Source organism: Corvus hawaiiensis, chromosome 4 (assembly GCF_020740725.1).
Source record: "Corvus hawaiiensis isolate bCorHaw1 chromosome 4, bCorHaw1.pri.cur, whole genome shotgun sequence".
Classification (NCBI taxonomy): Eukaryota; Metazoa; Chordata; class Aves; order Passeriformes; family Corvidae; genus Corvus; species Corvus hawaiiensis.
This window is the reverse complement of record NC_063216.1, coordinates 2,355,632-2,423,890: the sequence shown is the minus strand read 5'-3', so window position 1 is coordinate 2,423,890 and position 68,259 is coordinate 2,355,632. Positions and strand designations below refer to the sequence as shown.

At 46.0% G+C, this 68,259-nt stretch overlaps 6 protein-coding genes and 1 long non-coding RNA gene across 9 annotated transcripts in view; 4 read left to right on the top strand and 3 right to left on the bottom strand.

Moving 5' to 3' along the window:
• The window catches only part of BPGM (bisphosphoglycerate mutase), a 15,460-nt gene extending 14,418 nt beyond the window's left edge, over positions 1–1,042 (bottom strand). Inside the window, 1 exon segment of the mRNA XM_048301763.1 lies at positions 958–1,042. The gene's annotated coding sequence lies outside the window, so the exon portion shown is untranslated.
• Positions 1,043–11,357: 10,315 nt separating this feature from the next.
• On the top strand, positions 11,358–18,241 carry LOC125324497 (aldo-keto reductase family 1 member B7-like). The gene is made up of 10 exons (XM_048300430.1): positions 11,358–11,528; positions 11,878–12,045; positions 13,041–13,157; positions 14,411–14,488; positions 15,146–15,268; positions 15,730–15,836; positions 15,999–16,080; positions 16,558–16,641; positions 17,088–17,170; positions 17,624–18,241. Exons 1-10 carry the CDS (start codon positions 11,463–11,465, stop codon positions 17,664–17,666), a joined length of 951 nt encoding a protein of 316 aa, XP_048156387.1. The 5' UTR covers positions 11,358–11,462; the 3' UTR covers positions 17,667–18,241.
• A 3,103-nt stretch (positions 18,242–21,344) lies between these two features.
• Positions 21,345–26,715, top strand: LOC125324495 (aldo-keto reductase family 1 member B1-like). The gene is made up of 10 exons (XM_048300428.1): positions 21,345–21,430; positions 21,515–21,682; positions 22,015–22,131; positions 23,398–23,475; positions 23,709–23,831; positions 24,326–24,426; positions 24,588–24,669; positions 25,160–25,243; positions 25,666–25,748; positions 26,459–26,715. The coding sequence occupies exons 1-10, from the start codon at positions 21,356–21,358 to the stop codon at positions 26,499–26,501; spliced, it is 954 nt and encodes a 317-aa protein (XP_048156385.1). The 5' UTR covers positions 21,345–21,355; the 3' UTR covers positions 26,502–26,715.
• Positions 26,716–30,166: 3,451 nt separating this feature from the next.
• LOC125324498 (aldo-keto reductase family 1 member B10-like) lies at positions 30,167–38,556 on the top strand. Of its 2 annotated transcripts, XM_048300432.1 has the most exons (10): positions 30,167–30,358; positions 31,602–31,769; positions 32,108–32,224; positions 33,495–33,572; positions 34,140–34,262; positions 35,387–35,493; positions 35,617–35,698; positions 36,172–36,255; positions 36,984–37,066; positions 37,347–38,556. In XM_048300432.1, the coding sequence occupies exons 1-10, from the start codon at positions 30,293–30,295 to the stop codon at positions 37,387–37,389; spliced, it is 951 nt and encodes a 316-aa protein (XP_048156389.1). In that variant the 5' UTR covers positions 30,167–30,292; the 3' UTR covers positions 37,390–38,556. The 2 variants fall into 2 exon arrangements, with proteins under 2 accessions (XP_048156389.1, XP_048156388.1); XM_048300431.1 differs by lacking the exons at positions 30,167–30,358; positions 31,602–31,769; positions 32,108–32,224 and adding an exon at positions 32,631–32,718.
• Positions 38,557–39,771: 1,215 nt separating this feature from the next.
• LOC125324499 lies at positions 39,772–42,492 on the bottom strand. Its single transcript, XR_007203006.1, has 3 exons — positions 41,675–42,492; positions 40,869–41,118; positions 39,772–39,934 (listed from the first exon to the last, which is right to left on the bottom strand). It is a non-coding gene; the product is annotated as an uncharacterized LOC125324499 (long non-coding RNA).
• Positions 42,493–42,614: 122 nt separating this feature from the next.
• On the top strand, positions 42,615–52,147 carry LOC125324496 (aldo-keto reductase family 1 member B1-like). Its single transcript, XM_048300429.1, has 10 exons — positions 42,615–42,745; positions 43,003–43,170; positions 43,700–43,816; positions 45,133–45,210; positions 45,579–45,701; positions 48,887–48,993; positions 49,144–49,225; positions 49,751–49,834; positions 50,663–50,745; positions 51,486–52,147. Exons 1-10 carry the CDS (start codon positions 42,680–42,682, stop codon positions 51,526–51,528), a joined length of 951 nt encoding a protein of 316 aa, XP_048156386.1. The 5' UTR covers positions 42,615–42,679; the 3' UTR covers positions 51,529–52,147.
• A 6,333-nt stretch (positions 52,148–58,480) lies between these two features.
• Positions 58,481–67,040, bottom strand: LOC125324494 (aldo-keto reductase family 1 member B1-like). Of its 2 annotated transcripts, XM_048300426.1 has the most exons (12): positions 66,942–67,040; positions 66,795–66,843; positions 65,766–65,819; positions 64,579–64,746; positions 63,794–63,910; positions 63,081–63,158; positions 61,670–61,792; positions 61,333–61,439; positions 60,455–60,536; positions 59,898–59,981; positions 59,402–59,484; positions 58,481–58,616 (listed from the first exon to the last, which is right to left on the bottom strand). In XM_048300426.1, the coding sequence occupies exons 1-12, from the start codon at positions 67,025–67,027 to the stop codon at positions 58,577–58,579; spliced, it is 1,071 nt and encodes a 356-aa protein (XP_048156383.1). In that variant the 5' UTR covers positions 67,028–67,040; the 3' UTR covers positions 58,481–58,576. The 2 variants fall into 2 exon arrangements, with proteins under 2 accessions (XP_048156383.1, XP_048156384.1); XM_048300427.1 differs by lacking the exons at positions 65,766–65,819; positions 66,795–66,843.
• Between the last annotated feature and the right edge of the window lie 1,219 nt (positions 67,041–68,259).

The window sequence follows — 68,259 nt, the reverse complement described above, 5'->3', positions numbered from 1 at the left end:
AAGCTGTTCAAGAAATAGAGCACATACCCCTCGTATAGACTGGGAAAGCTACCAAATGCCTTCTCCCAAAAAAAGATGCCAACGCACAGCTCCTGCATTTCCAACAAGGGAAAGTTTCACGTCTCCCACATGCCCCGGGATATCATTTGCACCCTAAGATTTGTTTAGGCTGCAATTACCATAACTCTAGTGTGCAAAAATCTACCAAAAGCTCTGGGACACCGTGGAGGATATGGACGGCAGACTTGGACCCAGCACAGAGGCACTGGAACAGGTTGTCCAGAGAAGGTGAAGATGCCCCATCGCTAGAGGTGCTCAAGGCCAGGCTGGTTGGAGCCCTGAGCAACGTGGTCTAGTGGCAGGTGTCGCTGCCCATGGCAGGGGGGTTGGAGCTAGACAGCCTTTAAGGTCCCTTCCAACCCAAACCATTCTGCGGTTCACTCTGTGAGAGAGCAGAAACCCAGAGCCCCAGCACTGGAGAGCAGCACACGGTGCTCAGAATAACATCTTACACCGGCAGAGTTCTCGGCCAAGCACAATTTTAAGGTCTAATACCAGAGGCGGTCACTTCCAAGGCTCCTGCTCCAGCCGGGACAAGCTCCCCTGCTCATCCCTTTTATAAGGCGTCCCTGTGCCGAGCACCTGCGTGTCCCAGCCCTCCCCGAGCACGGAGGCTCGGCCAGAAGTAGGACACCACCTCCCGGACACGCGCAAACACCCGCGGCTGCCGGCGACTCGCACACAAACACGAACAGAGCCCCGGGCACGCAAACGTGTGCGGAGCCTCGCAGCCACGGCCCCCTCGGGAAGCCGCCGCTTGCCAGGGGGACAACACCGCCATCCCTCCCCGGAGCGCCGGAACAGCCCCGCCGGGAGAGCCCCCCCGAGCCCAGGGCCGCTCCACCCCGTCCCCCACGGCCGCTACCCGCGCCCCGACCCGGAGCTCCGGGGAATTACCGGGCTAAAGCCGCGCCGCCTCACGGGGAGCGCCGCAGCCGCCGCCGGGCCGGGCGAGGGGCGGACCGCGCGTCTTATTGCGGCCGCGGCGCCTCCGCGCCCCCGAGAGGGGCGCACCCTGATTGGCCGGCCGGGCCGATGGGCAGCGGCCTCGGCCAATGAGCGCGGGGCGGGGCGGTGACGCGGTGTCCCCGAGCGCGCGGGGCCCGCGCCAAGCCCGGCACCGCCGGCGCTGCCGTGCCCGCGCGGGGCTCGGGGATGCTGCGGCCATCCCGCCCCTCCTCCCGGGAATCCCGGCCTCCCGGCCGCCCGGAGAGGGCCGATTGGCCGCCAGGGATCGCAGCAGAGATGCCGGCTCCCCCCCCCCCGCGGGTCTGGGCACGCAGGCGGCGCTTTGTGAAACGGGGAAACGGGGTCGCGCAGATGCACGCAGAACACGACCGGAGGCATCCAGACCTCTGGCTGCTCCCGAAACCACCCTCGGACCGCCTAACTCAGATGGGCTCCGCTCCTCCCGAGCCGCGGCTGCCCTGGGCCTCAGCCCGGCTCCCGGGCACCTCCTGCTCCTTCCCACTGCCCTGGCGGGCACTGCGGCAGCGGAGGGAGGGAGGGATGGCCCGTCCGGCGCGTCAGGGAAGAGGCGAAGGAAGGCGCTGGGCTGCCCGCAGCCCCTGGATCCTGCCCGCTCCCCTGGCCAGCCTACACCGTCCCAAGGAAAGAGCCGTGGGCTGCCGACCAACACGCCCTCGCTCGCTCCCAGGCATTGAGGAGACCGGGCACAGTCAGACGGGGACTCTTCTCAGGCAGGGCTCACTTTTTCTTCCCGCTTTAGGACCTTGTGGTTGTGGTGAAAAGCAAGGGTCCAAAATCTCATTACTCATAATGAAATCAGCAGCCAAAAAAATAAATAAAAGTGAGTCTTCCTAAGGATCATGCAGCTAGGTCATTTCCATAGGCTGTAATCCCAATCTGAAGTAATTAAAAACAAAAACAAGTGGGTGGAGCAGCTCTGGCTTGAAACAAGAGGGAAGTGGTGTGGGAAGATGGTGTCCTTTAGTGCTTCTATTGCCATAGGTCTGATTTTATTTTTAAAAAGAAGCAGAGCATGTCTTTCATACCCCATCAGAGCCGCATTTTCTTCTCTAAATGCTTACCCTTGAACAGCCACAAGATAAATCTTAAAGGGCCACAAACTGGATGTACACAAAATGTGCTCTATCATCCTCCCTACAGGGGATAGAGGTGATCTTCCCTCTTTAATAAGTTAAAAAGATAGTGCATGAAAATAAAAAATGGGGGATTCAGATTCTGATAGGAAAAAGTGGCATGAGTAAATTTAAGAAAATTTGGGACAGAAGTATTAAAATGATGTCTCTTAATATGCTGTGAGGAGAAATGGTGCCTAATTTTACATTTATAGGGATTAGATCCTAAAATGTCAGTGGGAAAGAAGGATGAGCCAGATGAAATACTGCTTTGCTAGGCTCACAGTGTAGTAAAAGTGGTCAAGGCTGCTGGTGAGTAGCATCCTGCACCTCTTTGGTGGTTACTGCACTGACTTTGTTCCTCATTTATTTGGGAAGCTCTAGAAAGCATTCTGCATCTCAGGGAGAATACTTTCAATGCCTTTCCTGATAGAGCTATCCCTGACCTCATCACAGAATGGCAATAAAATCTGCTGCTTCTGCACAATATTTCTACTGGATGTGCATTGTACTTAACAGTTACACATAAAATCCTTTTCACCTCATCCACCAACTTTAATATTAACAACTACCTTTCATTTCTGTCAACTTTGTCTAAGCCAGAACTCGCACTATAAACCCAGTCCAGCCTATGGAATCAAAGCAATACTCAAGTTCACTGTGTAGAAGAGTCTGATTTGCCACACATCAGCTCGAACTGGTGAAGAGAATTGCTCCCACATCCCCCTGCATGACCACACATGTGCAGTCACCCTGCCTTCAGGCAAAGTGGTCGGTTGACTTTGTAAGGAAAAGAAGCAAAGATCCTAGAGACAGAAGGAAAAATACCTGTTGTTGAATATCAGCACTACGTGTATTGGCTGTATGTCAATCATTAAGAATACAATTAACAGAAAGAAACATTCTATGCCAATATGCAGTCGTAACTATAAGTGAGTAGACAGTAACCCATGCCACAATTCAGGACCTCTATGGCCATTAAATACAGATTTTTGTCTCCTTTAGTCTTTAAGCAAGAGCACTTCATCAGCATGGCAAAAACAGCCTGATGACTTTGATTCACATTTCAAACTATCCAAGGACAGAGAGTCAAAGCCATGTCCCTGTGCGTGACTTCTTGCAGACAGCTACACTCACTTGGCAGCTATTATCTCTCAGACCAGCTGGGTTGTGTTTTTCAGGGTCTCTGCTCTGGAGCCCTTCCAGGCTGTTGCATTCAGCTGGAATGTTTGTGGCAGAATTAGTCCAGGAAACTCCTTTCCTCAACACATAAACTTCCGCCGGGGCACCAGTGCAACTGCACCACACCAAATAAAGGCCTGGAGCTGAGCAAGGCAGAAACAGAAGAAAACAGAACTAGAAAGAAGAAAGGCTGATTAATGATTGATTAAAACTGTGGTAAACAGAAGTGTTCTTCACTGGTTATGCCCTTGGTACTCTTTCATAGAATAGTTACTTTGTTCAAAGCCAGATCCAGTGGTTGCCACAGAGCATTGCAGACATGCTTATTCCAATTTCCAGAAAACCCTAAGCTCTTTGTTTAGAACTATTCGATACGTGATCTGTCTTCATTAAAAATTTCATTTTCAAAATAAAAATCTGTAATCAAGTCCTTGCACTCTGAAACCCTCTCTTTAAAACTTCTCCTGTGTGTTTTCCTACTGCATGAATTTATGTCTCCTTTTCTAGACTCTCCCTACTCCTTTCCAGCCCATTCTCTCTGCCACCCAGATGTGTGCCCAGGGAATCTTCCCTCACCTTTTTCTCCGATGCAGGCCCATTGAGGCCATTTTCAACACCTGACATTTTTTCCCCCTACAGAAGACCTAGATGCTATTTTTTGTCTGTCTGCTATCCATGCTATTGTCTCTCATTCCTCTGCAACTATTCTGATGGCCCGTTTTCACCCACGGAAAAATTTGTATGGAGAAAGCTCTGAGAGTACAACACACTACGCAGAGAAAAACATCCTTACTGCCTCCTGAGGATTCAGAACTACAACATAATAAAATGACTCTGGCTAAATCCATCTCTTCATACGGCTCTACACACCAGACCTCGGTCTGTTAACACAAGGAAAATGAACCCTTTTCCCTCAGAGCAGAGCTCAGGGTGCAGGAACAGGCAAGGACGTGCCAGGCTTCCTTCTCTCTGCTGGAGCCACTCACCACGTCTGGCAGTACCCACACACGTGGCTCTCAGCATTTCCTTGGCTCGAGCACGCCTGTGCGTGGGTAATTTTTCGTCGCACACCTACCCCTATTTGTCAACATATCACACCACCACATCTTAAACCAAGCCTGTTATTACCTAAAACTTGGGGGTGCACCTGACAGAGCAGCAAGGCACACCCTGCACACCAAGTAGTCACCCAATTACAATTTCAGCTCCTTAGCAAAGGCCCTTTGTCACCTTTTGTTTTACTAGTTTAGGCACTGTTTGACACCTGCTTAATACAATGCTGCTTTCATTAACACAGTGGGGCTTTCATCCTGTTTGGCTATGGAGGCAATATGCAACTTCAGTACCTCAGTAGATTCTCTTTATATCAAAACCAGAAGTGTAAGTCCATGTGAAGAGAAAATAAAGTACTCTATCTTTTTTTTCTTCTCTCTCTCTCTAACGGCATTGCTTGGAGGGAAAATCTGTTAAAAAAAAAAAAAAAAAAAAGAGTGTGTAAGCACTAAAACTAACCCTGCACTTGTCACCAGAATCAGAGCTTTAGTCTTCAAGTAAGTGCAGAAGTTTTTCTGAATCATTAATACCAAATAAATGACCGAGAAAGAGGAAGAAAATACATAAAAGCCTTCATGATATGCAAAACAGATGGAGGGAAGCTGCTTTGTGAGGCACAGTATTCTAAACCTGAAGTGGGAACTGAACTTTTTATGCAATCCCAGTGGCGAGGTACTGGTAATGTTATTCTGAAGTCAAAAAGGTGACTTCTGTCTGTTCTTCTGAAATATTAATTAAATAAAAATATTTTATTTCTGCATATCCCAAGCTGACAACATACACATGGGAAAAAAGCTTATATTCTCTATGCCCTTAAAACCATTACATTGTCATCTTCAAATAAACACCTCACCACAGCAGGTGCCTAGAAGATACAAACAAGTGTGTGGAACACAATGTTCTGAAGAAATCCTCACGGATACAGTTCTAGTCCTCAAAAATACTTCTAAAAAAAGTTTTATGAGGTGTCAGTGGCTGGGAAAACAAAATCCTTTCTCACAATCAAAAGTTTTCCCATTTCTAGAGCCAGAGACAGAACTTGAAGTTTTACAAGGTTCACTTTTAAATGTTGTGGGTTTGGAGGGGTTTACATTTCAGGTTTTGGTTTGGAGCATTTAACTGTTCTTGAGTCCCAATATTGTACAAATTAACTTATTGTAGCAATATCAACAGCAAAGAAAATCCCGTGATGAATCTGCCTTTTTCCCCCCCATGATAAACAAAGTGCTCTAGACACCAGACGTCAGTAAGGAACTGTCTGGGAAGAGATAATTCAAAAGGGCTTTGAAAAAAAGAAAGCAGCAGGGTGGTGTCTAGTCACGATAAGTTATTTGAAAACAGACTGGATAGTGCTGATACTAGAGCATGATGACAGCACACAACAATCTGGGCAAATACAGCCAAAAGGGTAAAATGGGAACTTCACTGTCATTGCAGAGAATGGTGAGTACAACAAACACGCACCACACATACTCAAGTTCGTGTGTATTGATGTCTTGCTATGAAAAATTAATGGTTCACCTCAAAAAAAAAAGCTGCTCTGAAGTCTTTTACTTCCACATTACAAGGAACCCCTGGGTTAGCTAAGACCTTGTTGATGTGTGTGTGCAGAGCTATCTCTGTCTGTATTTATGATGTTTGTTTTCTCACCAACACTCTACAAATCACAAAGACCCTTTTCTGGTGCCTCTTATGTTTCTGTCCATGGTATGTGGCTCTCTTGCATCACACCAGTTTACAAAACAAGACTGTCTGAGGTTTAGTTTGGTTTTGAATGGAGCACAAAAATGAGTTTCCTATATAAAAAGTCTGTCCTATGTGTCATGATTAGATAATATCAAGAGAAGGACTGAGTCACACTGTTCTTCTACTTTACTGTAACTTCTCAGAATTCAGTGGGGCTGCTCTGACCTTAAAAAGCAACAAAATCAGGCCTCTCTTTTACAGGATTATTTCCCAGGGAACTTTAGGAGTTAGGACGCTAAATAAATAGCTGTGTATCACAAGTTAATTCATGCTTCCTCTCCCTCCACCCTGCCTCATTTCTTTAACAAAAAAGGAGCATGAGTGGAAAGACAGACAGGACTAATAAATCATGCATGATGGGGAGTCAGAATATCCAACTTCCCAGAGTTTTTCAATCTGAATTTTCATCTGTTTTACTTACAGGGAAAACCATTCACTTAATAATTTTGTGCCTGACTTCCACTCTTTTTTGATTCAGAATTAGTCTATTCCTCTATTTTGTCATCAGATCTAGCTATCCACAGAAGGGCCTGGAAAAAATAGTTTGCCTGTGATTCAGAATCTCCTTTTTATCTTACAAAGAAAGAGACTTTTCTGCTTCCCAGAGACACAAGGCACTATCCAGCATTCAACATTTTGGATAGGTCAAGTACTTGTTCAAACATTCAGTATTGCTGTCCTTACCCTTCTCTGTACAAGTCTGCATCTGCAATGTATCAAACAAGGAACTGGGCCAAGATCAATGCAATGGATGTGGGAGGAAAAAAATGGGCAGTATGGTCCTGCCCTTCTTAAGAAGGCATTTGCAGTAGATATATCTGGCAACAAACTACCTGTCTTCTTTTGGGGGAAGGGTATAACGTCTCTAGAAAGACACCACAAAATGAGGCCCATGCTATTGGACCAAGGCCTCTTGCCCTTCAAAAGATACAGAAACTTCAGAGATGAAGAAGCCACTTTATCTGCTCTTATGGCTGCATGTAGTTTGGGGGGGGGGGGGGGCAGCTGGGAGCACAAACCAATTTTCCTGGCTTCTGCAGCAACCCACACGTGGCCACCATCTCTTCCCAGCCCCTGGGGCTCCACACGTGTTCTGGTTGCAGGACCAGCAGAGTCCCCAGACAAGACAATTGCTGGAAGCCTCATGCTAGAACAATGTGCAGCTCATGGCCTCCTCCCTGCCCGCCCTGAATTCCTTCTGGAAATGACAGATGCTGAGAGTGCGGACGCCCATCTGACCAACCCTAGAGCAGACCTGGAGCACGCAGCGCAATAACTGCACAGCCATGGATTAGTGAAGGACAATGAGCCGAACTTCTGTGGGAATCACTGGACCTTCCACGTCCCCACTAAACGTTCGGATAGCCCACGGGTCCTGCCATGTGACGGGAGAAACACCACATGAGGTTCTGCTCTCGTATTTACAAAACCTGAGCAACTCAGTCAGCTAAAACCATCTGGCTCCCCTGTTGTGTACGAGTTCAGGTTATAAAGCAATTTCTATTCAGCTCTAACTGTACAGATTCCACAGTGGTATTTTTCATGTTGTTCCTAATCAAGATGAACTCGTTGGTTTTACTGTGTGCTTCGTTTTGTTTTGTTTTTCAAACATGAGGAAAATATTTCCAACACTTGTCAAAATTTTTGTGTTTTTTAAAAAGGAAAACATATCTCTCCCTCCACTCTTAGGACATTCAAAGCATCCCTTTCCTTGTCAAAACTAGACATAGCTTACTGCTGAAACTTGAAAGGAAGCATAAAAATATTTTTCCATGAGAACAAGAGTCTCCACTTGGCAAGAAAAATAGTCAACTGTTCTCTAAAGCGATGGGCTTTGGAAAACCTACAGTCTGCACATACAAGAAAGGAAAATCCCATTCCTGTGATAACCATGCCTACCAACAGAACTGGACAAGAATGCAGATCTGGGATGGGTGAATTTTCCATTTATAGATGAGATGGGGTTGGATGCTGGCCATGGTGTTCTTCCTACTTAATTGAAGTTGCCTATCCCCTCATTACAAAGCCCATTCTCCCACAGAAACAACTGAGAAGGTTTGGTCTTTGTTGATGCTTTGGTACCTGCTCTTTTTACAGGGCTTGACCTAGGGAAAGTCAAGCAAAGTATTTGCCAGTCCCACATTAATCCACCTTTCCAGTCTGTGATCAGAAGGTTTCTTTTTACAAGTTAAAGAAAAGACACAAAAGACATGTTTCTGCTTCCACAGCAACCAGTCCTGGCCTGTGCAAGGAAGTTGCAGTTTAATTAAACCAGTTCAAAAACTGATGCTGTTAAATTAATGTGAAGTCTGTGGGAGGATGGATGTTATTTTGCTGGAGTGCTTTCTACTGTTTTAACTGAAGTGGTAAGGAAGGGATTTAAGCTAAATCAATACACAACATACTTCAACTGATATGTGTCCAAAAAAGGCATTTGCATCAACATAATGAAACAGTGCAAGATTTTCACGTAGACAAGACTCAGAAGAAAATGTAACTATATTATTCTTTGGGAATATTGTGAACATGCCTTGTTTTGCCCTTGTCTGCTGTCAACACCTCCTCCACTGCCTCCAGGGGTCTGCTCCCCACTGCCTGACAGTTTTATTAACTATCTCTTCCTGTCCTGTTTACCCTCAGGTACCCACTTGCTGGCAAGTTACACTTCTCTTTATCACCAAACCACCACCCCATTCGATGTAGTTCTCAAAAACTGGAGCTTCCTGCAGTTCTGCTAAGTTAAAAGGTTCCTCTTCAGGGTAGTTTCAACCTGAGGTTCCCCAGATTTTCCCCTTTCCTCTATTTGTTACAGTAATAGTTACTGCAGCTTCAGAACACAATTGGCTGAGTTTTTCTCAGAACTCAAAATATATTGTTTCAGGCTTCTTGTGTGCCCAGTGCTGTGGAAGCGTCAGACTGTGACTACTCCTTCTGGGAAGCCCATCTTGCTCCAGAGGGTGACACAGGTGAGTGAGCAAAAGGCCATTTTTAAAAAGGCCATTTTTAGCAGCTACTTTCTCAGCTTGGCACGATATCTCAGCACCTCTTGAGCTCACTGGTTTACTCTACAGCGTGGGGAACGTGCTTGGGAAAAAGGAAAAGGTCAATCCTTACTCTTCTTACTGTTCTTGGTTCGTCCCCCAGAGGCCAGCACGGCCAGGCCAACACTGGGATGCAAATCCTGAGGAATTTTCTCTCCCGGCTTTGCCCGAGCCACCACCACTGCTGCACTGTGGGCTGCAGGGGGAACCGAGGGGATCTCTGGGGATGAGGCGCTGGAAAACAGTGCCAAAATCACAACATCCAGCCATTCCAAGGACACCAGGGCCAACATACAGAATAGGTTAGACAGAGTTTGGTACCACAGTGCCTGAACAAAGAGCTGGCACTGTTGGCAGACTTTTTTAACAAGTGGCTCGTTTCCATGCTATTGAATCGATGGCAAACTTCCCAACAGGAGCAGCCTCTGGCCACAAATGTGTAGTTAACAACCCAGTCTGTAGAGCACACGCTGCTTCCTACCAGCTGCACATGGCCCACAGTCCCCACTGATGGCTGCAGTCAGAAACAAGCTGGAGGTGCTGAGCACATGAGAGTGCTCCCAGTCATAGTAAATCCAACCACACAAAAATTTTAGATAGTCTTTCTGTTTCTCCTCGGACATAACTGTTGAAAGTAAGTGCTCCGTTAACAGGAGGGAGAAAACAGACTTGATTTACACACCTCCCCATGCATAATAATGCTTAAAAGTGCAAGTTTTGGAGTATTTTTGAGACACAGTGGTGAGTTGAAGCAGGAGACTGTCTCATACATTTCAGTGCAAAAGACAGCAGGGAAAAGGAAATTCTTTTTGTGTCTTTAATTTAAGGATCAGACAATTCAGAAAATTGGTATGTTAGTGATAACGGACTAATTTCCTCTTTAAACCCAGGTTTGTATCTTTTGAGTCCCTACCAGAAAATTTTCAAGTCTATTTATTTATTGCAAATGTAAGCCACCTTTTTTTTTTTTCTTCTTATCCTGTTTTAGGAAAAGAGGCAGAGGAAGAGAGATTTCCAACTTCTCATTATTACAAAATCTAAGGGAACAAATATGCAATTCAATCTGCTGAGTTAAGACTGAAGAAATGCAAAAGCCACACACAAGTTTAACTCTGCCCCCGTGTGTGCAAACATGATAACACATCCATCCACCTGGATCCTGCGGTGGTTTTGTGCTGAAGGTTGTGTCCGTTTCTGGCAGTAATTATATACGGCATCCACGATGACCATGAAGCTACAGGACGCCTTTTCTCTTCTATGCTCACGTGTCTCCGCATTACGAAACTCCTTTAGGAATGCACTGGCTGCTAAAAAACTAGCCATAGAGATATGCCTGCTACCCATAATAGTAAAGCAAAAAGTGAAGAAATGGGGAAAAAAAATAAAAGGCAGCACTCGAATTTTACTGGAGGGATGATCCTGTTAAGACGAGGAAAAACCAGGGACTTAATTTTATTTCTCACGTTTGGCACGCATGGCCTGTGTGAACTTCCCTGTTCTACACTGTGCCTCACCTTCCAGCCTGAGAAGAGGATACCAACATCTTTAGGGGGGCAGGGAAAGGAACTCCTTCTTCCTCTGCAAACTCACACTGAGGTTTCTCCAGCTGGCTCACTTCATCAGCACACAATGTGACAAGGCTCCATCAAGGGGAGACACACGCTGCTCCAGCCAAGGGCTCAGCCCACGATCACACACCCAGCAGCAAAGGAGCAGCTCTGGGAGCTGGGAGCAAGGGGCCTCTCGATCATGTCCTACCCTGGGACTTGTTTATTGACACTTTTTGGGACACCGCTGGACTTTACCAGTGACAATCCTGGGCCAAAGTGCCCCTGAATGAAACCTTCTCTCTCAAGAAATCTATGGGGGGAACTGCAACAGGGTGTCAGAACACCTCGGCACGGGGCATAAGAGAGACAGACACATGGACAATCCCTGGGACACAGACAGGAGCTGATCTCTGCAGAAACACCAGCCAGACTGGGACACACCTGCCCTCAACCCTTATCTTTTGATAAGGGAAAGGTCCGAAGGGCGTACCACTGCCACATCCCAAGTAATCACGTCCTCGATTTTTAATTGATTTCGGCTTTCACATTAACCTTTGCGAGCTGTGTGTACAGAGAAAAAGCCACAGCCCTGTTTGCCGGATATGGGAGGACCCAGAGCACCAGGGACGCCCCAGCATCCACCCCAGCCCTGGCCAGTGACCAGGCACTGTTAAACCCAGCAGGCAAGAGGCAGCTGCGGGGAGGCAGCGCAGAGGGAGTGCAGGACCATGGCAACCTATGTGCAGCTGAACACCACTGCCAAGATGCCCCTCGTGGGGCTGGGCACCTGGAAGGTAAGAGCTTCAGAGAAAAGCACCTGTACTGCAGAGCTCCCAGGCACAAAACTTCACTGCCCCTGGTCCAGCTCTGGGGAGCTGTCCTGCTGCCTGGGGCTCCGCTCTGCCTGGCTGAGTGTGAGTGGAGCTACAGATAAGTGGCTGGAGGTTGATTTCCAGCCTTGGAGTCCACATTTATCACTGCAAGAAATAGTGTTCTTGGAAAAGAAAAAACTCCCACCAGCCTGGACTGGGGGGGGGGGCGGATTGCTTTCACTAACATGGCTTCCCTGGTTTTATTTTGCTAGGATACAGGTCTTTAACAAGCACTGATTTGAGATTGTTAATATTGATGCATTTTTTCCAGTCTGCAGCTGGGCAAGGAAAAGCTGCAGTGATGGCTGCCATCGATGCCGGGTACCGCCACTTTGACTGTGCCTACGTGTACCAGAATGAGAATGAAGTTGGGGAAGGGATCCAGCAGAAAATCAAAGAAGGTGTTGTGAAACGAGAAGACCTCTTCGTTGTCAGCAAGGTAAAGATCCAATGATCCTGCAGCCTGGAGCACAGCTGGGGGAACGCTTTGTCTTTGAGTATTTTCCTAGCAGGAAGCTTAAGTTACGGAGACAAACTTTTTGCTGTAGGATAAAGCAAATCATAACAGCATTCAGGCCACTCCTGACGCAAGCTGACAGCTTCAGCCCGTTCTGTATGGAGAGTTCGGAAGGATACACTGTGTCTGCACCCTGCCGTGGTGGCCCAGCATCGCTGGGGGATGGATGAAGAGAGGCCAACTGCAGACTGATTAGTGCAAAAGAAGGGAAGCAGGAAGAGGAAGGGTGGGCCAGGTAGCCCCAGCAAGGTAGAAACACATGATGCAATGTCAGAGACCACTCAGTGTAAAGGACTGACAGAGGCAGAACCAGCTTGCTAATGACACCTTGGGGACTGCTAAAGCACAGCAGAGCACACTGCCTGGTGTTTGTTCCAGCAGTTGGGCTCAGAGCATTCCAAAGGGGTGTCCCTGCAGTGGGAGCTGTCATTCTGGGCACCTTGGGACACTGCAATCTGCTTAGCATATGTCCCAAGGAAGGTGGGGTTGGCGGCTTCGCTTTCTTATTACAAAAATCAGGCTACTTAGCTGGAATCTGAAGGTACTTCTTACCTAAGTAGAGGTTGGTGACAACCACTCTTTGTGGCTCATCTTATATCTTCTTGGCTTTGCCTGCTACACGCAGTGCAGGAGTTCTGTGCATGCTCAGGAATGACAGATACACAACTGCCAAGGCAGACCCTGGGCAAAAGGGGGTGGCACAAACCTTGTGTGTGAACTAACGTAACCAGAGACTGGTACACACGGCCCCCACATTCACAGGCCAGCCCCATCCCAGAGCATGGCACATCTGAACAGCACCAGCATGGCCTCATTCCACATCAGCTTCCAAAGAACAGGGAGCATTCCTGTGCTGTGCAGAAGAGCGCCTGAGAGCTTTAACCGGGAGATCACAGTCTGCCCTGTTTTGTCTCCAGCTGTGGTGCACATTTCATGAGAAGCCTCTGGTGAAGGGAGCCTGCCAGAAGACTCTTGCAGACCTGAAACTGGATTACCTGGATCTCTACCTCATCCACTGGCCTTTTGGCTTCAAGGTACAGTAACAGCAGGTTTCATCCCTGGGAGAGCTCCTCAGAAGTGCCAGGGGTGCTTGCAGCACCACTGCTGCTGCAGTGCAGGAGGAGCCGTGCCTGTTGTGCCAGCGCTGCCCCAGTGCTGCCCATCCCGCTTTCCTCTGCCCCATCAGCCGGGCCCCTGATCCCCGCCCCGGGACCGCTGCCTGCACAGCGTCCTCTGCCCTCCTGACAACGGGGAGGCAGAGCCAGCACTAAGGTCAGGCCTCTGGCTGCAAGAAAAAGCTATGCCTCTTTCCCGTTCTTTTACAAACCCAAAGCATGCTCTTCTGAAAGAAAACCCCCTGGGACAGAGGGGTGCAGTTTGCTGCCTGACAGAAATTCTTTCCTCTGCAGGTTGCAGAGTCACACGGTTAAAGTAAACACTTCTGTTTCCCATTTCTTTCTTTAATCACCAAATCCTCCATACGGTACAGATTGAGCTGACCGTGTCTGTAGGAGCCTTAGTGTCGTTTCACAGACTTTGGATTTCAAAAGATGAGACTTTCGGGATCAAGTTTTCACAGACTACACAGACTTCAAAGCATTTATGTCAGCATATATAGATAGATACACACACACCTGTCAAAATCTCTCTTCTACCTTATGCTTTTGAGCTCAACTCCATTCCTTCAATATTGTTTTAGTTAGCTTTAAGTGGACAAAGCTGTCAAGTGAAACCGCACAATATTGTGGCATTTAGAAAATTCCAATCATTCAAACTACTTTGGCCATACTGTCTAGCTACAGGCTGTTCTAACTTTTCTAATACAGCCATTTCCATAGTGAGCCTCCCCATGGGACATCTGTCAGCAGATGCACTCCTGTATAAATGTCTGTGTTCACAGGGTCAAAGTCAGTCCTCCCTATACCTTCTTAAAAACATCTAAAGAAACTGTTATTCTTAAATGTGCAAAACAGAACAGTACTTGACGTGAACTAATGTAAGACTCCAGAATATTGTTCTCTAAGTTAATCACTTCCCTGCATGCACTTTGTGGATCATCACTTCAGAGGGTCCAGTAGAAACACCTGTCTTTATTGGGAGAGTAGATGACGAAAATGCATGAACTAAGAATAAGAAGTGATTGAAGAATTAAGTTATGATGAGAATGACTTGATTTTTTTTTTTAATGCAGTATTAGCTTTACCTCCTTACATCCCTGTTGGGTAATTTTACATAGCAAGTGTCTCAACAGAGATTATTTCAAGCCTTTTCTCTCTCTCTCTGACAGGCAGGAGAAGAACCGTTTCCCAAAGATGACAAAGGCATGGCTATACCCAGCAACAGTGATCTTCTACAGACGTGGGAGGTAAGTTCAGCCAGAGCAGAAGAGAAATGTCCTCTGTCCTCATCAGTCTTTTCCATGTTTCCATTACCTTCAGCAGTCACAGAACTGGTGTCTCATGCACACAAAATCAGTTGGAAGGAACATAAGGCAGCACAAAGTAGCTTTTCATAATGGGCATGCTTAATCCTTCCCTGGTTATTCCTATTCTCCGACTGTCCTACTTTACTGGAGCTGCACAAACACTTCCAGTGGAGCTGCACACCAGACTGAAGCTAGAAAAAGTTCATTGTGGAACAATAACAACTGTACAATTGTTTTCACCACAGTTCTTGTGTCTTTCTCAAGGTGCTCAAACTAATTTCACAGAAATAAAGATATTTTAGGTTTAGAGATCTTGCCTACAGTATGTAGTACAGCTCTCCAGTGCTTGCACAACAGGGGATTACTGAGTGTCATCATTCTTCTCCTCGTGCAACTCTGTGGATTTCCACACACTCAGAGAATGAGAATTCGGGCTTGGGTGAGATGGCATTAATGTGCCAGCACCTGCTTTTCCCTCAGAGAACTCTGCAACTCTAAATAGTTATTTTGTGCTGCTCGTGGTGGGAAACAAGTCACATCAGGAAGAACATCATCATAAGCTGCCTTGCACACCGGATGATGATTTTGCTATTTTAGGCCATGGAGGAGCTGGTGGATGCTGGCCTGGTCAAAGCCATTGGTGTCTCCAACTTCAACCATGAGCAGATCGAAAGAATCTTGAACAAGCCAGGACTGAAGCACAAGCCTGCAAACAACCAGGTAAACTGCAAAGTGGCTGCAGGCGACTGGTTTTGTGGGATTATAAAGATCCAATTACAGCTGCATGAGGAGATGGGAAAAGGGAGAACAAAGTAGACACAGCATGTACTTTAAATCTCTCCCTATGGATATTTCAGTTGGATACTTGTGGGGTTTTTTTTAATCACCTTGCTGAACCACTTTTTAAGGATGTTGGAGCATTTCCCTGAAAAGTCTTTCTGGAATAATAAAGAGCCCAGAGATTAGCTTTGTGAACCCCCCCCCCCCCCCCCCAGCAAAAACCATATAAGCACTTTATATCAAAACAGGTGGTTTTAATACTAAGGATTGGTATTATCATGCAGGCCACTGTCAAATTAGGGAAAAAAGCAGCCTCTAAGTGGATTAGGAGATAATTTACAGAGCACAACAATATTGCAACAGTTCTACCACTGTCAGACTCTTTGCTTCTGTGTTGGCAGATTGAATCTCATCCATACCTCACCCAGGAGAAGCTGATCAAGTACTGTCAGTCCAAAGGGCTGGCTGTGACTGCATACTGCCCCCTTGGCTCTCCCGACAGACCGTGGTAAGGCTGCTTTGCAACCTGCCAGGGAGCTGCTGGGGATTATGACTGAAGCACTGAGACCACACGTGCACCACTCATTTCTTCATTTAAACACAGATCTCTGGTGCTACGCTGAATCTTTCTGTGGAGGTTTCTTGCCACTGATTTGTTTTCTCTGTCTAGGGCTAAGCCCGGGGATCCTTCCCTTCTGGATGACCCCAAGATCAAGGAGATTGCAGCCAAGCACAACAAAACCCCAGCACAGGTGGGTACTCCTTCCAGTTTTGGAAAACAGAGCTCAGGAAAGGGTAGAACCTCTATCCCTTCCCCATGAATTGTGGCACTCCTCTGCTTTTTCCCTAACAATACAGATTTTTTAATTATATTACCTCCAAGACACACTACTATTAACTCTTTTACCCTCAAAAAGACTCTTGACCCACCTTCACATGTCACTTCCCTTCTCAAGTCCTTTTGCAGAGAATGTAAGCCTTGCATAGACTGCTAAAATCCCAAGGGCAAAGGAAAGGAATCAACTGGCCCAAACCTGGATGGGAAGGGAGGTTTCCTGTGAGGCTCCTCCACTCCCCTCTTTGCTCTCCAAGCAGTGCAGCCAAGGCTGCAGGGACAGGAATAATTTGAAATGCAGCTCTGCAGAAGCAGGTACAGCTTAGGGAAAACAGCTCTGCTTTTTCCAGAGCAGGAGCCATTCTCTCTCTGACTCGGTTTTTTGTTCTTGCAGGTTCTCCTTCGCTTCCAGGTCCAGAGAAATGTGATTGTGATTCCCAAATCTGTCACCCCACAGCGCATTGTGGAGAACTTCCAGGTGAGGGATCACGAGTGAGCTGGGTGCTGCCCCTCAGGGATGGCTGGGCTTCTCCCTGCACAGCAAGCAGTGATCCTTCCTCACCCTTGCCATGTCCTCCTGCAGCAAGAGGACTGGGCTTCTTCCTTCTTTATGCTTCACCGGAGTGTTAACCCAGGCCTAGTTTCTGAGGGTTTAATCAACAATCCTTACATGGCATTCCCTGTTCCATGGCTCGTGGATGAATGAGCAGGCACAGCCTGCTTGGAATCCCCACACAGGAACGTGTCAGAAACATCATACCTAGAATTAGCAACATTCATAAAATAGTCTCTGTGTCCATAAAACAAGTTGTTCTTCTTAATTTAGTGGTCTATGAGTGAAGATGGAGTCTCCAGTGTGGAGCTGCTCCTGTATTTCTATTAGGTTTGTTCCAGGAAGTGATTTCCACCTGTTTCTCTATTTAGGTGTTTGACTTTGAACTGACTGAAGAGGAGATGGCAACTATTCTGACCTTCAACAGAAACTGGAGGATCTGTGAAATGCAAATGTAAGTGACACTGCTTGGGTTTTTTTCAACTTCTAAGTTTTGAATATTCTTTACAAGGAATTTTGTGTCACAGCTTCTAGGTAACATGAAATTCAATTTATTTAAAAATCACACCAACTCAAACTCCAACTGGTTTGTCCCAAAAAAATAACATTTTTAGGAGAGGGCTTAATGTCTTCATTTTAGAAACAAAACAAAAAAATTAAACCAAACTACATTCTAATTTTGAATTCTTAGTTTTCAGGAAACTCTCTGTAACTTTCATTACAAAAAATGGGTTCTGGATGTTCAACTCATCTTTGTATTAGAGAAAGGAGGACATATATCTCCACCTATTCTTGCTGTAACTCCATGATGCAGATCTTCCCTTGGTGGCTCCTCCAGGCACCCAACACATCTCTACATAACATTTAGATCACGCGTGAAAATAACATTCTCTTTCATTTGTTTCAGATCCAAAAATCTCAAGGAATACCCTTTCCATGCAGAATACTGAATGTGCTTGTAACATGGCCTTCACTAGACCTCTGGTGTCTCATTTGGCTCTGCTCTAACTTTATCAATTTCTCTTATTGAATCTGCCCTGGTGCTGCCAGTGAAGACATGGGATGTTTATCCCATGAAATATGGGTTTTTTGGAAGATGGAAAGACTATTTTCTACAGCACCACCATTCAGTGATTGCCTTCAGTCTTGCATCAGCAGAAACCAGATGCTGACGAACCACAAAACACATCCCACAGATCCACAATTTCATCAGAGGTGTCACATATTTTAAATCAAATTAACTTTAAAATGCAAAAACCTAACTGGCTGAAAGTTTTCTGTCTGCTGTAGGAAAAAACCCAAAACCCTCCTGTGGTGATCTGTTTACCCACTGCTTTTCTGATCCCATATTTCCCCGCCTTGCTCCTAGCCCTGGCCACTCCCTCGGGTCCTCCCTTTGGTTCCTGTACCCCAACTCTGCCCCTGAGCCCCTGAGCAAAAGCCCCTGCGCCCGGATCAAGAGCTCTCTCTGCCTCTGGGGATTGCTGGGAGAAGATGTAAGATTAAAGATCCTCTTAAACCCTTATGGAGAGACCCTTCTCGCCTCCTTTGCCGTCACTGTGTTGTAAAGCTGATAGCTGCCGGAGCAAAACTGCGGAGCCGTCCGGAATGGACTACGGGAGGGGGAAATGGTCGCACTGCCCTAGCAGCTCCGCTGAGCTCTCAGGGGAAGCTGCACCCTGCTAAACTAAACCTAGCATTACAAACTAAGCCTAGCATTACAAACTAAGCCTAGCATTACAACACCCTCCCACCCAGAGACGCACAGGGGAGTGGGCTGCAGCCACCTGCACTGTGGGGACACAGATCCTGCCTGGGACACTCAGCATTTTCCCCTGCCATCCCTCAGCACCCACATTGTCCCCTCCTCACCAGCCACAGCCCCCGAGCCCTGGGTACAGCCCCGTTGGACATTTTGGCCATCACACAACCCAAGTGTCTGCTGGCACAGGAGGCTCAGGCCCTCAGTGCAGAGCCAAACTGCCAGCACCTGAGGATCTTCTCCCCAAAAATCTCCACTCTCAATTCACAAAGATATAATCCAAGATCATGTGCCTCCCAGCTTCCCAAAGGAAGCAGCCCATAAAGCCCTCAGCACCCTCCAGGCAGAGGTAAGATAACATCCTGCGAAAAAATTACTGAATCAGTAAGGGTACAATCTTTAATATGGCATGGGAGCCAAAGATGTAGGGAATTTCTACGACCTTTCACACCCTCCTTCCCTTGGAAAGCTGCTGATCAAACGCTTGCTCTAACAATAGAGCCTCCACTGTGGGCAGAGTCACACAAATTTATCCAGATCATCCTTGCCTAAGGACAGCACCTACTGCCTCAGCCCACCCACGCTGAAGAGCTCTCCTGCTCCCAGCTGAAGGGTCTCTCCTGTCATCCCAGGGCACATACAACCTCCAACAAAGGAGACATCCACAGGGTTTAGGCCCATCAACTTGCTGAATCAGGCCTAGGCGTGAGGGATGCACAGACAGGAGCTGCCTGCTTAGGGTCCATGCTCATAGTTTCATTTCTGGAGTTTCATTTTAATCATGCAGTTCAGTCAGCTCCTGCAATTAATAGACAAATACAAGAATTATCAAGAATTATCAAAAAGTTATACAAGAATTATCAAAAAACCTCTTGAAAAGACACAGAGAGGGTGGTGGGACCTCAGAGGATGCTCCTGCCTTGATCTGAACTCAGTGCAAGAAAGAGGCCAAGGTCTTAGAATCAGATTAAATCTCTATCCCCCTGTTTTAGTCCTGCCTTAACAAGCATCTGGAAGTTGAATCAATGCACACCATTTAGCAACATAAACATTCTGTTCCAATATATACTCTTTTCTCAAAGGCTCTGCCACCATCTGACAATGCCAGCCACACTTTCAGGACAGAAACAACTGACAGATCCCGTGTATTGGCACGATCTGGGCAAGGCCTCACACCAACAGGCACAAACAAAGCAAAACACAAAACCTTCTGCCCAAAATCCTCACTTAAAAGACCAAGGTGTCTCTCACGGCATGCCTTGGGAAAACCAAGCACCAGCCTTCAGAGGAGACCACGAGTTCACAGAAGAAAGTGAGAGGAAGGACAAATTGCATTTCTCAGCCCTGCTCTCCACCAAATCTCTGCCATCACACACTCTCCTTGCCGCAGGAATGTGAGCTTTGAAACTTCTCCACGGAAAGACACGCTCAGAAGAAGGAGAACAAACACTGCAGGGTTCTGTCCCTGCTAAGAGGAGATCCCATCCCACTGGCCAAACAGCCAGGCTTTGCATGCCTTCACAGAGCACAGCTCTCTGACAGCACCAGTTCACCTTAGTGCTGCTCCAGTACAAAATGTGATGGATTCTGGCAGCTCCCACACCAAGCCTTGAAACCCACTCACCACTGACTGCTTCCGAGTGTGACACTGCTCACACAAATCACCAACGCAGCACCACAAGCTCAAGGGGGCCTTGGGAATACAAAGGAAAAGCAGGAGCAAACTGGCACTTCAGGGCTCCCTGGGCTCACTTGAGAAAAGGCACTGCAGACAAGGCGAAATGGGTGGTTTTGCATTTTTCACTGACTTCTCTAAGCAATGAACCAGACCAAAAAGCTGAGCAGACTCAGAGCAGATCTACGGAGAAGGAATCCCAGGAAAGGATGAAAGATAAGCCCTAAATTGGGTAACTCTTAACGTGATTAAACTGCAATACCACGTCCCGCAGTGGACAGCTGAGAGCACTGGCAGAAAACTGGAGGAAGATTAAAGGGGAAAACTAATTATCTTGTCTGCCTTAGGCTAAACGAAGCAAAAAAATCTTGCACATCTGCTATGGAGAGGCATCCAGAGAAAAATGCACCATTGTACACACTTCGGATTTATGTTTGTAGCTGAATAAATTCTCCAAGTACAAGCAAACAGCAAAGCCTCCCAAGCAGCCCTAATATGCTATTATGGAGCACTTAAAGGATGCTGTTGATGGCTTTTTTTTTCATTGCACTGTGAACACCTCATCCGTACAACATATTTTGCCTCTCTGAAATTTCGCAGTCAGTTTCTAATGAGAAATTAAAAGGCCACCTAGCATTTATTTCTACACTTGTATGTTTTGTTCTGAAATACGGTCCGCACCTCCCTGAAGACAGAGGGACAATGTGATCACTGTGGCATTCGCTGAAAACTCACGGCTCTTCAGTAGCTTTGAAAACACACTAAAACACACTTTCCCCTAACACTTAAAATGATTTGTACTGATTCTTTCCGAAATTACTCGCAAACTCACCCCGAAGGGAAACTGTTTGTCCCATGCTTTTACCTCTCTCAGGCAACCGAGAGATTATCAGAACACCACGGCACGAGAGACACGCATGGACAACCCGTGGCACAGGGACGGGGAGCTGATCGCTGCAGAAGCTCCAGCCGGAGCGGAACACACCTGCGCTCAGCCCTTATCTTTCGATAAGGAACTCCACCCTTCTCCCGGGGCAAAGGTGGGCGCTCCCCCGGCCGGCCCCACACGGCTCTCCCCGCGCCGTCTCCCGCCATGGCCGCCGGCCGTGGGGGCCCCGCCGCTGATTGGGCGGCGCGGCCGCCTCGCGCAGGGGGGCGGCGCTGATTGGCCGAGGGGCGGGCCGGGCGCGGTCACGGCGGCCATGGCGGCCATGGCGGGGTACGCGCGGCTCGGGGCCGCCGGCAGCGCGCCCCTCCTGGGGCTGGGCACATGGAAGGTGAGGCGGGCACCGCAGCGGCCGCGCACGGGAGAGCACCTGAGAACCCCTCACCGAGCCGTGTCCTGCCCTTTCTCCCTTTAGTCCCCCCCAGGTAAGGTCGCAGCTGCGGTGATGGCTGCCATCGATGCCGGGTACCGCCACTTCGACTGTGCCTACGTGTACCAGAATGAGAACGAAGTTGGGGAAGGGATCCAGCAGAAAATCAAGGAAGGTGTTGTGAAACGAGAGGACCTCTTCGTAGTCAGTAAGGTATGGATCAGGTGGTTATGGATTATGGACGTACTGGTTTTATCTGTGATGTTTTTACAGTAGGAACATCTAACGTTTAACCCAGGTAAATGCTGTAGCACTGGAGAAGCTTGTAATGTAAATGAGACAATTCCCGATACTATTTTCTTGTTTCCTGTGCTGCCACAATACCATGGGCCAGGCCCAGCCCAAACCTGGCTGCGTGTGAAGAACACTAGCATAGCCTCATTCCACATGTCATTCCAAAGAACAGGGAGCATTCCTGTGCTGTGCACGAGAGCGCCCGAGAGCTTTAACCCAGGAATTCAGTGTGCCTTGTTTATTGTCTCCAGCTGTGGTGCACCTTTCATGAGAAGCGTCTGGTGAAGGGAGCCTGCCAGAAGACTCTTGCAGACTTGAAGCTGGATTACCTGGATCTCTACCTTGTCCACTGGCCTTTTGGCTTCAAGGTATAGTAGCAGCAATGCCCATAACTTTGTTTCTTGTGACTGTCTTAACAGCCCAACGATTGTTCTGGCTGACAATTACAGCCTTTCCTTTGCTGCCTGTTATCTGTGCCAGCACTGCTCTCCTGCTCAGCTTGACCCTGGCCATGTGACTCGGGCTCTTGGTCTCTGCCCCAGAGGCAGTTGTTTGCATACCCCTTTGATCTTGGGAAGGATGCCCTGAAAACTAGAGGGAATGATGGCCTGAAAACTAGAGGCAGGTCTGCCAGCTCCAAGCATAAGACAGGCTGCTTTCCCTTTCTCTTGCAAATCCAGTGTGCTGTTCATCTCAAAATCACCCCTTGTGGGAAGGAGAGTTGCACTTTGCCGCTTCTCTGTAATTTTCCTTTGGGTGTTACAGAATCAGAGAGCAAAAGAGAGCATTTCTGTTTTCCATTTCTCTCTTTAATCACCAAGTCCTTAATGCTCCAAATCAAGTACAGATTGAGCTGACATTGCTTGTAGGAGCATTAGTGTTGTTCCACTGAGACAGGAATTTAAAAGGTGAAACTTCTGTGAGAGATCACTCAAGATCAGTGAAGGAGTTGATATCTCTGTTTGAATATTTCTAGTCACAGCCTTTCTGTCCTCCTGCAGTCTGATCCCTCCCCATTCTACCTGCTGCCTTTGAGATGCTCATCTTTTTTTCATGCTTTATTTTAACTTTGTACTAACAAAGCCATGAAAATGAAACTGTCTCGTGGTGAGAGCAGCAAACAGCTGCTAAGCACAGTTCAGTCTTGGCATCTTTTCATAACTTGTACACAAAGGCTCTTCTAATTTTCCCAGTGTTGGTGGCTTTACACTCAGTGTTGTCATGGAAGAACTGTCAGTGCACACAATGCCTCTTTTCAGCAGATCTGGGGTTGTGTAGACCAAAGCTTTTCTATGGAAAAAGAACAAAACACTTCTCCCCAAGTGGGAACTAAAGAACAGCACCTGAAGGGAGCATGTGTGGGGCTGGAAGCTGTAGCTCTGACTGGTTTGTTTCCCTGTAGGTCTTTGGGTGAGCCATCACTTCCAGGGGTCCAGCAGAAAAACCTGTTCTCCAGGGGAATGGTCAGTGGCAAAAATGCCTTCAGTTCCTTCCACTTCTCAGGAAGGAATGACTAAATGTAGACAAGAATTTGTACCCTTGCACTAGAAGTTTAAGGTACTGTGGCTGTGAGCTCTCATGGTATTAAGTGAATTTCTCAAGAGATTTTCAAGCATTTTTTTTGTCACTGACAGGCAGGAGAGGAGCTGTTCCCTGTAGATGACAAAGGGATGGCTATCCCCAGCAGCACTGATATTCTAGAGACGTGGGAGGTAAGTTCATCCCGAGTGGAAGAGTCACATCTTCTGTCCTCAGCAGTGGTGTTGGCTTTAGCAGTTGCAGAATGGTTCATCTGTGCATGTAGAATTAGTTGAAAAGAATTCACAAAAGCACGTGGTAGCTTTTAGAAATGTGCTTCCCGTGAAGAAAACCAGAGCATGTCAGGAGGAATGTGTTCAGTCATGTCTTACCCACTGCATGCTGACTCGGCTCCACTTCCTGTCAGGCCATGGAGGAGCTGGTGGATGCTGGCCTGGTCAAAGCCATTGGAATCTCCAACTTCAACCGCGAGCAGACTGAAAGAATCTTGAACAAGCCAGGGCTGAAACACAAGCCTGCAAATAACCAGGTAAGCTGCAAAGTGGCTGCAGGGGAATACTTTTCAGGGATTATAAAGTTCTGATTACAGTTGAATGAGGAAGTGGAATAAGGGGGAACAAAGTAGACACACCATGTACTTCATATCCCTTTCTCTGGATATTTCTTCATACAGACAGAACCAGAATATTTCCTTTTTGTCTCATCTTGTTGAACCACTAACTCTGGAGTACTTTGCTAGGAACCATTCTCTCTGGAGGCATGAAGAGTCCAGATATGAGCAATCATTCTGACATAATGATTGACTCTTATAAAGCCTCTCAGAACAAAATCCGAAAAGCACACAAAGACTCAGTATAAAAGTTGGTGCCCTATAGAATTACAGTCTTGTGTTGTCACACAGGTCACCTGCAGGGTCAGGTGAAGGCAACCTGTAATTAGGAAATTAGGATTCAGAAAAACCTCTGGAGAAAGGGAAAACCACAGTAGTTCAACAGCTCTCAGTCTCTGCTTCTGTGTTGGCAGGTTGAGTGTCATCCATACCTTTCCCAGGAGAAGCTGATTGACTACTGCCACTCCAAAGGGATCACTGTGACAGCATACTGTCCCCTTGGACGTCCTGACGGGTAATTTCCAAGTGGGTTTGTGTGATTTAAGTCTGAAACATTCAGACTAATTGAGTAATGGTGCAGCTGTATATATGTATTCTTTTAAATTAATGGGGCTAGATAGAATCTTCCTGAAGTGATTCTTTGTTGTTTCATCCTTTTCTCCCCCCTTTGTTTAGTTCTAAGCCAGAGGCACCGTCCCTTCTGGATGACCCCAAGGTCAAGGAGATTGCAGCCAAGCACAACAAGACCCCAGCACAGGTGGGTAGGTGCCACACAGTGGGTACCCCTTCCTGTAACACAGCAATTCAGGAAACTGTCTGAAGAGAGGGAGCAGCTTCTGTGGTGTTACCTGTGAGCAGTGCTGCTTTTTTGTGGTGTTAACAAGCAGTGCAGGTTCTCCATTCTGTGGCCTGCAAGATACGCAACTAGAAACTCTGGCCATCAGTCAAGAAAATGTTCTTGACTCATCTTCAGTTGTCACTTCCCTTGTCAAGTCCTCTTGCAGAAGATGAAAGCCTTGTATAGACTGCAAAACTTCTGGGCGCAAAGAAAAGGAATTGACTGGCCCAAAACTGAATGGGAAAGGAGACCTTCCATGTGGGCTTCCACCACTTCCCTCTTTGCTCTCCAGGCAGGGCAACCAGGGCTGCAGGGACAGGAATGATTTGAAATGCAGCTCTGCAGAAGCACAGCTTAAGGAAAACAGCTGTTGGAACAGGAGGAATGATTGAGTTGTCTGTTCTTGCAGGTTCTCCTTCGCTTCCAGATCCAGAGAAATGTGATTGTGATTCCCAAATCTGTCACCCCACAGCGCATTGTGGAGAACTTCCAGGTGAGGGATCACGAGTGAGCTGGGTGCTGCCCCTCAGGGATGGCTTGGCTTCTCCCTGCACAGCAAGCAGTGATCCTTCCTCACCCTTGCCATGTCCTCCTGCAGCGAGAGCACTGGGCTCTTTCTGTCTGGAAGCCAGGGCTACAGTGAAAACTACAGCTGAAGAATAGACAGAGCTCTTGGAAACAGTATGCTGATAACCTTATCAGGCACTTCACATGGTGTCTCCTGTTCTTCTGTTTCTTCCCTCTGCCAGTAGAGTCTGGAAAATCCAAAGATATTTCTTTCCTTTCCCTGTTTCTTGGAACCATCACTTGTAACCAGCATCCTTTCTGATACAAACTTGTTCTTTCATTTTGTGAATCTTGCTTCTGGTTTGATTTGTTCAAAGAAGTTAAATCCAGCTGGTTTTCTCTTTTTAGGTGTTTGACTTTGAACTGACTAAAGAGGAGATGGCAACCCTTCTCAGCTTAAACAGAAACTGGAGGATCTGTGAAATGATCACGTAAGTGGCAGTTTGTGGCCTTCAAACTCTTACATTTTCAACAATCTTTATTCTGATCTCATAGGAACTTGTGTAGCTGTTTAAATTGGGTGTATTTTGAAATCTGAAATAATTTGAGGGATGAAGCATCTGTTGTTATACTTAGATGACTATAAGTCATGCTGTGTGTTCATTGTTAATCCATTCTCCAGGAAACTTTGTATGCCTGGAATTCCAGAATGAGGGTTTTAATTGCTAACTTTGGCTGTGTCCATATGGGAGAGATGAGCATTAGGCAGTTTTAAACTTGCAGTAATTTTTTTCTGTGGGGTATTATAAATTGTCAGCTCTTACATAGGTGGTTGTGGGGGGGAATGACCATCTGTTGTTCAGTACAAAGCACAGCTGCTTGCAGATAAGCACCTTGGAAGCCAAGACAGGAAGTCTTGGCTGCAAGGCCACAGAAACTGCTGTTGTCTCTGTAAGCAGTGTGAATTTTAACTCTTTATGTAGAAAGTAAATTGGTCCCACCACTGTTCAGTGCCTGAATAATAGAAAAAGGCTGGAACTTGTTGGTCCTGTAGGCTGTTTTTATACCACTAAGTCTGTTAAGTTCACTCTGCAGTTACTCAGTTCAGAGCCTCCCTTGAAGGCTCCTCTATACATCCACTGTTGTTCTATATACCAATTATTTTAGCCTTGAGTAATCTGTTCTCTTTGGTTTCCTCCAGGTGCAAAAATCACAAGGAGTACCCTTTCAATGCAGAATACTGAAGATGGTTGTTTTTCTACCCTCTCTCAGGCCTCTAGGGTCTAATAAGCTTCTACCATTGCCTCAAATTGTGCACTATGTAGCTTACACACTGTATCCCTCCTGCCAGCAAAGGCACAGGATATGTGTTCAGTGACTTTGGGTTTTTTCCTTTGGTGGAAGGAAACAGTACAGTTGTTCTGAAGAATAAAATATGGGCTATGATAATTCTCATTACATGAGTGTCTCTGCATGGCTGAAATAGCAAAGGAGAAAACAGAAGGAGGAGCTAGCAACTGGTTTTATCTTCTGTCTTGAATCAACACTGCTTAAGGCTTCAGGGTTAAGGATATGTGAGCGCAGGAGAAAGATCCATCCTGAATTATCCCATAATCACTGCCTGAAGGTAAAAGACAGAAGTAACTTTACTTCTAGAGCACAGCCAAAAGCTTCCTGGGAAAGAAGAATAAATGGGAGAAGTGTCCAGACCTACAGATGGATACCTCCAGACTGGGCTTCATTTCAGTCACATTTTTTACAGGCTGAAACTGGACAGAGATTGATGTTCAGTTTCATTCTTGACCAAAATTAAAATGTTTGGATTAGTGCTGGTTTAGAAGTTCTATTCTAATGTTAAAATTAACAAACCAAGAAGCTTGCATCAACAATGTAATCTGAAATAATCATCCCTGTTCAATATTAAATGATGTCACAAGAGCATCAAGATCTTGTCTTGATCAAAAGTTGAATAGTTTGGTATAATAAGCATTGACAGAGCAATGCTGAAAAGAACAGTTCAGCAGGACAAGCCTTAGTATGGACTGTGGGTCAACAAGCAACAGGAGACCAACACCTGAAACTGCTGGAAAGCTCAATGTTGGCATCACTGGGGGCTGATTTCGTTGGTAGCTAGTGCTGGCATCTGGCTATTAAAAGCCCAGAGTAACAGAGACTGGGTGGGGGGAGAGGGGAGTCAGTGTTAAGCAGGTGTCTGATACAGCACAGACACAGAGGGTGAATGGTGGAACTGGTACATGTGAATGCTGAGCTGCTGCCCAGAGCCTGACGCTGGAGCAAGTGTTATGTTCCCTTCAGGGTGTGCAGATTGGCTGGGACAGGTCTCTGGTCACTGTAACCATGTGAATGAATAAAGGTTTCCTCTGACAAAGCCTCTCCCTCCTGGTGAAGGATGCAGGTGAGCCTGGCTGGGCAGTGCTGGGATAGCTGGGAGGTGCTCTGACAGTGTGGCAGTTCAGGTGGCCATTTGTCCATGTGTGCCTTGGGCTGGTGGGCACAGGGCACCTGCAGAGAATCTACTGCATTCTGATCCATAACATCCACACCAGACCAAGCTGTGGGGTCTGACAAATGCATGTGAAGTTCGAGTTGTATCATGACCAACTAAGTGGTCAGGAGACTTCCTTGAGAACAAGATGATTAACAAAAAACAGCTTTTGTGAAGCTTAGTAGTATTAGGGCCTAATGCTGACTTAGTGCTTGTGCTGTACTAGTATTTAACTCAGTATGCAGTGGGTGAATACACTTAGACAAGCTTGAGCTACTTGCACTGTACATCACTGGTTTGTAGGTGTGAGTGCACGGATGAAAGGTGCTTGACACGTGACAGAAAGGCTGAGAGACTGAATGTCACAGGAGCATCAAGAACTTGCCTTGATTGGGAGTTAAAATAACTGGATATAATAAATCACGACTGACCAGTTGGTGCAGACAAGAATTGTGGGAGGAGTCTTGGTACATATGATAGGGACGTGCCCAGGAGAATAATAACTGGAAGTGCTGGAAAGCTCTGTGGTGAAAGTGGACTGATCTGGCTGCCAGGCTGTGCTGACATCGATCTAGCTTTACAAGCCCTCAATAAAACAGACTGGGGAAACATTACTACACCCATGCAGATATCCAAAATGATAAGACACGAGGTGTAAGAGCATGTGTTAGTGCTAAGCCATTGCCCAGAGCGTGATACAGGTCAGAGTTTAGTGCTGCATTTCCCCCAGGTGAGGCCACACTGACTCACTGGAGTATTTTATGAGGGGCACACACTATTATACTTTGTGAAACATTTCCAGGTATCATTCTCCTGTTGCTTTACCATCCATAGCTTGTATGTACCCAGACTCCTTCAGTGCATGTGTCACATTCTCCCTGCCAGGCTTTTCCTCCGTTGATGCACTTGGTGAATCCAGTTTAGCGCTATCACACTGTCTGGTGTTCCCTTACTCCATGACAAATGCAAAAAGAACCTGGCCTTTTTTGTGTGATTAAAAAGAAAGAAGCTTTTGTTCTCCAATGAGGTGTGAACAAAACTTGTGCTTTTGGCCTGAGCATTTTGGTTATGAGAGACAGGACAATGGACCTGGGATCCATTACATCAGATGCAAACCTTCTGCCCAAAATCCTTTCTAAAAGACACAGACATCTCTCAGTCAAGAAACCATTGGGAAAAATCAAGCCCCTGCTTTCACAGACCAGAGAGATAGCAATGTAAAAATCTGATTGATTCTGCCAGTTCCTACACGGAGACTTTTTACAGCTGGAGTCAAAGCACTCCACTATTCTGAGCATACAGGAAATACAAAGGAGAGCAGAGGCAAATCACAGGCATGACTCAACATTTTGTTTTGCAAAAAACACCCTGTGAAGTGCATATTCCATAAACTTTTAGCAGTCACCGTCAGCCAGAAGGAGACTGCCTACTAACAGTGCAGGTGATCGCTTCGGTGTTTCCAAACAGGGTGGCCTCTCTGAAGGGCAACAGTCTTTGTCAGGAGAAGTCTCCACACGACTTCTGCTAATAATTATGACCAAGACAGAGGTCAGGCATGGAAAACTGATCTCTGAGCCCAGCTAACACCACACAGTCCACCTCTCTGGCAGTACTCACTCTGCACACCAGTTCTGCCCCTCTGATAACCTTAGCTCCAGTCCCTCACCCACCATCAGCACCACTTAGCAGGAATGGCCACCAAACACAAGGCCACGACTGGAACTTTCCTACAGCTCTGCAGATGGATGGTATCTGTTTCCCTGAACTGAGGGAGGGACAGTAGGAAGGAAAAGGGGAAATGCAAAATCCCCCAGACTAGGATGGCAGGAGGCATCTCATGCAAACAGCTTGGTTTTAATACTGTCACCGGCACCCCTAATAGCACAATCTTTCCGTTGATTTCACTGTCCTCTGAACCAAACCCTAAGAGTCTGAGCATGCTCAGAGCAGATTTACAGAGAAGGAATTCAGGGGGGAAAAAAAGAAAGTAAAAGGCAAACACTGTGTTACATAACTATTTTGTGATGTTAACTGAAACATCACATCCCGCTGAGGATGGCTGATGGTGCTGACCATGAACAGGAGGATTACAAACTATTGTCTGCCCTCAGGTAAGCAGGGAAAAAAAGAGCTACAAAGCAGCTGCTTTGGAAAGGCACACAGAGAAGAACGCACCATTATACTCCCAAGTGACGCTCACACCTGAATCCTGAATAAATTCTCCAAGCACGAGCATGCAGCGAAGTTCCTCAGGTGGCCTCAACGTAACATCTATTATCCTTCTGCAACTTCCACTCTCCCAACACTAAAAACAACGTTCTTCTTTAAAATAACTGCTTTCTAATTTACTCCTACAAAGGAGGCCGCTCTTCCTCTCCTGTTACCGCAAGCATCATCCCACCTTCGGAGGGGGCCCGGAGCCCACGGAGCAGCTGTGGCGGGCGGCTCCCGGGACGGGGCGGGCACGGTACCGCCGTCACTAAAGGGCTCGGCGGGCGGTACTACCGGGCAGCATTCCCTGCTGGAGCCATGGCGATCTGCGTGCAGCTCTACACCGGCGCCAGGATGCCCGTCGTGGGGCTGGGCACATGGAAGGTAACGGGGGCCGCGGTCGCTCCATCTCAGAGGGGCTGGGTCCGCAGCCGGTGCCGTCTCCTCCGGTGGGGTCCGGAGCGCTCGGAGGTGGGCAGGGAGCGAGGACAGCTCGGCTCGGTGACACGTCCCCGCCGCCATCCCCGAAATCCCGCCCGGGATGCCCTGTCCCTCCGGTGGTCTCCGCAGGCAGAGCCGCGGCGCTGCTTTGGAAGCCGCTTTCCCTGGCGTGCCCTCCGTCCCTGCCGTCCCCCTCCTGCCGCGGGGGAGAGGCAGCCCTTGGGTCTCCCCAGCCTGAGAGAGGGCGGCTCCGTCCCTCCGGTACCCGCCAGGGATGCGCGGATCCCATCCATCCCCTGCTATCCCATAGCCCGGGCTCCCGCGGCTGCCGCGGCCTCCCGGGCCCCTCTCCCTGCCCCTTCCCGTGCCGCTGCGCTGGAGCACTTCCCTGCTGCTTCCGTGCTGAGTAACTGTAGTCCTGGGCGATGTCCCTGGGAGTCATCTGCTAACGAGGTATGGCTTTAGAAGACCATTCATGCGTTTCGAGCAAGTTCTGACAAAGAGGTTTGCACTGTTGTTACGATGGCTACAAAATCACTGATCTATACAATGCCCAGAAACAAACATTGCTGGATTTGTATGAACAACGTATGCCAACGTTTCTTTGTGCATAGCTCTTACACACCCTTTCAGGGCATAGAGACACATAGAATTGCACATCTCCTCTCTCTCTGAAGGAAGCAGCTGACATAACTTCAAATTACAGGTGGGATGTGCTCCAGGACGAGCTGGGCTAGATCACAGTACAAGACTCCAAAGAGACGTGGATGACTAAGGTGTAGCCCACTGCCCTCCCCACAGAACTAAAATTTTCCCAGCTGGGCAGTTTGACTGTTTCTCTTCTTCGACACAGCACTGGGAAGCGAGGAGTGCTGGGCAAGAGGCACTGCAAAGCTCCCTGGCACAAAACTTGGTTCCTCCCGTCCACCTCTGGTGAGCTGCACAGGTGTTGGGGGCTCTGATCTACTTGGCTGTTGGCTGAGCCCACGTGGGACTGGGGCTATGGATAAAAGGCTGGAGGCTGTCTTCAAACCCAGCAGCCTGCATTTGTAAGATGAAGAGAGCTTTAGGAACATGGCATGGAAAAACTCTACTTAAAACCCCATTGTATGTGTTTCTTTAGCTGCTAGAGAACTAGGAAACGGCCTGTATGCTCTGATTTGGGATCTTAACCTTCTTTTTCCAGTCTGCAGCTGGGCAAGTAAAAGCTGCGGTGATGGCTGCCATCGATGCCGGGTACCGCCACTTTGACTGTGCCTACGTGTACCAGAATGAGAATGAAGTTGGGGAAGGGATCCAGCAGAAAATCAAGGAAGGCGTTGTGAAAAGAGAAGACCTCTTCATAGTCAGTAAGGTAAGGTGACCTAGGATCCAGGGGAAAGCCTGCTTTGTGACAACATATGCATAGAGGGCAATTCAGAGCAGTGGGGAAAGGCTGTGTGCTGTAGTGTGGAGCAGTTAGGAGAATAGTTCAGGCCCATACTGATAGAAACCTCTTTTTGTCTCTCTCGAAATTTTGTTTTGTATTTTGTAGAGCGTTATTTAAGATGTGTTCCGCATTCTCCATTTTCATGGGACTGTTCAAAATATGTGTTAAGCAGAAATGGTCCCAAAAAGGGTGCTAGTTTTTTTCCTTCTTCTGGAAAGAGATTTAACCCAGGAGATCAGAGTCTGCCTTGTTTTTTTCTCTAGCTGTGGTCCACTTTTCATGAGAAGCCTTTGGTGAAGGGAGCCTGCCAGAAGACTCTTGCTGCCCTGAAACTGGATTACCTGGATCTCTACCTCATCCACTGGCCTCTGGGGTTCAAGGTACAGTAACAGCAGTGCCCTTGGTTTTCACTCCTGGGAGAGCTCCTCAGAAGTGCCAGGGGTGCTTGCAGCACCACTGCTGCTGCAGTGCAGGAGGAGCCGTGCCTGTTGTGCCAGCGCTGCCCCAGTGCTGCCCATCCCGCTTTCCTCTGCCCCATCAGCCGGGCCCCTGATCCCCGCCCCGGGACCGCTGCCTGCACAGCATCCTCTGCCCTCCTGACAACGGGGAGGCAGAGCCAGCACTAAGGTCAGGCCTCTGGCTGCAAGATTGACTCATGCTGCTTAACTTTTGGCTAAATCATCCTTTCCTGCTTTGTGGGAAGGAAGGCTGTACTTTGCTGCCTGACAGGAATTCTTTTCTTTGCGTGTTACAGAATCACAGAACAAGAGAATGTTTCTGTCTTCCATTTCTTTCTTTAATCACTGAGTCCTTATTGAGCTGACCTTTGCTGTAGGGGCCTTAAAGTTGTTCCACAGACCTTGGATTTCAAAAGGTGAGACTTTCTGACATCCATGTCAGAAGTACACGAGATACATCTCACCCTTCATGTACTTCAAAGGAGCCGATGTCTCAGTCTGTGTCTAGTCTTGGCTTTTTCTTTCTGCTGCAGACAGGTTAAGACCTCCATCCTATCTGTTGCTTTTGAGCTTGTCAACTGTTGGTCATACTTGCAAAGCTGTCATGGTTAGTTTTATGTGAACAAAGACCTTGAATAAAAGTGTCATGGCATAACACTCTGACATCTGCACACTGGATGTGGAGCGATGTGGAGATGTGGGGTTCTATTTCTGAGTTTGTACATCTGGGGTGTTCTGATTTGCCTAGTGCCACCAACTTAAACGGATGCTCCCCTCACAGGACACCTGTGTTCACATAATACCTTGTTCAGCAGATGTGGCTTGGCCTAAACCTGATTTAAATGTTCCTGGGCCCTTAACAGGTCCTTCAAAAACACCTCAGTTCTCTCTTAAAGGAATAATAGAGGAGTACAGGAAGCTTGTTTGTTCCACAAGTGGTGTGATTTGTTTATCTGTATGTGTTCTAGTGAGTCACCACTTTGCTGGGTCTAGGAGATACACCTGACCTTCCTAGTAGGAATGATTCCTGATCATTCCCACTAGGAATGGTTGCTGGCAAACATTGCCAGGAACAACGTAGGGCAAATATTAGTATTTTCTGTACTAGTAGCTAAGGCCATCATGGTCTTCAGTTGTCTTGGTATTAACTTGCCAATAAAAAGAGTGTTTCAATCATTTTTTTCACTGACAGGCAGGAGAGGAGTTGTTTCCCACAGATGACAAAGGCATGGCTATACCCAGCAACACAGATTTTCTAGATACATGGGAGGTAAGTTCAGCCACAGTGGGAAATCATGTCTTCTGTTACTGGCAGCCTTTTCCATGCTTGCATTACCTTCAGCAGTCACAAAGTTCTTATATATTTATTGCACCATATACAATGTAGCTTTTCAAAACATAAATGCTCAGTCAAGCTGATAATCTTTAGTGAAGCTGCAAGCCAGACTGCTTGACCATACCAGAAACAGAACTGTCCTCACCACTGTTCTTAAACTGCTCAAATACACTTTGCTGAAATAAATTAGGTTGTGATCTTACCCACAGCCTGCCCTTACAGCTCTCCCGTGCTGGCTCAAGAGCACGTCATTGATTATCCTGATTTCCCATGTGTAAATAACTGAGAGTGAATTTCTGCCATCTCAAGAAAGGAGCCTCTGGATTTGGGTGAGATGGAAGAGGTGACACAAATACACCGGTGTGCACTTTCCCCTAAGAGGCAATCTTTGCAGCTCCAAACAGTTGTCTTTCCTTGCCCATGAAGGGAAACAAAGCCACACCAGGAAGAATTCCTTCAGTCTTGTATACTGGTTGCTGACTGTGCTCCTCTTTCTGCCAGGCCATGGAGGAGCTGGTGGACTGTGGGCTGGTAAAAGCCATTGGTGTCTCCAACTTCAACCATGAGCAGATCGAAAGAATCTTGAACAAGCCAGGACTGAAGCACAAGCCTGCAAATGTCCAGGTGAGCTGCAAAGTGGCTGCAGGCGACTGGTTTTGTGGGATTATAAAGATCCAATTACAGCTGCATGAGGAGATGGGAAAAGGGAGAACAGAGCAGACACAGCACAGTTACACCCTGTGATTACTTCTGAGTACACATAAAGATGTTGTAGATCTGTGTCCTGATAGGGAATGAAGTTGTGGTACACAAATTACAACAAGAACTTCTTAAAATACTTGTTCTGTTATTCGTAATGGCATCAGTCTGTTATTAATAGCAGGTAATTGTTCACACAACACGTGGTTTTTTTCTCATGCAGGCATGCACAATTCAGTCACCCAGCTGAAAAAGAGAGATCAGTTTTAACTATCTATGCAGAAGCAGAGCATTTATTGACACACTAGTGGCTTCCTGGTATCTACCCTGATTTATGTAAAATAAAAAATAAAGTGCTTGTATACGCACATATCAAAAAAAATCACCTAGCCTTTGTCTGCATACAGCAGCCACTGCCCCTTTGTATGCAGGAGCTGCAGAAGTTTATCCCTTCAAGGAGCCTTGGACAGAATCAGATATCTCTTACAGTTCTGAAATCAGTACTTCTTGCAGGTTCACTAAGAGTACTAACTTCCCTCAGTCTCCAGAGCCTGCCAGTCCTTCCCCTCCATGTAGTTACAAAAAAAAGAGCATGCTAAAAGGAAAAAAAAAAAGCATCTCTGTCCAAAACTATGGAATCCATTCACACAAATTCATGAGAAAGGGGCTTCTATGTCTAGAACAGACAAGGGAGAGGACAGAGCAGTGCAGCATGTCCTTCTCATCCCACACCATATTACTGCTGACTATACAAGGCATTGGGGTTTTCAATACTTGCTAAGATGCTGCTTAGAAATCTGAGAAGGACCTCAGAACATGCCAAAGAACCAGGGCCAAAGAACCCGGAGATGAGCCCTATGAAATGCTCTTTCCCCAGAGCAAAAAGAAATCTCACTGTAGAAGTAGGTGCTGTAGAAAACTAAGGCTGAATAATACCTTGCAAAGACTGGCACATGAGGACAAATACCAGCCTTTAAGTGCATCAGGAGATAGTGCCTGGAGTGAGTTACAGCTGTATTCAATCAGTCTCTATACTCTTCTGTGGGCAGATCGAATGTAATCCATACCTCACCCAGGAGAAGCTGGTGAACTACTGCCAATCCAAAGGGATTGCTGTGACAGCCTACAGCCCCCTTGGCTCTCCTGACAGACCATGGTAAGGTTGCTTGCAATTTGTGAGGGAGCTGGCATGGATAATGCTTGGAGCACTGAGACAGCCAGTATACTATTAGCCATTGATCCCAAAACAGATTGCTGGTGCTCTCTCTCCTCTGTGTAGGGCAAAGCCAGAGGATCCTTCCCTTCTGGATGACCCCAAGATCAAGGAAATTGCAGCCAAGCACAACAAATCCACAGCCCAGGTACATGGATGCCAGACTGTGGGTACCCCTCCCTGTAACACAGGACAGCTAATGACAATGTAGAGGACAGGCTGGCTCTTTGCTCCCAGTCACCTCTGGTGTGAGGCAGCAGTGCAGGTCTGTTTTCTGTGTGGTCTGCAATGCACACTCTCAAGTGTGCCCTGACTGTCATCACGAAACATTTTCTTGACCCATCTTCAAATGCTGTAATGTTTCAGTCTTCATCTCAAGTCCTCTTGCACAGAATGTGATCTTGACAGAAGTCTGGGTGAGCAGGAAGATTTGACTGGCCCAAAGTTGAATGGGAAAGGAGGCCTTTCACATGAGGCTCCACCACTTCCCTCTTTGCTCTCCAGGCAGGGCAACCAGGGCTGCAGGGACAGGAATGATTTGAAATGCAGCTCTGCAGAAGTACAGCTTAAGGAAAACAGCTGTTGGAACAGGAGGAATGATTGAGTTGTCTGTTCTTGCAGGTTCTCCTTCACTTCCAGGTCCAGAGAAATGTGATTGTGATTCCCAAATCTGTCACCCCACAGCGCATTGTGGAGAACTTCCAGGTGAGGGATCACGAGTGAGCTGGGTGCTGCCCCTCAGGGATGGCTGGGCTTCTCCCTGCACAGCAAGCAGTGATCCTTTATCATTCTTCCCAACTCCTGCTCAGGCAAGAACACCGGGCTTCTTGTCTGTTTACACCCTCTGCTCAGGGCTAAACTTAAGGTTACAACTGGAGAGCAGGAGTGAACCAAGTTCTTTGGAAACAGTGTGCTGATAATTTTAGCAGTCCCTTTACACGGTGTCATGTACTCTGCAGACTAGAGATGAATTGCCACATGGTTCTTCACTGGCACTTGAGTGCAGTAGCACACCACAAAAGGCTTATGTAGAGCAAGCAGTGTTAAGAAAACAGCTGTGGTGTTCACAAACCATGGTGCTCTATTGTTAATTCAGTGGTCTTTGACTGCAGCTGCTCACCAGGATTTCAAAAAGCCTAGACAGATTAAGTGAAATATGGAAGTCCTGTAGATGTGCCTTTGGAATAGTGTGGAATAGTGGCAGATGCAAGAGCTTGCCAAGAGTCCTGCAACAGCTGGCACGTGTAATTGCAACTTTGGATGAATTTTTCTATTCCCTCTGCCAATGCCTTCTTGGTGATACAGAGAGATGCCTTTTTCATGAGTACTCATTTCTTCTAACCAGCTTGCAGACTTGTTCTTTAATTTTGTGGATTTTGCTTACAGCCTCTGGTTTTTTCAGAGAGGTGATTTCCAGCTGTTTCTCTTGTTAGGTGTTTGACTTCAAACTGACTAAAGAGGAGATGGCAACCATTTTCAGCTTTAACAGAAACTGGAGAGTCTATACAATGAGCACGTAAGTGGTAGCATTCAGTATTTGTTTTTCTCCAACCCCTTAAGTTATGAATACTATATACACAGAGGTTTTACATCTAAATACTGCCTAGAATGCCAAGAGCCTGGATGATGAAGTAATTGGGATGTTCCAAGTGTACAAAAAACACATACTATAGAGGAAAACAAATCTGGAACAAACCCATCCTACAACACAGAGTTCATATCCCACCTTAGTGGCTTCTTTAAGCACAACTAGAAAGGAAAATTGTGACTAAAATGAAGTCTTCTATTTCCTTCAGGGGCAAAACTCACAAGGACTACCCGTTCAATGCAGAATACTGAAGATGTTCATATCCTGCCCTCTTTCAGAGCTTGGTCTAGTATTTTTCCTATCAATTTATCTAGCTTTCTTATTGCATCTCTCCTCCTGCAGCCAGTGAAGTCACAGCAGTGATTATCTTTTGTTTGTATATTTTGTGGGGTTTTTTTATATTCAGTGATTATCTTTTGTTTATTCTTTCTGAAAGATACAGTAAAATTGTTCCAAAAGAATAAACTGGGGGCTGTAATAATTTTCTGTCAAAATGTGGATTGAGTAATCCACATTTAGCAAGGGAGAGACTTTGAACTACACATTCACATCTATAATTTATCCTGTTTCAACACAACAGGCTGAGGAGGATAGTTGGCAGTTATGGGAGAAAAATCTGAGAAATGTGAACTAAAGGCCAGCAGTTTTATCACTCCAGAAGTAACTGAGAAAGGAGTTTTTCCTACTTAGGAAAAACTTTCCCTTAGGGGGAAAAAAAAAATCCATAAGCAGAAAGCACACAGGTGCGTGGTCGGCAGTATCTTCAGGCAGGTTTTCTCCTGGATTTTCCCCGGGACAGGGCACACTCCCGGCGGGCAGCAGAGGGCAGCCAGCCCTCAGCCACTCGAGCCAGCCCCATTCCCGGCAGTGCAGGGACATTCCCTACTGTCACCCAGCCCGGGGCTCCGGCTGCTGGCACCGGGAGCTCAGCCCCCAAAGTGCCGGCAGCCCCGCTGGCCCTGCCAGCCTCCGGGCCAGCTTCTTCTCCTGGCCGCACCCCCTGCCCCTCTAGCTCCATCCGCATCCCCCCTCAGCCCAGCCAGCCATCCACCACTGCCCTTGGCCCCACAGCCCCAGGGGACAGCAGGAGGTATTTGCTTTTGGGGCTGTGTCACCTTCTCGCTTCCTACGCCTGGGCAGGTGACCAAACACAATCATAAAAAGTTGCACACTGGGTGTCAAGGCAAAAGAGTAAGACTTTTGTTCAAGAAAACAAGCACCTTACGAAATTCTTTCCAAAAGTTCCACTTTCAAATCATGAAAATGTGATCCAAGGATGTTTGCTTTGCAGCTTCCTAAAGGAAGCAACCCACAAAACCTTCTGTAATCCCCAGGCTGAGGTGAGACAGCTCTGCTGAGATCAAATACATATTTTTATCAACAATAAAGCTACAATGTTGCTATGATGCAAAAATTTAGATCACTGTCTTTTTAGTGAATACTTTCTCCAGCACGGGTTACCCAGTGGCCCATAGAGCCTTCAGGGGTTTCCTTGTTCAAGCATGACTCATCCACCAGCTGCAGTCCCCTTGGAATTAAGTCCTTTCAGCATGGATCTCCTTCAAAAAGTGCACCTATGTCTCCAGAAGTATTCCTGAGTCACAGCACTGCGAACTTAAATTCTGGCACCAGACAGGGTGTTTATATCTGTTTCAGTGGTCTCCACCTAGGTCACCACTGCCATCCCTTGATACCATCTGCAATTTTTGTTCTTTACATTCCACCCTGCACTAAATTGAAAGATATACTAAGAATTGTTTCACCCTTATTCAAACTCCATCTTTAAAATAATCATAATCTTACTGTATATTCATTACTCCCCCCCTTGCCCCAGCAGACCTCACCACTGTGAACATACGACACATCCCAAACCCACCCCTTGTCCAGCAGACAAAATTATCAGGATCAACACTGGAACAGTCAACATATTTTCCAACCGCTTCTAAAACGTTTTCCAAGCTGAACTCCCAGCATCATCCTTGGTCATGCCACTAATCTGCCCATGTTCTGGCATGCACCATCCAGTACAAGGTGTGTAAGTTACTCCTTGATGTCCCAAAAGCTTATCAAGAGATACCAGTAGTAACTGTGCTCCAACCTTGGAGCTTTCGGGCCACAGCATCAGTGGTCACCACTTCTTCAGGGTCCCTTCCCCCTTGCCTATAAACACAACCCAGCAGTCCAAGCAACTGAGGGGGAGTCTCATCTGTGGGATAAGCAGAATCAGACCATTGCTCCCCACAGCTCTTCACTGGTGGATCCTAAAGCCTCTCTCCCATGGGAAGGGCAGTGCCTGCTAGTAGCAGAGAGCCCAAACTTCCCAGAACTCTGCTCTTACAAGGCAAAAAGCTGTATCTCATTTGCTCCAGTTTCCCAGCACCGACACAGCCACTGCAGGGACAGCTGCTCCAAGTGTTCAATATTTCTGGAATTTCCTTCTGAGCAAAGGACTGTCTGAGAGAGCACTGACATTGTGGGGAGCAGCACTCTTACCTCCACAGGCCTACCTAACCTTGCAGTTCAGGCTGCCTGAAGAGGCTTTGTTTTCACTTCGCCATCAGTTTCCCCCAAGATGCCAGGGGAGAAAGCATCTGCCTCTCTCTTCCAAGTCATCTTCCCACCCAGTGCTGGTCTGCCCAGATGCCTCCTCTCTTCAGGCATTTGCACACTGTGTGTACTCACCCCTGGACATGCACTGGCTGCTCTACTTCCACGACCTGTGTATTCCCAGGGTCAAGATCATTGCTCCTTCCAGAGTTCCTCTCACTACTCCACTTCTGGACTGTGACTCAGGTACTGAGGAGAGAAAAAATAACACAGAAGAACAAGTAAGTCAGTGCCTTTCTCCCCCTTCTCCAGCCTCTCTTTAAGCCAAACACCAATCCCCTCCCTGTCCTCCTCTCCACCCCCACTTTGTCACCACAGATTACATCCAGGCCATCCCAGTCCCTCCCTGGAAGCAAGGGTGGCTCGGAGGGTGATGCTGGGTGCTTTATGCTTCCTTTCACCACTCAGTCCTGCTTACTGTGTCCTAGAGCTCCTGGGTGGGCAGTCTGCTGTCCCCAAGACTGCCACTGTCCCCAGGGCTGCCGCTGTCCCCAGGGCTGCCACTGTCCTGCCCAGCAGGGGTGGCCCAGCCTACAGGACCCTCAGCAGCCATTCCCTTTGGAGTGAGGTGCTGCCCTTCTCACCAGCCAGGGGCACTGTGGGGGACACACAGGTGCTTCCCATCTGCCAGAGCTCAGTCAGCCCAGGTACAGGGCCAGTTTCAGAGCTGGCCAGAATCAGTCCTGACCAACCTGAAGCAGTTCATGGTTTCCCCCTGCCCAGAGAAACCATGGTTTCCCCCCTGCTGCGCTAAACCCGCCCTTCCCACACAATAATCACCACAGAGGGGTGGCAGGACTACTTCCTCATCCTTGGCTGTACCTGGGGCTTGTTATTTCAGCAGGTGCAATTAAAGGACGAAAGCATGAGGACAAAAAGCATCATCAGCTCTGAGAATATAGGAGATCCACCAAGATACGCTCCTGGGCTGATTTGAGCTCAGAGTGAAAAAGAGGCCGAGGTCTTCTACAGTCAGGGCTGGCCAAGCCGCTTAGATCTGCCTCCTGGCATCCAGAGGTTGATCTCAACCCCCCACTGAGCAAGATAAATCTCTCCTCCAAGCGAGGCTGAAATTCTTGCTGTGCTTCCCAGTGATTCAAGCTTGAAGCCTGCGTGCTCTCACCTCCAAACCCCGGGTCAAGCTGCACCTGTGTCTGTCAGTAGCTCTGAAGTTGCAGACCCCTGCAGCTCTTCCCCTTCGTTGTAGAGATGATCACACCTTGCAACGCTGTCACCTGCCTACTTTGCCTTCATGTTTTTTCAGCAGGCCACTGGGTCTCTCTGGTAAACACTGTCCATAAGGACATACCCACTTCCATTATTTTGGGCCCTGTTCTCCGATTCCAAACACTGCTGGTCACCAAAGTCACAGCCTGTGGTGAAATTACAGTTACTAAATGCAAAGTCAGCAAAACAAACTGAAAACTCATGATATTATGCCTCCTGCTTCAGTGCACGTGGATCAAGGAAAAAAAAAGAAAGGAACACCCTCCTCCCCTTCACAGTTCCTCATTGTCAGTGGCTCACATGGCCATGTTATCAAGAACAAAGGACACAAGATTTAGCAGGCTGGCTGTCACAGGGTGACACGAGCAGTACTTCTTCCTCCCCCAAGGACCCCACCAGACCTTTGGGAGAGGCAAACAGTAGAAGCTGACTGGCCTTACAGCTCTGAGGGGAAAGGCTCCGACTCACAAGAGCAAACAGCAAAAACAAAATACAGAATTTCTGCCTGAAGTCTCTTGTGACAAGATGAAGGCATCTCTCTGACATAAAACCATCAGGGAAAATTCAACCCAAGTGGTAAGAGATAAGCACCAAGTTGTGTAAAGGTTTTGTGATCCAAGTGAAAGCACATCTCATCCTGCCAGGGATGCCTGATAGTGCTGACACAAAACAGGATGAACATTAAAGAGGAAAACCAATTACCTTGCCCTCCTTAGCTAAATGGAGCAAAAAATATGGAGCTGCAGAGAGCAGGGAGAGGCACCCAGAGCAAACGCTCACACCTGAAGAAACTCTCCACATGTGAATAGGCAGCAAAGCCTTCCAGGCAAGCCTGGGTTTTTCCATTGCGCTGTGACGTCTTCAGCAGAACAGCGAATGCTTGTCTGCAAAAGCATCAAAGCCAGTTTCTGATGTGAGACTGCTGGCCACTACCACATATCATTACAATCGTGCATTTTACTCTGCAGTGTCCTCAGCACCTCCCTAAAGGCAGAGGGACAGTATGATCATTATGTCACTCATTAAAAAGTCACTGTTCCTCTTCTGCGACTTTCAAAACACTTTCAAAAAACCTCTTCTAAAATTCAAAATAAAGCTGGGTTTTTTTAGATTCACTCTGTCCTAAATTGGTCCTAAGCCACAGTTCGCAGTGGAAGCTGCGTTTGTCCCACTTGGCACAGGGAGCATCTTCCCCTGGGCTCTCCGAAGCCGGGCACACCGAGGTTTCTCCTGTCGTGTCGCTGTTATCGGCACACAGGACCACAAAACCCCGGCAAGCCGGACCAGCCCTGGCCACCAGGGCGCTGCTCCAGCAAAGGGCTCCGCGCTTCCATGCCCTGAGACACACAGCGAGCCAAGAGCGCTTCGGGCGCGGGGAGACAGTTCTGTCCCGTGTCCCCTCTGTCATCCGCAGCCCGGGGATGTGGCTCCAGGGCACCGAGGTGCTGCGGGACGGTCCGTGTGCGGTGAGCGCAGCCCCGGGGCCAGGCTCGTCTGACACAGCCCGGGGGCTGCGGGACGTTCCCGCACCACGGAGCCGCAGACGCTGCCGGCTCCTCAGCCCCGGCAGCGGCCGCGTCCCCGCGGCCCGGGCCCGGCGCCGCCCCGACTCCCCCGCGCCGCGCCGGGCGGGGCGGGCCCGGCCGCCCGCTCGCTATTAAAGGCGCGGGGTTCGGCCGCAGTTGTGGTGGTGTTGCTGGCGGGGCTATGTCGGACTACGTGCAGCTCTACACCGGCGCCAAGATGCCCATCCTGGGGCTGGGCACATGGAAGGTACCGGGCCGCGCTCTCCCCGGGCTGGCGGCGTGAGGGCGATGGGGAGGAGGGGAAGGAAGGAGCGCGGCCCGGGCCCTGCGAGCGCTGTCGTGGTCGCGCAGCGCTACCGACACCCGGCCGGGCCGCCGCCGGGGTTTGGCTTTATTTCAGTCGGGGATTCCTTTGGATATGGTGGCTTTCTCAGCTTTATCTTGCCGCGAGAAAGGTCTTCAGTGCTGTGCTGATGAGAGCTTTTTTGCCATCGCTTTTTTCAGTCCCCCCCAGGTAAGGTCGCAGCTGCGGTGATGGCTGCCATCGATGCCGGGTACCGCCACCTCGACTGTGCCTACGTGTACCAGAATGAGAACGAAGTTGGGGAAGGGATCCAGCAGAAAATCAAGGAAGGTGTTGTGAAACGAGAGGACCTCTTTGTTGTCAGTAAGGTACGGGTCTGGTGATACAGAATATACCAGTGAATGCTTTTTTTTTTTTTTAAAGTAACCCCCCAGTTCTTTACTTACCTACTCAGTTGTGCAGCATGGAACAATTCGAACATCACTTAAGCCATTCCTGAGATTCCTACTTTACCTCATCCTGTATTGAGAATTATGCAGGGTCCATACCACAAACTTGGGTGATGCTTTCACCTTTTTCTGGCATGAAGCTATGCTATTCTCTTTCATGCACTGTCTGACCTTCTATTAGGTGCTTTTTAATTTGTCTTAATAAGTGAAGCAAGACTACTACTGCTGTCTGCCAGGACAGCATGTAGTCATGTGTGCTGCCACTGCACATATTGCCCAGTATCACAGGCCCGTCCTGCTCACAGAACAAGCCCCACTTGAAGAGCTGTAGGATGACCTGGTGTCACATCACTTCCCAAAAGGGACAGACACCCTGCTGAACAGTACTGAAGAGTTCCAAGAGCTTTAACCCAGGAGGTCACAATGTGCCTTGGCTTTTTGTCTCCAGCTGTGGTGCACATTTCATGAGAAGCCTCTGGTGAAGGGAGCCTGCCAGAAGACTCTTGCTGCCCTGAAACTGGATTACCTGGATCTCTACCTCATCCACTGGCCTCTGGGATTCAAGGTACAGTAACAGCAGTGCCCTTGGCTTTGTCTGTGAGTGCCAATTTTGAAGAGCTATGTTGTTTATAACCCAGTGATTGCTCCAGCTGCACAGATCATGCTGTGTCTGTTGTGTACCAGCACTGCTCTGGTGCTCAGCTTTACAGTGGCCATGTGAGCCAGGCTGTTGATTTTTACCTCTGAGATCCCTGCTTGCATGGCATCTGCTGCCCTTTTGGTCATGGAAGAGGCAGACCTTCAGCCCTAGGGACGGATTTCCGTGCTGGAAGCAGAAGTTATATTTCTTTCCTTTAGATTATTGCTTGTATTGCCTTCTACAAATCCAAAGTATGCTCAACAGACAATGGTGTGGCTCCTTCTTTGTGGGAAGAGGGCTGTACTTTGCTGTCTGACAGTTCTTTCCTCTGCATGTCACAGAATAAGAGATTGTTGTCTTTCATTTCTGTCTTTAATCACTGAGTCCTTTAATACAATCCAGCTGGAACTGACCTTTGTTGTAGGAGCTTTAGCATTCCACAGGCCTTGGAGTTAAACTTTTTAGTTCCTAACTCTTCTACTGACTGCATGCAAAGGAACTGATGTCTCAGTTTGAATATGTCCAAGCTTAGTCTTTCAGTGATAGCTTGATCGAAATTTTCTTTCTACCTCTTGCTACCAAGACGAGCTGTTCTTCATAACATCTGTATTTTTAAAATTAGCTTCACATGGACAGAACTATGAAAATGGAAATGTGTTGTGGTGTAAATAACGAATGAGTAGAAAGTAACTGGTTTTGAATGAAGTTGATACCTGGCAGATAGTCCCAAGTGGGATACAGGGTGTTCTAACTTTCCCTATGCTAGCAACTTAAACAGTGAGACTCCCCATGAAACACCTGTCAGGAAATCTGGTCCAGGATAAAGTGAACACCTTCCAAGTCCTAAGTGGGTCCTTACTATGCATTTCATTAAAACACTTCATTATGAGCAGGTAACAACTGTGTCTTTTTGTAAACTGGCTGTAATTCTACTTTCTGTATTACAAGTGAAGACTTAACTTTCACCATATGGATTTTGATGAGCCAGGAGACACAGTGTCTATCAGAAGTATCTGTCCATATTGGGTTGGCTGTAGGCAAAACAACTGCCATAATATCATGTGAAAACAAAAGACTGAAGACTATAGATAGTGAGTGTTGGTGTCTAATACATATGTAGATAATTCGTATAATAATAAGGATTAGTTTGTCCTGTAATAAGAGTTTATAGCATCATGGTCTTCAGCTGGTGTTAACCTCCCAATAACATGTGTTTCAAGCAATTTCTCTCTCACTGACAGGCAGGAGAGGAGCTGTTCCCTCTAGATGACAAAGGCATGGCTATCCCCAGCAACAGTGATATTCTAGAGACGTGGGAGGTAAGTTCAGCCACAGCAGGAGAAAGTTTAGACTGATGAAGGTAATGACAGCCTCAGAGACTGCTGAGAAGAGAAGACAATCTCATGTACTTAGAATTACTTGGAAGGACTCACTGGTACAATAGCAAATTGTCATCTATCAATTCATCATTTCCTAACTTGCTGTGAATTTCCATAATCTCAAAGAATGAGCCCTTTGAGCATGGGAGACATGGCACATATACAGCAGTGCTCTGAGGTTTTTTCCTCAAACTTGAACTCTGAAAATCTAAATACTTATTTTAGGCTTCTAATGAAGGAAACAAGAATGTGCTCTTCAGGCCCTACCTTTGTATACTAGATGCTGACTTTGTGCTCCTTTCTGTAAGGCCATGGAGGAGCTGGTGGATGCTGGCCTGGTAAAAGCCATTGGAATCTCCAACTTCAACCATGAGCAGATTGATAGAATTTTGAACAAGCCAGGACTGAAGTACAAGCCTGCAAATAACCAGGTAAGCTGCAAAGTGGCAGAGGCAAATGTTTGGTGGTGTTCTTCTTTGTGTGGTCATTTTTGTGGGTTTTTAAAAGAAAATTACAAAGATCTTACTTTGAAATAAGGTTACAGAAAGAGAGACTGGAGTAGACACTGCATATTCTTCAGTCTCACCCTCCAGCTGCTTCTGGATGCCAAGATGCTGGTTTTTCATGAACTCTGTGCTACTGCTTGGAAATCTGGCAATGAGCAGCTCCAAAATCCCTTCTTGAAGGAAGAAAGGAGGGGGAACTCAGATGAGCTCTAAAAACTTCCTTGCAGTAGAGTAAGACTTGGTGTATGTATATATAGAGAATTAGATGACCTTTTCATAACACTTCTGTGGAGAAGCCGGTTCCTGTTGCTGGTAACTGAGAGAATTGATCAGGAACATGCTTTATGGACTCAAGACTTAATGAAGGTTAGGAGGAAGGAGGAAATGGAGTTGCAAGGTAGGCGATAGAGTAGAAGTTGTACAGACAGCACTTGAATGAAATCTTAGGAAAATTCAAATGGCAGGAGCCCTTGGAAGATGATCTGCTCAGAGGTGCATCAGCCCTGAGATCAGACTAGGTTGTCCAGGGCTTTATCCGTCTTGAAAACCTGTGAGGATGGAGACTGCACAGCCTCCCTAGGCAGAGTGCTCTGCTGTCTGATCCCCTGCCTTGAGTGTATGGCAGGGAGAGGGAGTTCTCCTATATCCAGTCTCAACCTCTCTTGTTTTCAGCTTGCATTTGTTGCCTTCCTCCAAGCACCACTGAATAGCTTGGCTTGACTTTGAATGACTTCCTTTTAGGTACTGAGAAGCTGCTACTAGGAGGCCTGAGCCTTCCCTTCTCCAGGCAGAACAAGCCCAGTTCCCTCAGCCTTTCCCAGTATGGCAGGTTCTCCAGACCCTACCCACCCTGGAGTTTCTCTGCTGAATTGATGCAGTGTGTCAATATTTCTGCTACTGTGGGGAGCTGGGAAGAGGGAAAACAGGACACAGTATTATGAAGGTGGTCTGACAAGTGTGAATAGAGGCAGATGATCAATTCTCACAATTTAGTGACTATGTTCCTGATGCTCACTACTGGCTCATGTCCAGCTCAGCCTGTTAGGACCCCCAGGTCCTTTCTAGCATGGTTGCTTTACAGGTAGTCAGGTTCTAGCCTGTGTTATTGCCAGGGGCTTTTCCTTCCCAGGTGCATGGCTTCATGTGCAGCCTTGTTGAATTCCTTCAGGGTTTTGTTTGCCTGTTGTTTCTGCCTGAGTGGGTCCCTCTGAAGTGGCAGTCCTGCCCTTGAGTGTGTTGGCTGGTTGTTCCCCAGTTTGGCATCACCTTCAGGATTGATGTGATTATAGACTGGCACAGGTTGCTGAAGAGAACAAGTCCCAGGATAGATCCCTGTGGGGTCTGTCTAGAGTTCACCTTGATTCCTATGGTGTTTGAAGGACTGTAGTCAATTATTGATACCAGATTAGTAAAACTGGGTCCTTTACTGTGGTAGCTTGAGCATGATCAGTCCCAATGCACTTTTAGAAAACTTAGTGTAAGTTTTATGATACCTTTCAACATCTGCCATGTCTCATTGCCGCTTTCACTGTATGATAATTACCCTTATCTCTGGCATAGGGGTCACTGATCTTGGACCTCTCACACCTTGTAAATGCTCTCAAGGTCTAAATGATTATTAACTATAATAAAGTTCAGTACAAAGTACTGGGCCTTTGGTCCCTGTCCTTCACAAACTACTGCTTCTGAGGAAATGCTTGCAAGCCTGAAAGCTTGCTGTTGCTAACACTTACCAGTTGGGCTAATAGTGAGAGTGCTTCCTGGAAACACTTTCTCTGTGCAGATATTTCACATGTAATCCACTGTCTTTCATGTCATTTCCATTCTTTATTTGAATTCAAACAGGATGCATGTTGGTTTAAATTGTAGTGAGAAATTAATTTGGCAAGGTAGTAATTACATAACAATGATGCTGGCACCTAATTTAATTTCTCAACTTGAGTGCCAGTGGACAGGTGAGGATGACTGTGCCTTGCTTATGTTGCACAAATTCTACCTATTGAATATCTGAGAAGACTAGATGCTCTATTACTCTTAAATAGCTGTCTTTCTGCAACTGCTGAAGCAAAATAAATACGTACAATCTGTTCTAAAAATGGAGCTCTCCTTTCTGTTTAATATTCCAGCCTGTCTCAGAAGGGAAACAGGCATGTAGGCCTCTGATAACAGCAGGCAGCTAGAACCACAAATAAAGTGCTGGAGGCTGTAAACTGACTCCATGTTTTGCACTCCCTTGCTCCACCTGCCAGCAGCACAAGTTTCCAGGGCCTGCCCTCAGAGTGCAGCTGCAGGAGGCTCAAATGGCAGCATAGTCAAAATGGTTCTTGATGTTGCCTGCTGAAAGAAAAGGAGTGCTCTCTGGTGTGCAACTATCCCAAAAGTCCCTCTGTGCAAAGTATCAAAACTCGTGGTCATTCACTGCCTCCTGAGATAGGAACAGTTCCTGTTCCATGCTCCGTATCTGTGCGTTCGCCTGCCAGAACACAGACCCGCTGTTAAGGAGTCTGTATTCCATTATGCAGCTGTTCTTGTGGGAGTCCATGCTAAGTGCATGTGTGTTTATAAAAGGTCTGTAATAGGCAGTGGGCTGGAGGTCTAAAATCTTAGCAGGCAACCATTCTCACTATTTTCAGACTAGAGGTGTCTAGTGTGAGTATTGACACAAAGCAAATAAAGACTAATGAAACAATGCTGATATTGAAGTTAATATGGTAGCTGTAAAAAAATATTATGGCATGTTTAATTAGGGATGAAAAGAGAACTTTGTACTTCCTGGTCTGCAATCCTATTGCTGGGATTTTACAGCTCTCCTGGGTGTGCATTTTCCTGTCCCGTTGAAGCAATTGTGTAGCTGGTCATCCCATATGCTGGAGATGATCTGGATCAGCAAAGTTTTTAAGGAGTTTTGTTACAGTTCTTGGACCCTTCACTGCAAGGAGAACTACTATAAATAGTAGAAAGGGGGTGAGGCATAGAGAAAACAAAGGCTGTACAATATTGCTTAAGAGACTGTAAGTTAGCACAAAAATCAGCCTTTGAGTAAAAACTAATCCCTGGAACATATTAAAGCAGTGAAGTCACTGTCAATCTCTATACTTTTATATTGGCAGGTTGAATGCCATCCATACCTTACCCAGGAGAAGCTGATCAAGTACTGTCAATCCAAAGGGATTGCTGTGACAGCCTACAGCCCCCTTGGCTCCCCTGACAGACCATGGTAAGATTGCTCTGCCAGGGAGCTGGTGTGGATTATTCTGGAAGCACTGAGGCTTACCATGTGCAGCATTAATTTTTCATGCAGATACAGATCTTTACTAGGTTGGACCTATGGAGGTTTCTTGCCACTGATCTTACTTTCTCTGTGTAGGGCTAAGCCTGAGGATCCTTCCCTTCTGGATGACCCCAAGATCAAAGAGATTGCAGCCAAGCACAACAAGACCTCAGCACAGGTGGGTAGGTGCTAGAGTACCCCTTCCTGTAGCACAGCATAAAGGACAGCTAATGACAAGGTAGAGGCCAGGCTGGCTCTTCATTCCCTGTGATGTCAGGTAGCAGTGCAGGTTTGTTCCTCATGTGGCCTTCCATGCACACTTGCAAGGGTGCTCTGACCATCACAAGAAACATTTTCTTGACCCATCTTCAGATGCTGCCATGTTTGTCTTCCCATCTCAAGTCCTGTTGCAAAGAGGGGAACATTTGAATAGCCTACTCACAGTCTGGGTGGGAAGGAAAGGAATTGAGTGCCACTAAACTGCAGAGGGGAGGAGAAAGGAGGCTTTGTGGGATTCCATCACTCCTCTATGTGCACTACAGGAAGTGCTGCTTAGAATTCAGGTATAATTTGAAGAGCAGCTCCAGAGAGTGGGTTAATTCTGCTGAATTGTACCATTTACAGCAAGTAACTGCTAAACAGGCTCTACTTGCCATAGAGCAAGAGCCATCCCCTCTCTGACGCAGTGATGTGCCTCTTGCAGGTTCTCATTCGGTTCCACATCCAGAGAAATGTGATTGTGATTCCCAAATCCATCACGCCACAGCGCATTGTGGAGAACTTCAAGGTGAGTCCTTAGGAGTGTAGGAGTGAGCTGGGTGCAAGGCTTGGCTTCTCCGTGCACAGCAAGTAGTGATCCTTTCTCACCCTTCCCAGGTGCTCTTCTGACAGGAGGACTGGGCTTTTTCTCCATGTGTTTACCTACAGTCTCCTGAGGGCTTAATTTAAGATTACAGTGGGAGAGCAGGAGTGAACAAAACTTTGGGAAACACTATATCCTGATAATCTGAGCAGTCACACTGTGATTCTTCCTGTTCTGTGTCATGTGGATGACTAATTTGACAGCTTATTTGGGGCCTGAGTGCAGTAGCACACCACGAAAGACTTCTGTAGAGCGAGCACTTTTAAGGAAATAGTCCTGGAGTCCATAAACCGTGTTGCTGCTCTTGATCTGGGAGTCTTGGGCTGGACCCAGTATTAGGATTTTGCTTCCAAACACTTAGTGGCTTGAGGTGGAATATGGAGGCCTTGCAGCTGGTTCTTTGGCAGAGCACAGAAGGATGCATCCTTCACACATGGAGGATGGAGGCGTTCTGCAACACAGTGCTCCCCAAACTTTTTAAAGCAACCAGCATATGCAACTGGCACGTGTAACTTGAGGCTATAATTCCTACCTCTCCCTGCCCGCCTCCCACTCCAGCTAGAGGAGTCTCAGACATCCAGACAGACAGTAGAGTCTTTTTCCTTTCCCTTCATGAAGCAGTCACTTCTAACAAGCACCCTACACTGTGGACTTGTTCTTTGATTTTGTGATTTTTTTTTTTTCTTAATTTTTCTTTTGCTTACAAGCACTGATTTGTTCAAAGAGGTGATTTCCAGCTTTTTCTCCTGTCAGGTGTTTGACTTTGAATTGACTAAAGAGGAGATGGCAACTATTCTCAGCTTTAATAGAAACTGGAGAGCCTGTGAAATGCACATGTAAGTGGCACTTCCTTTTCCTTAAGCAATTAAGTTATCACATACTTCAGTAAATGAAGTTACAGACAGTAGGCCTGATTTGAAATTCAGGATATGCAAACTCAGTTTTCAAACTCAACTTTCCAGAGTAAGATTTTTTTAAATGTTCATTTTATGAACAAGAACATGATGAGCATTGAGCAAACTTCATTTTCAGTTGGGTTGCCAAGAAACTCTTTGTAGCTGGAATTGCAACAGGAGGCTTCTTACTCATAATTTTTGTTTTGTCCATATTGGAGGAATGAGCATGATGCAGACTTAAAATCTTGATTAGCTTTGCTTGTGGTGTTTAGTCTTTCTTCCGTGACTCTTAGGTACATTACAAAATCTGTGTGGTGTTCTGTTGTTGGGAAAGTAGATAAACATTCAAAATAAAACGTGAGGATTTGCAACCTGGAAGCATAGAGCCAGATAAGAAATCTTCTTTGGAATGCTGCAAGAAAGGTCTTCCTGTCAGTAAACAGTGAAACCTTGAATCAGTTGTCTACAAAGCACCTCTAGGTCCCATCACCTGAGATGCTTGGAGCCCAAGCAACAGAAGGCACTCAGTCTTTTGGTTTGGGAATGCAGCATGTCCCCAGGAGAAACAGCCCTTGCTTTTATACAGTTCATCTCCTCCCTTGGTGGTTCTTTGAAGTGGCTACAGCTGCATACAATGTCTTTGGGACACGAGATAATCTTTGCTTTTTGATTTCCTCCAGGTGCAAAACTCACAAGGGCTACCCTTTCAATGCAGAATACTGAAGATGATTTCCTGCCTTTCTCCAGGCTTCCCAGATATGCTTCTGCTGTTGCCTATGAGTTGTCTATGTAGCTTTTTCACTGCATCAGACACCCCTCCACACCCCCATTTTTTTCCTTCTTTTTTTCCCCACAAGGATGCAGTATATGTACTCAGTGACTTTGTGCTGGTTTGTTTGTTGGTTTTTTGTTGTTTGGTTTTTTTTTTTTTTTTGGAAGAAGGAAATGCTGAATGGTTCTGAAGAGCACACTGTGTGGATTAGTAGATTTTCTTTGCCAAACAGCAAGTCTGGAATCGGTAAGCAGAAAGCATTGAGCAAGTTTGAACAAGCAGTCACTTTTATTTTGGAATACTGTGAATTGGAGCTAGTGACTACTGTTGTCTGGAAGGACCAGGATATTGGCAGATGTTATGTAATGAGGTCTGGGTTTCTTTTCTGATTACTTTTGGGGTTGATTCTGTTTCTTTGTAATGCTCCAGACCTTTTTTTTCCCCTCTAATTGGAAGTATAAGTTGATTTCTAAATGGTTTCTACATGGGTAGCTCTTTGAAAAGTGTATAGATCCTAATTTCTCAGTGATATAAAAGCTGTTTTGCTTATAATAAAATACAGTTTCATTACTGTGTGTAACGAGATGGTTATTTCAGCCATGCTCTAACGGTGGTGTTGCTGGAGCAGCTGTGTAATATCAGCTGTCTCTAGAGATTACACAAAAGCAAGGAAATTACCATCCCCCACAAAATCATCTGTTGATGTTGACTTCTTACATGTGCCCTGGGAGCTGCCTGGTGTTCTCATGGTTGAACTTGTGGCCAATGAGTCTGTGCCTCTCTTTAAATAGAACTGTTTTGGTTCTGACAACCAATACAGTCCTGTTTAATTCAGTTTTTGTTTTGCTGAGGTGATAGTATACTTTGGCTAGTAGAAAATGTATTCCACTGAAGACTTGAAGCCTACAGAGCATCCTGTGGGATTGTTTTAATAAGCAGTAGAAAACTTGCCCTCTCCAGCAGGGAGCACATGATGCAGGAAGGAATTCTGTGCTTGTACAAGATACCATTGGCAAACACAGTAAAAATGAGTTTCCAAGAAAAGAGCTAGCAGATCAGAAACTTAATGCTTTGTTCAGGGAGCACAGAAAAATCAGCTGAAACTGAACTTCTGGTACGTGAGGTGTGCTTGTCCCTTGGTGGCTTTCACAATACCTGCATGTAGTGGTTTTAAAGCTGTTGCCACCTGAGAGTTGCTCAAGGCTGTTCACAAAATGCATTTGGGCACTGGTAAAAGCTGTGGTTAATGTTGAGTTGTTTTCATGCATGTTCCTGTGAGTTTTTTTAGATGTCTGAGTAGATCTGGGATGTGAATGGTCCCTCTGAGAAGGTTGTGTGGGCCTGGCAGGAAGGGGGTTCTCTCTGAACAGGTGGAAGAAGGGAGACACCAGGGCTGTTAATGTATAAGTAATCTAAATCTTAAATGTAGGGTTGTGATAGCAAGCCTTAAAGTGAACTTGGTCAGGTTAAAATGTAACATGAAGGCAAGTTGATATCAAAGTATTTGTCAAATAGGTGGTTTATTTCCTGGTTCTGATTAAAAGGAGTCTGACTAAGGAGTCATACTAATTTAAAATTTTTCTTTCTCATAAATACTAACCATTACATTGAGAAAACAGATCTTTTTTTTTTGGTAATTTTCAAAGTCTTTTTAAAATTCCAGTAATGCTGAGACCAGAATTAGCATGCAACACGTTTTTGATCACAATAATTTACAATAGGCTGAACAGACAAGATTGAATTAACTTAAGACATGAGGAGGAGAGAATCAGTGTCTGACTTGAAGCAATATGCTCCTCTAATGCTGATTTTTCTAATATAAATTGATTATAAATCACTTTAAATTCTGGGCTTTTAAAGCACGTACAGAAAGCTTCAGCTCTGTGAGTGTTTTGGGAATCTTAAATGTGATAAACAAAAGCCCTAAGGCATCTAAAAAAGCCAGAAGAGCTGATGTTCTTTGCTTAGTCTGAGATGTGACAGAAAACTGTTCAGGGCAATGTTGACTTGCTTGCAAATAACATTTTTGTGACAGGCGTGTTCTGGCAAGAAGTTACATTGAGGGTCAGGGTTTCCAGAATAGTACATCAGGTTCTGTTAGTTTCCTCTGTTTTCATTTCACTGTAACTTTATGAAAGTTTATGCCTGAAATTTTCCATTCTGGAAGTAGGAATTTTACTGGAGACAGCTTGGACAGAGACTGCCCCACAGCAGATGGGAGAGCAGCTAGCACTCGGGGCGGGGTGGCATTGTAACAGGCGCTCTCTGTGCTTCACTGCATGACTTTGTGGGAAGGAATTTGGAACGGGTCGTCCTGGGACACAGTGCAGCACTCGGCCGGCAGAGGGCTTGGATCTTGGTGGAATATGAGAGTGAGAATAGAGGGAAAACAGAGAAGCACCTGAGTGCAGGGGTAGTGATGCACAAGCTTGAACAGAAAGCAAGCTGTTGTCAGAAAGCATGGGAAGGGAGTGACAGGAAACCCATCATGGTTTTGGATTGCTTCTCCGAGGGTGGACGTAATTAAGGCTGAGAGAGAGGAAGAGGCAGTCTTCCTTTAGGCTAGGTTGATCTGGGAATTCTAACAGTACAGTGCAGTCTGTTGTACCCCCATGCTTGTGCCATACTCTCTGCCTACACGAGCAGAGATTTCCTTTCATCTCCTAAAAGGTAAAGTGGAAAGATCAAAGAGTTCCATATCCGGAGCCTCACATTCCTGCTAACTGAGCTCTTCCTGCTAAAACTGTTCACAGCATTTGTTTTTGTACTGTGATTTGACAGATCTCTGGGTTTCTGATCAAAGACGTTTTTAAGGACAAATACAGTCTTGTAGCTCTTCCAGTGAAAAGTGGTTGTGTTTTGTTTTGTGTTCTTAAGAACTTGTAGTTCAGCTCCACCTTGTAGGTCTCTTCCTAGACATTTGGGACCCTGCTGCAGCAGCTGAGCTGGTGTGATACTCTAGCACACCCTGGGAAGAGGATTTCCAGCCTACAGGAAAGATTAAGGGCAGCTAACAGAAAAAATGTGTCCTTGGAACTGGTAGAATCAGTACTTGCACAAAATTTGTTTCACTTCCAACTGCACTCACTGCTCCAAATGATACCAGATTAGCAGGCCTTTATTTCATGCTTAAAAGGAAATGGCTCTGACAGGACAGATCCATTTATGTGGTTGCAAAGAATGATGGTGAACTGACTTATCAGGGAAAACAGGTAGAGAAAATCAGCAATTATCTCATTAGAGGAGGCAAGATACCGGTTTTGCAAGTTTTCATGGGTAGTAGAGGAGAATACAAGAAGTATTTGGCATTGGCATCCTGCTTGTTGAAGGTAGGACAGCACAGATAGTCTGACAGGCACAGCATGTTTGTTTCAAGTTACAGTTGATGTTCCTTTGAGAGAAAATGGCTTTACTTCTGATATTGGAAGGTAACTGCACAAGCCTGCCTGGCTGGAATCACTTTTTATATGATGCTCTCTAACTTGGTGTTTGCTTTCCTCAGAGGAAAAGGAGACAGGACCTCTCCTCTTGCTGAGCTCACAAGACTGCACAAATGCTATGGAATGCACTCGTTTCAGAGTTGTGAAATCTGGGGCACAGGAAACCACAGTATTCAAAATGGGAAAAGAAAATCCTGGCTTTGGATTTTAATCTGTATTCATTGTGTTGAAGATACAGCTAGAAATCTGGAGTCTTTTGCATAACTGGGGCACAGAACAGTTAACTTGGGACAAATTATTTTCATTTCAGTCACTTAATATTCCCCTAGTTTGTTATCTACAAACTGTCAGTAACTATCTGTCATCCCTCCTTCTGCCTTGTCCTTGGGTTCTTTAAAAGTACAGAGCCCTGTCTTATTCTGGCAGGACCTTGTTTATTTTAGCTGTGAGGCAGCTCTTAAAACTCTTAAACAGGCCACATTGCTCTTGTATTTTAACTTGTTAAAAGTGCATGTACAGGACCACTAGTACAAACATCTGCAAAACTCCGTATTTTTTATAAATTCTTTAAAAAAAAAGCTGAATGCAAAATCTAGCTTTTCTGAACTGAAACAGGCCTGATTACAAGCCAGCTCATAAGAACAGCTGAACTGAGTCAGACTAAGTATCTACATATTGTAGCATCTTGTCTCCTGCTGTGGTCAAAATAAGTTGCTGAAGATGAGCAAGTTGAGCATTGCAGTGGAGTGTTCTTTAAATATTCTGACAGCAGGTTATGTTCTTTCATTTTTAACAGCCATCAGTTAACTCTTTGTTGTTCAGTTACCTTCTGAATTTGTTATGTTCCAAGGGAATGATGCTTCACACTCACATTTTGTGAAGAATTGCCATCTCTTACTTGTTTTGGGCTTATTTGCTGCTAGATTCATTTGATGCTACTGGTTTTTACCGTGGAGGAAATAACAACTGGTCTATTTCCAGTCACACTTTGCAAGCTGCTCCAGGTTTGATTAACATCTGGCACAGCTCCTTATCAGGGAAAGTCTTAGTCTACTTAATTGCCATCTGTATAAATTATTCCTAGGCCACTGATTATCCTCATCTGTCTTCTGAGTGATAACAGTAAGTCTTGTTTAAGATTCAGAGGAAGGCAAGGACCAGTACTTCTTGTGCAGGATTGTGTGCAAAAAGTTAATGAAATAGGTTTGTATCTGACTGTCTTTGGCTTCTCATTCAGTTTGCTTTTGAAGGATGTTGGCCTCAATGTGAGAGAGCTTGGAATTCTAATAGATGGAAAGCTTGAGCAGCGATGATCAGCAAAGAGTTTTGGATTTTTACCTGTTGTTCATTACCTGTGTTATCCAGTTTTCCCTCCAAAATACAGACATAACATTTTACTTTTTTCACCCAGCCCTTTTGGAACTTTTCATGAGGCTTGACTCTACCAGAATGGATGAACTCCACAATAAAAAGCTGAAGTCATGGGACAGCACATTGTGACACAAAGACAAAATGCCAAGCTAAGGTGTTTTCATTTTACTGGGCTCATTGGCACAGATAATGTCGCTGCTGACTAGGAACGATGTCTGTGTGGGTTTGGTGTAAGAGCACTGTTGCATAGCTGATAGAAACTGAAAATTAATTTGGGATACTATAAACCTTTCCATACAGCTCCTGGCAGCAGGCTCTCTTCTCTCTGCTGTGAGGCAGCAACTCTCTTCTAGAAAGGCATGTTGTAAATAGGGCTGTGGCTCTGCTGCAAAACAGGGGGCTTTATTTCCCAGTAACTGACACCACCCAAATTCTTCTCCTTTTACCTTTACTAAAGTCTCTGCAGCTGAAAAAGATCTATTGTCTCTGAAACAAACGCACAATCTCTGGCTTCTAACTTGTTTTGAATTTTTTACTATTATATGGCTACTGTGATCATCTAGTCTGACTTCCTGCCTGCCACAGTCTATAAACATCCTGTAAATAGCTTCAAGTCTGATAGCTGTGATTAAATTGGAATGTGGTTAGAAAATTCCTATGAAGTAGGGAATATTTCAAGACAGGCTGTGCACTACAGCCTTAAGTGGGTATTGCTGCTACTGCTGTAGATTGACAAGTGCCCACAGGCTGAATACCTGGGAGCAGAGCACCTTCCGTGGAGCTCACTTTCTAATTGCACCTAGGATGATATCCTGCAACTGGCCTTTAAAATGTAGCATGTTCAGGAGGAGGAAAAAAAGAGAAATGCCCATTACAGGAACCTTCCTGTCCATAGCAGTGTCAATTCCTGATACATTTTTTCAGACCTCTTTCTTTAGAAGTGTTGCTGTAGGAAATCCAGTTAGAGGGGAATTGCTCTGTTGTTTCTAGGGCACCTGTTACTCAAACATCTTGGAAAAGTCTGAAGTAGCTCAAAGATACATCATCATTTCCTTTATCAACTACAAGGAAAATCAGTTGGAAAAGGGTATGCATGAAGTTTGTATCCTAGTCCTGAACCTTAATTACACAACTGTCCTTCCTCTCTGCATGCAGTGCTGAGCCACATTGTTCCTACACTGGGCTGCAAGAGCCTAAAGCAAGTACAGGAGTTTTGAGTCAAGTGTTAAAGAGCAAGAAGCCTTGATTAACAGACCCCTCATTAATAATAACACCAGCATGGGCTGCAGCAGCACTGACCTTTTTTTTTTTTTTTTTTTTTTTAACCAGAGAGAACAGCATCCAGACACATCCTTTGAGTCAGAACACAAGCAAACAGTACCTAGGGAACAGTACAGGAGAGTGAAAATCTACTGTTGGCTTCTGTGAAGCTGCCCAGTTTTTCTGCTTGCTAAATATGACAGCTGCCAAACAAAATAATTCCTGTGTGTCTCCTTTATCAGACTTTGGATTTTCTAGGAGAGATTCACAGTCTTAACTGCAGCCATTCTACTGACAAAGGCAGTATTTATATACTCTTGCAGATACTATAAACCAAACACACAAATCTCCTACTAGTTTATTAGTTTTTAGCAGTTCATAAATAGGAAACCTCATTAAGAGCTCCTGAATCAATTCAGCAGTGTCTTCTAAAGAGCTTTCAGTCTGTTACACTGAAATTACTGAACTAAGCATCTCAAGCAGCATGTCAGCTCATTGAGATCTTCTGGTGTTATATGGATTGTCCTATAATGACAATTAAAAGATAGTGTATGTATCTCTGATCAGAGAAATTTTCTCTAAACTTTGTAGGATTTATATTTATGACAAAGACTGCTTTCCACTAATCCAAATAGATGGGTTTATTAAACTTCTTTATCATTACTAAATTATAATAGAATGTATATTTTGCTGCAACTGAAACTTGGGTTACAAGAGCAGATAAAGGACTGATACAACTGGTTGATAAAAAGGGAAGCAAATGCATCCATGTTCAAAGATTACTCTTCAGAATGCCTGTGAGCTCCCTTCTCCCATTTTTAAATACATATTCCATGTCTGTAGTGAATTAGTACACGAACTCTTGCACATTGCTTGAAACAACAATAAATGGTCTGGATCCCCGGAAGATCTGAAGGTGATCTGTGTGTCAGTCCTCAAAAAAAGGATAGTCCTTGTGCTTTTTGCATCTAGAAAAAGAGAAGCATGATTAACATTGTAAGGGTATAGTTTTAAGGAAAAGCTTTTTTCCCCTGGTAAAAGAACTGAAGCTGAACTACATTAAGAACACGTGTGTCTGTCTAGTGTACCCAGGGCACTGGCAGTGCATGCTCTGTAACCTTTGCATGTATCAGTGACCTGCTTCTCAAAGGCTAATGTATCCTTTGCACAGCTGAAATTGCCAAAGTTCCCTGAGATATTAAACCTCTCTCTTGGGATCTCCCAAGCCCACAGCATGCTGTTAGGCAAGTGGGTAACCTGGGAAAACTGAGTAAAATGCAGATCTTGGTGAGTCCTGTATCTAACCATTCTGTTAGCCAGGCACTGCCTTAATAACGTTGGCAGGAGTACATAGGCCCAGCTCTTCCCTTCAAAAAAAAACCTTACAACTCTCATTCTTAAAATGGAGTTTATTTACTCTGACTGTCCCTTATGTAAAGGAGCCAAAGAAAACCAGGGGAAAAAGTGCTGCTTATTTATTTTGGAATTTCCAGCTGATTTGGATTTTCAGACAGCAGTTTAATATGCATCCAGTACAGGGCATCTTAAGAACGTTGTGCCTGCAGAAGTCCCAGTGTTCCCAACCTGTACAGGACAGGCAGTGCTCTAATAAACCCAAGTGTGAGATTCCAGCAGAGGTGACCAGGTGTTGGCTAAGGCTCCCTCTCTTTATGTTTAAGTGAGGCTGTCAGACAGTGTCTGTTTAGAGGATATCCAATCCTGACAAAGCCTGCACGAGGATAAAGCCACTCACTCGCTTAATGCGCAGATGCGATAGCGCTTCTTGAAACCAAGGAGGGTCTCCATCTCCTCTTCAGTCAGTTCAAAGTCAAACACCTGCAGCAAGGTCCCAAACAGCTGTGTTACTGCAGTTTGCAATGAGACAAGAAAGTCTACTTGCAGAAAAGAGTACCAAAAGCAGGCTGAAGCACTAGGAGGTGTGCAACGGGCACCCATGTGGGGAGAGCAATGAATAAATGTGTAAGGTTACAGTGCTGGTTGGGTCTGCCTGCATTGTAATTGTATCACAACGTGGAAGAGTTCAGCTCTTACCTGATGTGTTCAAAGCAAAACTTGGCTCCTTACTTTCAAAGTGACTTTTTGCATTCATAAAGTATTAACCTAAGTGGTATCTGACAAGGGTTTTGCCAGTTCGAAGTTTGACGGGGGTAGTTTGTACCCCTGGCAGAGTGGGGTTTTTTTCCTGTGTAGTTTAATACCATTAATGACTCTGTAAGGTATCATCTTACCTTAAAATTTTCTTCAATATGCTGTGGAGTGACAGATTTGGGAATTACACTCGCGTTTCTTTGAATCTGGAGCCGGATAAGCACCTGCAGGAGCACACAGGGAATTGACAGATGAGAAGCGCTGCCTGTCTTCTGAAAGCTGAAAACTAAAGGTGCCTGCATGGTTACACAGAGCAGCTCTACTGGTAATCAGAGAGGGCTCACAGAGGAGAAGCACTACCTAAACCCTTCCTAATTACGCCATGAGCTCATTAAATCCTTATCCATCTCTGAAGCTGAGATGACAACATGGGCGTGCATTGAGCAAGAGTTCAGGAGTGGCAGGGATGCTGTGTGGAGGGGCAGCCAGTGTGCCAGTTAAAGCCCAAAGCCACTGGCAATCTTCCATTCATCACTAAAACTAAGGTAGAAAGGATATTTTTCTAAAGCATTAAACTGTGTACAAGACACAGCTGGAACTCCATCTTATTATTCCATAATACCTCTGTAAATAGTTACTTTAGCACAGGTGGGAAAAATACATGTCAGCAGGGGAAATAACTCTGACCAGTATTAACCTGAGCTGCCGTTTTGTTGTGCTTGAGAGCAATTTCCTTAATTTGAGGATCATCAAAAAGGGAAATATGGTCAGGCTTGGACCTGTGAAAGTAAAAAACAGATTTCAGCAGTTGAATGCCCCGTTGTCTTCTCTCTCAAGCCCTGTGTGATAAGAATGTTATTTAAAGGATTAAAAAGCATCATCTTGCACCCTTTAATTTAACATCTTGTTACTTTAGTTCCTTCATTCTCTTCTTGTACAACAAGTGAGCACATGAGAAGAGGCCTGTAGTTTCTAGTAAAAACAGGTCACTGTAACACATTTCTGTCCAGCCTGGGATCAGGCTGGGAATTTCTTTGATCTGGATCCCAAGAATTTCATCTTGTCCTTCACAAGCACAGCTGCTCTGGCAAATGCCCTGTCCTGGGTCAGAGAAAGCCATGAAGATGGGAGTAAAAGCAAAATTTCTGCAACTTACCCATTTAAAAACTTAATCCCTTTGTCTCAGCAGGACTGCAAAGTTGCTATTTTCGTAAGCATCTGCTGCTTTGGGTTTTTGTTTGGTTTGTTGTGGGTGGGGGTTTTTTTAGTTCAGAAATTCTCCTACATGTTTAATAAGCTCACCAAAGCTCAGTCAAGAATTCTTATCTCTGCTTTCATCAACCAACTGATCCTTTTTCTTCGAAATACGAAACTGTAGTAGCAGCATGGGTATGAATTAGTGGACTGAATATCACAGTAAGTGTGAGGTTTCTGTGGGTGTGATTTTCAATGAATTAGTAAATCTTTTTCTGATTACAGTAGTCATTCTCTGAGGTTTCATCCACATCCTAAGGCTGGTTTACTGCATTGACTCCAATCTACATCTAAGAAGGAAATCTCACAAAACATTCTTACCCTGGCCAGTTGGGTGCTCCAAGGGGACAGTATGCAGTGACAGAGATCCCTTTGGATTGGCAAAACTTAATCAGCTCTTCCTGAGGAAGATAGGGGTGGCTCTCAATCTCAAAAAAATAAAATAAAATAAAAAAATTAGGTTTCACCTCTCAGAAGCAGAAGGTGCTTCAAGGTTTAGCATCACTGTGGTGACCTACCAAGTGCCATGTCAGCTGATGTGAAAAGGTGGTTCTCTTTGCAGGCATGGGGTTTTTAAGGGACTTTGAAGAGATGTTCCATCCAGTGCAACACCCAGACAGGTGTGATATCAGTATTGAGGAGCTGGAGGACAATTTACCTGGTTATTTGCAGGTTTGTGTCTTAAGCCTGGTTTGCTCAGGAGCCTATCGATCTGTTCGCAGTTGAAGTTGGAGACTCCAATAGCCTTCACCATTCCCACATCCACGAGCTCTTCCATAGCCTAGAAACACCACAGAGTCGGAATTCCTATTGAATTAAGTTCTTTCATCTTTATCTTCAGTGGTAAAAATCTTCCTGGCTGGGGTCCTCTTGTGCTGTGCCATTAGAAGAGTATGTGAACTCACATCATGTGTCACCATACAGATAACTAACAGCAATATTCACACAAGCACTACACTGTTATGATTTCAGTAACCTTCATACAGAGGAAAGAGATTCTTTTAGGGTAATTCCTCAGCTAGCCAAATACTCATCCCATAATAAAAAGCACCTTATTTAGAACAGAGCAGCTCAACAAGGAGCTGTTACGAGACAGCTCGAACAGGATGGATACTGATCATCAACACCGATTAATTTCCCAAGAGAGATGTGCCCTTTAGCAGCTGGATGACAGCATAAGCAGCGCTGTGTTCCCCCTCCATCACCTATTTTCTTTCACACTAATGAGCAATAAAACAGCCAGACAGCCCTAATTAGATTGCCACCTCCAGCAGAAAAGAAACAGGGGAAAAATAATCTACTACCAGCCTTTAGAGCAGAAGACACCCTTCTTCCAAAGCAGAAATAATTCTCATTTGAAGTTGCTGTCATAAGCAGCAACCTGAAACATCCACCTTTACAAAAATGTGCCTTATTCTTCATCTGACAGAAGGCAAAAAGCATCAGTGAATTCTTCTGACTCTGGTGAGTCTCTTGTCTGCTTTTGGCCTGGCTGTGCTGAGCACACGGTGGGAGTGGAAGGGAAAGGAAGCCCAAAGCATCGGCCAAGGAGGAATTTGAATTCACACCCAAGTCTGGTCTCCCACACAGCCTGTGCTGCACACAGAGCTTAGCAAAGGACTTCGGCCAAGTTCCACCACCTTCTAGAGATGGAAATTTGGGTGCTCTGGTACATTGGCAAAGGCATGTTGGCTTTCCTGGGGTCTGGACAGCTAAGGTGCAATTAGAGATGAGCATAGCTACAATTAAAGCCACCAAAAATTGCCCAGAGAGTTGGGGTAGGGACTAGAGCGACAGCATTTGCTGGCTCAAGCCACTGCAGGGTACACACACAGTCAAAGATTTCCTCTTGTCATGCCAACCCAGCCAGTTTAGTAAGCAGTGGATATAAAAATACCTAAATTTTGGCACAGTGACACAAAAAGGAGCCCAAGGACACAGAGAAATCAGCAATCTCGAATAGTTCATGTCAGAAATTCTCTCAGAACAATTCCCACAGTGGAAAGCTTAGAGTTTTCAGGCTGTTATTTCAAACTAGCAAGATATTTTTGGCCTGTAAATGAATGTACCTCCCACGTATCCAGAAAATGTGTATCGCTGGGAATGATCATGCCGTTTCCATCTGCAGGAAATAGCTCCTCTCCTGCCTATCAGCACGAAAGAAAAGCAACATTAAGGTCAGCTGAATTATAAGTACTTAAAGAAATCACTTAGAAATTGGGGCAAGCAAGTGGAGCTGGAGACGGAGCTGGATATCCTGACTTTTGTTTGTGGTGGGGTGAGACATGGCCTCACAAGTAACCTGTACCAACAGAGTCATCTTCAAGAAAATCTGCCTCTTGAGACTCTGTCCTGCAGGCAGAGGAAGGGCAGGCACTTCTGTGTGCCTCAGTCGGGTTGGGAGAAGGCCAGGGAGGTGACATGATGGGGAAACAAGGATTTATTTAACCTGGAGGTAGAGAGAGAAGAGAAAAATCAGAACTAAGTAAATCACAACTGTTTGATTCTGGATAAGGAAATGGCAGCCAAACCCCACACTGTAAGAGGAATGTGATCTGGAAGGTAATTTGGTCCATGACTTGGAAATGCTGTGCAGGGTAAAATAAGGTGTTTTTTGTACTACAAGAGCTAGTTTAAGCAGCCAGGACCTTACCTTTCCTCCTGAGGTCCTAATGAGGTTTACCAACACTCCTCGTTGGAGAGAACTAAAGACATGTCTGGTCCCAAAGGCAAAAGGGGCAGAGCCCTGACAGATGGAACCCAGGAGTTAAAGTCACAATACCTTGAATCCCATGGGAGAGTGCATCAGGTAGAGATCCAAATAATCCAGCTGGAGGGCAGCAAGTGTTTTCTGGCACACCTCCTTCACCAGGGATCTCTCATGGAAGGTGGACCACAGCTGTGGGGGAACACATAGCCTGGGAGCTGCTCTCCTGCCCTCGCAGTGGCAGAGCATCCCTGGCAGGGAAATGGAGGGCACAGACACAGAGGCAGCTCAGGATGTGGCACATCTTCTCGTCTTGAGGAAGTGCCACTTGTGTGCACCTGATTTTATTTGTGGTACGGTCAAGTGAGTAAAATGAGAATGAGATACTCTGAAATTCCAACAATTATCACAAAGAAAATAAGTGAACCTGGTGAAAATCGACCCGCCAGCTTCCAGCAGATAGAAGTTACTTGATTTTTCCTACCATTGTTGCTGGGGGAAAAAAAAAAACAAAGCATAACATACAGGAGTTGACAGGCTGAGGCCGGCGGCGCAGCGGGAGTGACCACGAATACAATAGCCCTGCTTCCTATCCCAGAGGCCACCGAGAGCACGGCCTCAGTTCCTGTCTCCATGGCTGACAATGGATATGGACTACAAAAAAACCCCTCTCAAACCAAGCCTTTTGTTTCTCAAGGGTTGACCTATTCCTTCCCCCCGCCACCATCCACAAATGCTTTGCCCCGACAGAGAGGAGTTAATTCCCCGACCAGCTTCATCCCGTGGCACTTTCCATGTCGGGACCTTGTCTCTCCTCCCGAGAGCTGGCCTCACGTGAGATACATTATCCAAGGACACACCTTGCTGACAATAAAGAGCTCTTCTCGCCTCACGACGCCCTCCTGAAGTTTCTGCCGCAGCGCGTCCCCGATCTCGCTCTCGTTTTGGTACATGTAGGCACAGTCAAAGTGGCGGTACCCAACATCGATGGCAAACTTCACCGCGCCTCTTGCTGCTCCCTGGAGAGACTGAAACCAGAAGAGAAACCAGTGATTTGCTAAATAGCAGATTAAGAAGTTTGCTGTTCTCCAAATCTGGCGTCTTTAAGCCCCCAAATAACGAGGTATTCCAGTCTGGATCTGGCTTTCATTAGTTTTGTGAAATCAAGTGGCCGAGGGAGTCACTGATGAGGTGCCTGCGATGATCTGCCCTTTTCTAAGGATTGGAAGTTCACCTTGGGACACGAGGCTATCTTGAAATAAGTTCTAATTTCCCCAGAAATTAAACGCAACCTCAGTGTGGCATGCTGGTGACATGAGGAAACCAATCGCGTCTGGAATGCGTGCTGGCTTTGCACAAAAACAATCCAGCTCTTGTTGACACAGGACAGGGAGGTGAGGGGACTCAAAACACTACAGACAGTGCCACCTCTCGGGTAAAATACACATTTGGTACTTAATAGCAAAATAAATCACTTCAGATATTTGGCTTGGAGACACTGAAGAGCTCTTTGATGACTGAATCCAGAAAAAGGCACTCCAAACAGAAACATGATTCAAAACCATGACCACCTCCCATGTACTTTTTTATTTTAAATTATATTACTTCTCCAAGTTTTTCCAGTCAAAGGGTGTTTAGTTGGTTCACCTAAATTAACAACAAAACCACAGAAAATGCAGCAATTTTTTTCCCCAAAAGGCTATGACAACTAAATAGCCAGCTGCAAGTTTTACAGTAAGTTTTCTTTTTTTTAGCCCCTTTCCCTATCCCATCCCTTCCTACAGGTGAGCCTCCCAGGGCAGCAGGGGGAAGGAGGCATGGGGAAACAGGCTAGCAGTGGCCAAATGCTGGCATTTTGGAGCACCTCATCTCTGGGTGCTGCTGCAGCTTGGGAAAGCTGCCACACAGGAGCGACTGGGAGCACTTTTGAGGGGAGGAGTCAGTGGAGAGCAAAGGCAGCAACACACCCTGAGGTTACATAAAACTCTGTCATGTGAGATGTTTCTCAGAAAAAATAATCCATTGTTTCATTTCACAAGGTGCTCACCGAGCAGGGCTTCGAGTCAGAGCTGCTGGGTAACGCCGAGGCTGCTGTGGGAACCTTGAAATCAAATAGCTTTAATGAAATAATCACCATGGGCTTGGGCCCTGTTTTCATTACATAACAGAAGACATTTTTTGTGGTGGCAGGGATCATGTGCCCAAAATTTTCCTTCTACTTAGTCCTAACCAGTTTCTATCAGCAACTTGGCACGTTCCTTCAGAGAGCTCCTCCACCACAGCGCTGTGCCCTAAGAGGCCCCCCACAAGCCACACTTTGGTCTTTAAAGCCAACTTCAGCTACTTCAGCCTTCTTAGTGTCCTTTGTCATCATAAAGACTGAAAGGGTTAAACAAACTCACTCCCCTTTGTGCACATAAAGTTAAATGCTGATTAGCATCAGCTGACCCAAAAATACGGCAAGAATTTCAGATATTTTTATGGTGACTGGCAAAGTGTTTCATGGAGTTGGGAAGTTGGGGTTTGACATATTTTGTTTCCAGTCTCAGATCCAGGGGAAAATCTACTTTTCTTATCATTTTATCTTTCTTAAGAAGATCAGTTTCTTAAAATTTTCAGCTCATTTCCTGACTCCTTTTACATTTATAATTCAGTATCTTCTTGAACTTACTCTCTTACCGAAAATCCATTAGGTAACATTTGCAGGTAAAGAACCACCCAAACTATAGTCCTGCAAAGTGCTGCATACTCATCTGCTGCCATAAAAATAAGTTATCCTCAGTCTCTAAGGAATTATTGTAAATTCCCATTTCCAGATCCACTTATTGCCCCTAAAGTTCCTGTATCTACACACACTCATCAAGGATGACACCTACATGACATGTTGGGATATTAATCCCCAGTGCCAAAAGCAAAACAAAACAAAACAAAAATACAAAGAAAAACAAGCTGGGCATAACTTTTTACTTTTGTAGTATGTAATTTTTTTCCATAGCTAAGAAAAATCTTGTACCTACTCACTACCTCCACTCACTCCAAAGATTTCCTGAAGGCCAGGAATAAATACCTGCATTACCTGGAGTATTTCGAAAGGAAACATTACACAGAGGATTTGCTGCATTCTCCTGACCCGAAGAGAAGATTGGTGAAAAAATACACCACAATTCTCAGCAATTTGCTGGTGTCACCTGCCTGACCAGAGGTCCCCAGCTCCAGCAGGTACCTGCCAGGTCCCCAGTCCCAGGATGGGCATCCTCCCACGAGTGGGCAGCTCCAGGTAAGTGGCCATGCAGAGTCTCCTCCCAGCATCACAGGCAAGGAGAGGCTGTGGGCTCTTGCAGAACCTTTTAAATCAGCTTTGCTCCTCCCTCCTGCCTGCTGACTGGCTGCAGACGAGGTAAATATAGGCAGAAGTGCTATAATAAGAGGAGGCAGGGATTTTGGTTTATCTCACCCTTCAAAAGCTTAAAAACTGATTGTAGGCTCCTCATGGATTTATTGAGTGGGCTCATCGTGGCAATTTTGGCAATTTTGCATTGGCTGAGGTTACAGGTTTTTGGATACCCCATGGTCTGCTTGTCTGCAGGAAAAGTGGTATCTGGGGAGTTGGCACATGCCCCAAGAACCATTTCTCCTCTCACCTGTCCTGAACACATCACCAGAAGGCACCACAAAGCTGTTTGTCTCAGGAGGAAGCATAAACCTGTCCACAGGAGGAATCACTGTTAAAAAAATTCTCAATACAGCTTCATCTGCATCAGGCACCCAGGTTTTTATATTTCTATATTTTTTATATATATATATATATATATATACACATATTTGATCTCAAGGCTCCCCATGGCTTTTCCTCTCAGCCACTGTATGATGAGTGGTTACCCAGTTCGGAAGAACCCTTTTAACTTTATTTCTGAGGTCAAAAAGACCAGGCCTGTTGGCCTGAATTCTGCAATGAAAGCAGGGTTTAACCAGCAGTTGTAGTGCCCACGGCTGCTGCGTGGATATTTCATTCCCTTACATGGTTTTTCTCCTTATTTGTGACAAAAGGAGAGATCTTTGATGACTCTGAATCATTGTCACATCCCTGTCCTTCACTGATTTTGTAAATTACATATTGACATTTTAGCAATTATACCTCTGTGAGACATGCATTATATGTATTTATTTCTTTTTTCTGGTTTTCTGTGTGGTTCTTGAAGGTGAGGTGTTGGGGAAGATGAAACAGGAAAGCCTTGGAAATATGATTGCCTGACAAAAGATTTTGGGAATATGAAAACTACAGGCAACATCGAAATGAAAGCCACTTTTGAAATACCAGGTCTTAGTTACTGAACAACTAGAAAACAATGGTATGGCCGACTGAAGTAATCCCCTCTTGATGGAACAATACCCTCTGCTTGCAAACAGGTCCAAGGGTCAGAGCAGACCCTACTAGCTCAGCAGAAGGGGTCCAAAGAGTAGTTTTTAGAAGTTAAGATGTAACACTCTATGGTAATATAAGAACTCTTATAGGCTGTATGTAAATGCTATAGGATTTGTAT

Excerpts from the sequence above, each read along its gene's own strand:
- LOC125324497 (XM_048300430.1), top strand. The coding sequence starts at position 11,463 with ATGGCAACCTATGTGCAGCTGAACACCACTGCCAAGATGCCCCTCGTG. Across the intron at positions 16,081-16,557 it reads ACAACAAAACCCCAGCACAG|GTTCTCCTTCGCTTCCAGGT; the intron begins GTGGGTACTCCT and ends TTGTTCTTGCAG. Across the intron at positions 17,171-17,623 it reads AGGATCTGTGAAATGCAAAT|ATCCAAAAATCTCAAGGAAT; the intron begins GTAAGTGACACT and ends CATTTGTTTCAG.
- LOC125324495 (XM_048300428.1), top strand. The coding sequence starts at position 21,356 with ATGGCGGCCATGGCGGGGTACGCGCGGCTCGGGGCCGCCGGCAGCGCG. Across the intron at positions 21,431-21,514 it reads TGGGGCTGGGCACATGGAAG|TCCCCCCCAGGTAAGGTCGC; the intron begins GTGAGGCGGGCA and ends TTCTCCCTTTAG. Across the intron at positions 21,683-22,014 it reads ACCTCTTCGTAGTCAGTAAG|CTGTGGTGCACCTTTCATGA; the intron begins GTATGGATCAGG and ends TATTGTCTCCAG.
- LOC125324498 (XM_048300432.1), top strand. The coding sequence starts at position 30,293 with ATGGCGATCTGCGTGCAGCTCTACACCGGCGCCAGGATGCCCGTCGTG. Across the intron at positions 32,225-33,494 it reads ACTGGCCTCTGGGGTTCAAG|GCAGGAGAGGAGTTGTTTCC; the intron begins GTACAGTAACAG and ends TTTCACTGACAG. Across the intron at positions 36,256-36,983 it reads GCATTGTGGAGAACTTCCAG|GTGTTTGACTTCAAACTGAC; the intron begins GTGAGGGATCAC and ends TTCTCTTGTTAG.
- LOC125324496 (XM_048300429.1), top strand. The coding sequence starts at position 42,680 with ATGTCGGACTACGTGCAGCTCTACACCGGCGCCAAGATGCCCATCCTG. Across the intron at positions 43,171-43,699 it reads ACCTCTTTGTTGTCAGTAAG|CTGTGGTGCACATTTCATGA; the intron begins GTACGGGTCTGG and ends TTTTGTCTCCAG. Across the intron at positions 45,211-45,578 it reads ATATTCTAGAGACGTGGGAG|GCCATGGAGGAGCTGGTGGA; the intron begins GTAAGTTCAGCC and ends CCTTTCTGTAAG.
- LOC125324494 (XM_048300426.1), bottom strand. The coding sequence starts at position 67,027 with ATGCTGGGAGGAGACTCTGCATGGCCACTTACCTGGAGCTGCCCACTC. Across the intron at positions 61,793-63,080 it reads ATTTTCTGGATACGTGGGAG|GCTATGGAAGAGCTCGTGGA; the intron begins GTACATTCATTT and ends TGGTGTTTCTAG. Across the intron at positions 61,440-61,669 it reads ACAAACCTGCAAATAACCAG|ATTGAGAGCCACCCCTATCT; the intron begins GTAAATTGTCCT and ends TATTTTTTTGAG.